Source organism: Durio zibethinus, chromosome 23 (assembly GCF_047325235.1).
Source record: "Durio zibethinus cultivar Kanyao isolate XHJ-2024 chromosome 23, ASM4732523v1, whole genome shotgun sequence".
Taxonomy (NCBI): domain Eukaryota; kingdom Viridiplantae; phylum Streptophyta; class Magnoliopsida; order Malvales; family Malvaceae; genus Durio; species Durio zibethinus.
This window is the reverse complement of record NC_143184.1, coordinates 10,281,637-10,342,584: the sequence shown is the minus strand read 5'-3', so window position 1 is coordinate 10,342,584 and position 60,948 is coordinate 10,281,637. Positions and strand designations below refer to the sequence as shown.

General features: G+C 29.5%; 4 protein-coding genes and 2 pseudogenes across 4 annotated transcripts; 2 read left to right on the top strand and 4 right to left on the bottom strand.

Moving 5' to 3' along the window:
• Window positions 1-7,890: 7,890 nt before the first annotated feature.
• Window positions 7,891-9,418, top strand: LOC111313566 (scarecrow-like protein 3 pseudogene; annotated as a pseudogene).
• Window positions 9,419-11,922: 2,504 nt separating this feature from the next.
• On the top strand, window positions 11,923-17,622 carry LOC111314592 (tRNA (guanine(26)-N(2))-dimethyltransferase 2-like). The gene is made up of 12 exons (XM_022916090.2): window positions 11,923-12,195; window positions 12,843-13,142; window positions 13,234-13,321; window positions 13,517-13,638; window positions 14,000-14,139; window positions 14,221-14,293; window positions 14,598-14,686; window positions 14,775-14,880; window positions 15,637-15,849; window positions 16,514-16,708; window positions 16,893-16,970; window positions 17,161-17,622. The coding sequence occupies exons 1-12, from the start codon at window positions 12,100-12,102 to the stop codon at window positions 17,401-17,403; spliced, it is 1,743 nt and encodes a 580-aa protein (XP_022771825.2). The 5' UTR covers window positions 11,923-12,099; the 3' UTR covers window positions 17,404-17,622.
• A 1,282-nt stretch (window positions 17,623-18,904) lies between these two features.
• LOC111314593 (UDP-arabinopyranose mutase 1-like) lies at window positions 18,905-21,776 on the bottom strand. The gene is made up of 4 exons (XM_022916091.2): window positions 21,155-21,776; window positions 19,848-20,098; window positions 19,570-19,738; window positions 18,905-19,443 (listed from the first exon to the last, which is right to left on the bottom strand). The coding sequence occupies exons 1-4, from the start codon at window positions 21,494-21,496 to the stop codon at window positions 19,111-19,113; spliced, it is 1,095 nt and encodes a 364-aa protein (XP_022771826.1). The 5' UTR covers window positions 21,497-21,776; the 3' UTR covers window positions 18,905-19,110.
• A 1,062-nt stretch (window positions 21,777-22,838) lies between these two features.
• LOC111313158 (uncharacterized) lies at window positions 22,839-23,688 on the bottom strand (annotated as a pseudogene).
• Window positions 23,689-26,541: 2,853 nt separating this feature from the next.
• Window positions 26,542-27,780, bottom strand: LOC111313565 (protein SEED AND ROOT HAIR PROTECTIVE PROTEIN-like). The gene is made up of 2 exons (XM_022914241.2): window positions 27,444-27,780; window positions 26,542-27,149 (listed from the first exon to the last, which is right to left on the bottom strand). The coding sequence occupies exons 1-2, from the start codon at window positions 27,646-27,648 to the stop codon at window positions 26,815-26,817; spliced, it is 540 nt and encodes a 179-aa protein (XP_022769976.2). The 5' UTR covers window positions 27,649-27,780; the 3' UTR covers window positions 26,542-26,814.
• A 917-nt stretch (window positions 27,781-28,697) lies between these two features.
• On the bottom strand, window positions 28,698-31,945 carry LOC111313564 (cytochrome P450 85A-like). The gene is made up of 9 exons (XM_022914239.2): window positions 31,626-31,945; window positions 31,180-31,501; window positions 30,935-31,084; window positions 30,592-30,840; window positions 30,301-30,387; window positions 30,124-30,202; window positions 29,257-29,363; window positions 29,028-29,152; window positions 28,698-28,911 (listed from the first exon to the last, which is right to left on the bottom strand). The coding sequence occupies exons 1-9, from the start codon at window positions 31,814-31,816 to the stop codon at window positions 28,824-28,826; spliced, it is 1,398 nt and encodes a 465-aa protein (XP_022769974.2). The 5' UTR covers window positions 31,817-31,945; the 3' UTR covers window positions 28,698-28,823.
• Between the last annotated feature and the right edge of the window lie 29,003 nt (window positions 31,946-60,948).

Sequence of the window (60,948 nt, the reverse complement as noted above, 5' to 3'; positions counted from 1 at the left end):
GTTTCTTCATGCATTGTTTCATTCTCCGCTGGTTCAGTTCCATATTTGTCTCCCATCTTCCTCGATCCATTCTGTCCACTGCCGTTCCAAAACATTTCCTACTCTGTTGTGTAGTAGTACTAAAAGAGATGTATCCTTTTTCAACAGGTGACACGTGCATCCATGTAACATATGGAGATTGAACCTCTTATTTGTTTTCTTTATTCTCTGCTATCTCACATTTGTTGGAAAAAAACAACACTCACGTGCAGCAACCACACACAAAATAACAAGCTTAAATCAAGAATAAGAACACAAATATATTTGGTTCAGCCCAACTCAAAATGACCTACTCCAAACTTAATCTACTATCAAATAAATCTTTACAATTGTGAGACTTTTAGAATGAAAAAAGTCTCTTAAAACTCCTTACTCAAAATTTAACCCCCAAACCCAATTACACCTTTTAATAGCCTACTCACTTAGCTATTCTCTTGGTGTCTAACTCTTTGGGGTTACTAAACTAAAACCAAAACATCTTATTTATAAGGGTGAAACCCTTTATACTTTTACTAAACTCTCGATGTGAGATACAAGACAAACTTCAAACTCACTTAACTTTCGATATGGGATTCTGAGATTCAAGGCAAATCCCAACAAATCCTCCATTGACTTGAATCTCCAAACACTTCAACAGTATCTGCAAAACTAACACGCTTACCTTTCTTCTTTTCTTTCATCACAGGCATCTCAGCAACTGAGCATCCATCAAACATTAACAAATGATTGACCCTATTCCCTTGTAGAATCACACTACCATTCTTGTACACTTTTAACCAATCATTACTACAATAAAATGTGTACCCCCGAGAAGCTAACTCACCCAAAGCAATCAAATTGTAGTACAATTTGGTACATACCTTACATGACGAAGCATCCTAATAACATCATCGTGAGATCTAAGGCGAACATTCCCAATGCCTTGAATATGCACCTTTTCTTTGTTAGCAACCACAATATCTTCATACTTTTCATTCTCATTCAACTCCACAAAGCAGCTTCTATCATTGCAAACATGAATTGTAGCAGCTGAATCTAAAACCCAACTTTTATCACTTTTCAAAATCTGGGTCTCATCCACACAAGTTGTCAAAACAACATCATCATCATCAGACACGACAGTAGCAGTATCACTCTTTTTTCATCTGATTTTTTCTCATCATTCACCCTTTTGAAAGCAACCATATCCCTTCTCAGCTTCCTGCAATAATAATAACATTCTACATCACTGTAATCTCTGTCTCTTGACTTGGATTTTCATCTCGATCCATCAATCCTCTTTTGAGTCATCTCTCGATCAAAACCCTCTACAGCTAGTGTACTCCCCTCAGGTGATGAGTTCTGAGCTCCCATAAACCTTTCATTCTCACGTAACAGAGTAGTCATATCATCCAACTTCAAAGTAGACCTGCCTACCAACACAGTCTGAACTAAAGGCCTATAAGACTTGGGCAAAGATGATAGCAAAATTAAAGCCTTCTCTTCATCTTTTAACTCATCAACAGAAATCGCTAGCAATTGAGAAACTAATCTATTAAACTCATTCAGGTGATTATGGAGACTCATACCTTCTTTCATCTTCAGAGAATACAAATCTATCTTCAAATATAATCTATTAGTCAACGACTTCGAAGCATAAATACCTTCAAGCTTATCTCTCAACGATTTCGAAGCATAAATACCTTCAAGCTTATCTCACAAACTCTTTGGAGTACTCTCAGTCAACATACTGTATTTTATCTTTGGAGCTAGCGTCAATCTAATAGTACTAATAGCCTTCTTCTGAATCCTATTCCAATTAGCATCAGACATTCCCTCAGGCTTACTACTCTCTAATGCTTAATCCAAACCTTGTTGTACTAACAGATCTTGAATCGTACTTTGCCATAACATAAAATTACTCTTTCCATCAAATAACGAAATCTCAAACTTAAGCATTGACATACCAGACATACCTTCTTCAGACATCTTCAAACACTACTTTATAATCTCTTGGACCCATGAACCTTAAACCTCGAACCTCGCTCTGATACCATTTGTTGGAAAAAAATAAGACCCACGCGCAGCAACCACACACAAAATAACAAGTTCAAATCAAGAATAAGAACACAAATATATTTGGTTCAGCCCAACTCAAAATGGCCTACTCCAAACCTAATCCACTATCAAATAAATCTTTACAATTGTGAGACTTTTAGAATGAAAAAAGTCTCTTAAAACTCCTTACTCAAAACTTAACCCCCAAACCCAATTACACCCTTTAATAGCCTACTCACTTAGCTATTCTCTTGGTGTCTAACTCTCTGGGGTTACTAAACTAAAACCAAAACATCTTATTTATAAGGGTGAAACCCTTTATACTTTTACTAAACTCTCGATGTGGGATACAAGACAAACTTCAAACTCACTTAACTTTCGATATGAGATTCTGAGATTCAAGGTAAATCCCAATAACATTCTGCAGCTATGTGTCCATTGTGTGTCCAAGAATGCCACATTCATAGAAAAAGGTCGGTAGCTTTTCATATTTTACTATCCTTTTTATCTCTTTCCCCCTCCTTGAGTTCCCAGTAGCACAAACCTTCTTACGGGTTTCCTGATGTCTAATTCCACCCGAATCCTGGCAAACTTCCTCTATTCTGAATAGTTCCTATTTTGATCAAAACCTTTGTAGCTCCCTATCTTCCTCTCAATTATCTCTCCTACATTGTTGTTCATCCATTTGAGGGGAAGATCATATATCCTTATCCAGAATTGAGCTTAATTAAAAGTAATCTGATGGTTTAAAGTATCCATTGTACTCAGCAAAGATTAAAAGCTTCTTGTCAAAGGACCAAGGGGATCCATCCATCACCTGCAGCTTATCTTTCCTTAATCCAAACTTAAAAAGGAAAAGGTTGGAATCCAAAATACTAGATTGCATCTCTTTGGTGATTCTCCAGATGAGTTTGAAAGTACCGATCATGGCTTCTTTATTAAAAGGGGGATCTGTTAATAGTTTGCTCACTAACCATTTTTCCTTTTCTTCCACAGTCATAGTATCACATTTAGTTCTTATTTCAACCCGATTGTTCTCGTCCTCCATAAGCTTCAGGCTATTCTAGACTTCTTCCAGATCCTCCGCAATCGCACCACATATAGTAATCCGATCTGCAAAAACTATTAATAAAACTCTAATTACTTGAAACGACCGATCCACTCTCAGGGTTTACCATGATGAAATACTCGAAAAACCTAAGAAACTCAAAACTCAGCCGAAATTGAACTCCTTCTATAGAGCCAAGCCCTAAGGAGACTCTTACTTCTTTTTTTTTTTTTTTGAGATTTTCCTATTTTATAAGTTAAATGAATATTTTTTAATGCAATGTTTCAATATTTTGGTAATACTAGATATACACAATCGTATATAATTTAGCATTTATTATGAATTTCTTTAACTATATGATTGTAAACTTAAGAAATGAATAAATAAAATTAAATATTATAACAAATGAAAACTATTTACATGCATTGTAGAGTATTCTTAAAATTAAATTTATTATTAAATATACTAAAAATATTTTTACATTAATTTTTTATTATTTAATATATTTTAAATTAAAATTAAATTAAAACTAATTACATAATAATTAAATATTTAACGAATTAAATTAAAGTTTTTAAAAATATTATTTTAAATTTGACTCAAATCAAATTAAATTTTTTGTTTGATGAGCTGTCCAAACCATGAATAAATCTACTTAGGATCTTCAAAAGAACGATTTAGTTCGTAGCTTCAATCCCTTTGGATTTTCCACCTTGACACAATTAAACTTGGTTGTTTTTAGTCATTAGCTGCATTCCTAAATAGAAAGGTTGACCAAATTTTTTGTTTTTCTCAACACTATCCATTTGTCTTATTACGTATACAATGCATTAATTTCCATGCTTTAAGGTTAACCTTGAATTGGATCAACGATGGGACCAATAAATTGGTACACCAGCGCCCCACCATTGCACGGTTGTGACGATAACTTTGGCCACTAATGCCTGGCCTTACTTCCATGATTGTGATCTTTCAACTTAACTTTATGCAAAGAGACGATGAGAAATGGTGATGGCAGGCGGCATGTACATCAACTAATTACGACAGGTCCTTTGCATTTCAATTTTGCTAGCATTTGTTTTTATTGGAGAGTATAGAGATGAAAAGTTAATTTCAACCCCATCTTTTTACATGGAAAAAGTATAGAGTTAGAAAAAAAATGTATAAAATAATTCAAATTTTAATTCAAATGATTTACACAATTAATTTTAAAAAATGATATTAATAAATCTTATACTAAGTTGATGGAAGTGTTAGTTGATGATCGTTTCTTCTCTCTCTTACGTGGTGTTTGGTATATTATAATTATCCAAAATAGTTTTATATAAATATATAAAAATTAAAATTTTTAATAAAAAATGGAATTGTCCTATAAATATATGGTCTCATTTTTTACACGTGGATAATTTAAATTAATACCATGTGTTTCCTAAATTAATTTGTTTAACTAAATTTCACTGAATTAATTATTTTAATTTTCTTGATAATTTTACTTATGACTTTTTTTATTTTTTTAAAAAATATTAAATAGTCATAAATTAAATTAACCTAAAATATTCTAATTTGATGGGAAAAATCATGCTAATTTAATAAAAATATATAAATAACAAAATCTCCAACAAAAAAAGAAATTCTCTTATATGAATAATACACTTGTCTATATATATATGCCAAATATACTTTTTTTATCTTTCGATAGCTTCTATATCATTAATTATATTTCAAAATTCAAAACAAAAATTAAACTAAATAAATTAAAAATATTTCTTTTCTTTTTATATCAAACACTAAATGTCCATATTTAAGTTATTAATTAATTTGTCTCCTAACTATTTATAAATATTGAAAGTTTTTAGGTTTTGCCTACCATTCTATTTTTCTACTTTTTCTTTTTTTTTTTTTTAAGAAAAAAAGTATAAAATCTATTCTTTTCTTTTTCTTTCTATTTAATAATTTTGTATGTGTACAATTTTAATAATGGTGGTAAATGAATGGTGAAAAGGTAAAACTCTCACTCTATTGTAATCTTAATGTTAAAAGTTTTCCACTATTTTTTTGTTCTTTTATATAATTTCATATCTCTACTTTTTTATAGTAAAAAAAAAACAATTTACTAATTATTTTAGAAATTGAATTTAGGTATTATATTTTAAAAGAAACGAGATTTTATGTTGTTGAGATTGAGATTATTTATTTTATATTGTTTTGAAATAATGATTAGAGTAAGATGGTTTAAGACAACTTTAATGACATAGAATATTTTTACTTTAATTTAATTGATCACATCGAAATTATTTTTTAAAATTTTATATTCATAAGGATATCAATAGGTAATGTATAAGCAGGGTAGAGTATTTTCTATTCTCATTCCCAAATTTGTTTATATTATACACATACTCGTACCTATACCTAATGAGTATTTTAAATTTATTTTTATCCCCATTCTCACGAGTATTTAATATGTATGAGTAATTCTCATACCTATAACTTTTGAAAAAAAAATTAAAAACTAATTTTTTTAGTTTTTTTATTTTTATCTCGTATATTTAAGTAATTTTTTATAAATATATATTAACATATATTTTCAATAAAAATATATTAATTTTAATTAATTTAAAATAATAATTTATATTATTTAATAAAAAATATATATACTAAATATATATGATAGTACAAGTACGGGATTGGTAATATATTACTCAGCCCTATTTCCGTATCTAATAAAAATTTAAAATCATTTTATCCCCATCTTCATATCCATGATATAATACCTATCTCCATTTTCATTCAGATAAAAAATCGAACTCCCTAATAGGTGTAAAATTGACATCTTTACATGTTCAATACCAAAATATTTTTAAAACTTACAAATTTAACTCATAGCTTCTTATTATTGATTTGTTTTTGTTAATTTAAATTTTCTATTATTGTTATTATTTTTCCTTTAAGAGTGTAAGAAGTTTTTTCTTTTTTCTTATAGTTAAGCTTTAAAAACTTAAAATGTCATTTATTGAAACATCGATAATCATTTATGTTTGACAACAAAACATTTTTACTTAAATACAAAATGATCATAAAAATTTAATTAGTTGAATTATTATTATGAAAAGATGAAAATCCTATGCAAAGCACGGGTCAATAGTTGGTGATGATTTATACACGATAACTAGATTATCTCATTTGGTGACAATTTAGTGGTCATACATTATAATGATTTTAAATTATCAAAAATGATTAGATCTTTGTCTTAGAGAGTGATATAAAAAATTAAAAAAATTTTATATGTAAAATTAATAATAGTTAATATTACCCATTTAATGAATGAATTAAAAAACTTGCTTAATTTCTCTAAAATTGTAATTACTTTATATTATATTTTTTTACCTTTTAAAAATAATATTAATTGTACTGAATTTAAAAATAAATTACGTACTTCCTATTAACATTTTTTAATATTTCCTTTTTTTTAATTTTAATAGATTTAGTTTTATTTTTTAAAATTCAATTTTTAAGAAATTTATATATAAAAGTTAGTTTATTTATCAGTAAATATAATTTTTTAACTTAATAAGTTAGTTTCACCTTATTTTTAAGTAAATAAAACATTACTAATATTTTACAAATTGTCATCTTTAAACAATATTGAAACTATTAATTTATATAACTATTACAATATGGTTATTTTTTTAAGTTTTAAATAAAATAATTTTTAATTTTTAATAATATCAAAGACAATATTTTTTAATTTTTAAAAATTAATATTTGTTAATCAAATAAGATGATTCAAAATCACAAATGATAAAATCACTATAATAATAAAATCATCTATATAATTAAATTATCATGATTAATTTTTAAATAATACCAAACGTTGCGTTTTAGAATTTAGTTTATTAGAATTTGTAAAAGGGAGGTGGAGGGCACTTCAAATGGTTAAAGGTTAATGGAGACCCATTGGCAAGGCTGTCTTCTTCATGTTCTGGTGGGAAGCCAGCTGATAGACCAAAGCTTGGTGTGGGAAAGCCAACTTGTCAATCTTTTATATAGCAAATGTGAGTTAGTGAAGTTAAATGGCTAAAAAAAGTTAACAAGAAATACTATTTATTAATTAAAAGTTCAAAATATTAATTGACCAAGTAAAAATTGATTTGTCTTTGATTCTTTGTTTTGAAGTCACAAAGCCATAGTGGTAAATTCCAAAATTTATGAAAAATCTAATCAATGGTGGGTGCAAAACCTAGCTTATTCATTGCATTTTTCGTGTAATCCATTTGCATTTCGTTAATTTTAATTCGAGTACCGACAAATAAGAACCTTGTTCATTAGTATGGAAGCTTAAAGCCAAAAGCTAAAAAACAAATTCTCTTTGTTCACCAACTTTGATGGTTAATTAGATTTTAAAATAAAAATAAGCAACATTTAATTAGTCTTATTTTTCAAATTAATGCGCGAGATGATGTTGACATTATATATGAAAAAATGGTTATAGTAATAAAGTTTTTCCTGTTAATAACTTTAATTTATGTTATAAATAATCATATAATTTATTGATAAAATATTATATTTTTAATTTTAATGATTCAAATTTAAATTTTAATAAATTAAGTAAAAAAAAAAAAAATTGGGTCTCTGCTGCTTTGATAGGAGTGAGTCAACTTATTTGAATCCAATTTCCTTTAGTTTAACTACAAATAATCAAATCTTTCATGAAAGACAATGCTCAAAAACATTTCCTTTACTTGTATCTTTTATATGGATCAATAGAACTAGCCGTCATTCTCACCTGCTCCTCAAAGATGATTCTCTTATAAGTCTGATAGCATCTTCATCATAAACTTACATTAACTTCAGCAAAAATCAGAAACTTTTGTCATAGACCGAGATGAGCACTTCTTTCCCATCTCGAAAGCCCGAGGTGACCTTGTCCCTTACATTGTCACCTGGTCCAACTCCACTTGAGGCCTTAAAGCCCGAAGAAAGAGGGATCCGTCTTATCCAACTCCTCCTAACATGTGCCAAGCATACCTCCTCCGGTAACCTACATCGTGCCGATGAGTGTCTCCGACAAATATCGCTGCTTGCCTCGGTGTCTGGTGACTCCATGCAACGCCTTTCAGCACGGTTTGCGTCTGCCCTTGCCATCCGCCTTGTCAAGCGTTGGCCTGGCCTACATAAGGCGTTGAGCTACACTCAATTGCCAAAACAAGAGTTGGATCAAGCTAAGCCCCTCTTCGGACGAGCCTTTCCTTACCTTGGGTTCTCTTATGCCATCATAGCCCGAACATTGGTAAAGGCCATGATGGGGGAGAGAGTGATCCATCTTGTGGACTTAGGCTCCGGCGATGGAAACCTGTGGATCCCCCTCCTTCGGAGCTTTTCGTGCTCGCCGGGTGGACCTCCCAATGTGAAGGTCACCTGTCTGAATGCCAACAAGACTGTTCTAGAGAAGCTAGGCCCAGTGCTTGTAAAAGAGGCAGAAGCACTAGGCATGCCTTTTCAATTTAACCCTCTAAATGTTAGTTTGAGAGAGCTAACGTTAGATATGCTGATGATCAGATCAGGAGAAGCACTGGCTTTCATATCAATCTTAAGCCTCCATACCCTATTAGCAGAGGATGATAGAGTAGATGCACATTTCGGCCACAACAAGATCAATGGCATAAAAGATTCCAAGCAAATGTTCATGTTTTTATCGATGATTCGGTCAGTATCACCCAAACTTTTGCTTCTAGTCGAAAAAGAAGCCGATCATAATTTAAACAGATTAGTGGATCGATTCGTAGAGGGATTGCATTACTACAGTGCGGTGTTTGATTCCATTGATGCTACACTTGGGGCAATGTCAAGTGGAGAAAGACATGTGTTGGAAGAAATGTTTGGGAAAGAAATCGAAAACATTGTGGCATGTGAGGGGCTTGAGCGACAAGAGAGGCATGAGAGGTATGGGAGATGGATGATTAGATTTGGGCAAGCTGGGTTCAAGCCTGTTAGAATTTGGTATGATTACATGGAAGATGCCAAGCAAATGGTGGAAGCCAGTGGTAGACATGGTTACAAAATTGTCAATGAAAAGGCAAGCTTGATGATTTGTTGGCATGATAGACCATTATACGCGGTATCTGCATGGACTTGTTAAAGGGTATAGGTCACATAGATTAGGTAATTTCTACATGGTATGTGAATTATATTTAAGTAATTTAGTGTTGGTCCAAAAGAAAAGACAAATTTTCCTGTCTACATGAATTTTGTAATTTGCAAACTTTTATTTGCTAAATACTTAATTAATCAAAGATACCAAAGATGTTGGATTGTTGCTCGTAGAAGATTCTAAGTACTAACCTCTAACCTGGCCACACAAACTTTTTCCCCCCAATAAAAATAATAATTTTTTTTCAAAACTAATCATTCTAAAAACGATAAAAAGCTAGTTTATAAAAGCATTTTGATTACAGGAATCAAATAAATTGTCATTAGTGTTTCAAAAAAACAAAAATTTTGTAGAGTTATTTATATTAAAAGGAATATGTTGCTCTAAATGTCAATCGAACGATCTGATTACTTAAAAATAATAAAAAAGTAATAAATAAATAAAATATTTATTTTTGTGAATAATTAAAAAAAATAGATGGAACCAAAGGAAAAAAAAACAAATCCAATGAAAAAGTCTATTTCACTTGAAAATAAATAACTTTATTTTTATATATCTCTTACGAATAATTTTTATTTCCCTTCAAAAAATAGATAAAATGATATGGTACAAAGTGGTCTGCTTGATGCAGGATTTCAGTTTGACAGCAGCTTTTCTACATATTTGGCAGTTTAGTGTTTGAGGGATGATTGGAGTCTGTCGAAGTTTGGATCTTAGCATCTTATTATGGTAATGAAAACAAAAGGGAGATTGGAGGAAGCTATATCAGATCTTTGATCAACTGACATTAAGCAAAAAAAGGGAATAAGGCAGGTGTGGAAATTTAGGCAGGCGATCAAACCCTTAGAGCAAGTTAAAAGAAGCTGAAGTATACTCTGAATTATTCTTTCTGCTAAATTTAAAGATAATATAGGCTGCTGAGAATTCATCAGCACCAATCCTGCAATTCTCTTATCCCAGCTTTGAATAGGGCAAGTCCTTGGGGCCAGGGAACTCTGGGCCTCATGAAATCCCATGCCTTGGTAATGCATGTAAAGTGCCTTTGAGCCAAAAACTCACCCAATGAATGATTGGTTCCACCTAGTGTGTTTTAATTTCTACAAATGAGTCAAAATGATATAACTTCTACTGGGAGCTCTGAGCATGGAGGAAAGTCCTTGAAACACTTAATGTGAAAGTATTGCTAAGTTGGAAAGAATCTCATTTTGCCGATTTGTTCACTAATAATCTTTAAAATATGTAATCTCTGTTGACATAAAAAGTCAGTGATTCGAATTTTTTGTGCCAAAATTTCCATCAGTACTTGTTCCTTTGTTAGACTTTCAGATATTGGGCTTTGGCAACTTATTCTATGGTATCAGATTTTATATTGGCCTCAACTTCATCTCCAACCCCCCACCAACTTCATTAACTACAACGTTTGGTAAGTTTTAACATGCTTTTCTATTGACGTGTTCATGGATTTTCATCAGGACTAGAAATATTTATAAGATTGCTGATTAAATCCATTTTGACATGTTTTAGATTTGGTTTTCTTTGCATTGCCATTGCATGAGTAGAAATTTTTTTAGTATATAAAAGTTGTAATTTGAAAATAAAAGAAGTAGTTGCAAATGTTGTGATTTGAACTTTATACTTGTTGACTGTTTTCTTTTAAAGATAAATGCATAAGTGGAATTTATACATGCTGTGGTGTTAGTTTGTTTTTGTAGATGAATTTAGCAGTGAATCTTCAAGTTTTTTGTCTCATATGCAGGGAATTGAGCCTATATCTGATGATCTTGGGATTAACAATATTAATGCTCTCATGTTTGATGATGCTAAATGATATGTCCCCCTTAGTCATATCTGACCTGTTTCACCAATATTGGTCAGTTTTGAAGAAATTGGAAAGCATGAATTTTGATTGTTTGAGAAAAAGGTAGTATATGTACTTCTGTTAATGTCATTATGCACAGATTGTATAGGCGCGGGAGTCTATGCTCAAAAGGGCTGTAAATTCTAGCAGTGTAGCCTGCAATTGTCACATAAGTCAAGGGCATGATCCATACTCCTTTGATCTACAAAACCTTTGATTAGAAGAAAATTTCTCACTTTTTGACATAGCTAATTAGGTTACATGAAAGTGGAATTTTTTTAAGAAGAAGATGTAAAAAAAAGTTTTCAGTCAAAGATAAGTTAACTAAATTTGAATTTAATTTTTTGAAGAAATATTTTGAAATTATGGATAATTGACAATCAAATAAGTTTTATTCATGAATTGCCCATCACTAAAATGTTTCTATGTAAATCAGCTCCCATGATACATTTTTCAACCCTTTTTTTTTAAAATGGTTTGTTTAAATGATAAAATAAATATATTTCTTTGTTTTCAATAAAAAAAAAAAAAAAAAACTAGTTAGAGATGAGGCAGCAAAAGCATAATTTTTGTTTTATTAAAAAGATTACATGGCTCACGTTAGCAGGAAACTATAAAGGAATTCTAACGTGCACTAAGAAACTAGGGTTTAAGAAAAGCCTTAAAAAAGGGCAAAAACTCACCAGATTGATTAAAATTTAAAACAAAAGGATAAATAAAATAAAAATAGGGTTTCCACTGTATATTCAAAGCATACAGTATATAATCAGGATCCCTAGTTTTCATTTATTTGCTGCTTTCACAAATCTTAAACATCAAAACAGATTGCAAACACCAACAAAAGTTACCAAACATAGAAAAAAAATTCTCTCCTGTTCAAATCTTCTCTTCAAATAAAGGCAAAACCAATAAGAGAAGGGAAATATAAAAGGAACCCAGAATTTGTTATTGCATGAAAAAGGAGAAACAATGTCAATGGATCTCAATGATTACACTATCATCAAGGAAGGAGAAGCTGAGATTCTTATGCATGCTAAAAATGAAGTCTTTTACAACAAAACCCAGGTTCCAAGTTTGCTTTTTTTTTTGGTTGAATTCATTGTCAGAAATTTGATGGGTTTTCAGTTTTATTTGATAGATAGCTTTTAGTTTATTGAAAAGTTCTGTTTCTTGTGATGAGTTGGGTGTTTTAAGAGAAACTAATTATTGATTTCGTATGAAAAATGGTAAATTTTGCTTAATTGGTTGAACTTAGGGGCGATAAAAATTGTGATTGAATTAATGGTTTTTGTGGTTAGTTTTTTTTTTTTTTTTTAATGTTTTAGCTTTAGTTAATTGGAATTAATTGGAAGCTTTTGGTTTGATTAAGAAGTTTAATATTTTTGATGATTTATTGGAAAGACCCTGCTTTTTTTTTTTTTTTTGGGGGGGGGGGGGGGGGTGTTCTTCTAAGTTAAGCTATGTCTGAAAAATTTTAACATTTTGGTCAGTAATTGGAAATAATCGTCCGGTGATTGGCTGCTAAGAAAGAATGGGAAATGAAAGGAAGTGAAAATTTTCTCTTTGTATTGCATTCACTGAAAACCTGTATACTCTATTTGTAGATGCTTTGAGTAGGATGTTACTTCCTCTGCAGCGTAATTGTAGTGTTAGTTGTTTTCTTGGTTGTTATTCACTAGTAGAGGATCCTAATTGTTTGCTATGATAATCAGGTTAACAACAGAGACATGTCCATTGCTGTCCTGAGGACATTCATATCAAGACGAAAGCAGGAACATGAGGCATTGTTGTCTAAAAGAAACAAACCAGCACCAAAGGTGCCTGAGAAGAGAGGTTTTATATCTGATGTAGAAGATAAACATAATGAGTCTGATATGAATAATGAAAAATCAAATGAAGAATGTGAAGGGCCTGAAGAGAAATCTCAAGAAGAACCATGTTCTACCTCAGAAGAACAAGTTAAGACGGAGGGAAAAGTTCGATGGGAGCTCAAACCACCAAGAGTTCTTGAGGTTTTCTGCAGTCTTCTATTTTTCAGATATCATTTATACCCTGAGTGCTAGTCATGTCATTTTCTGAGTTCCTTTTCTGGTAATTTTATAGGCCTTGTCAGCATCTGGGTTAAGGGCTCTGAGATATGCCCGGGAAGTAGAAGGGATTGGTCAAGTTGTTGCCTTAGACAATGACAAAGGTATGGTAGATGTATAGATGTTCTGGATGTTAAATATGTGTTATTTGAGGGATCATTTTGGAACAAGGGAAGACCTGTAGTTTCTTCCTCTCTGGCTTTCTGGTTCCTGTAGATATTCATTCTATAAACAAATTGATTTTACCTATATCGTTGACTTGCTGCTTATATTTACCAATACCTCATGTCTATGTGCAGGGGCAGTTGAAGCTTGCCAGAGAAACATAAAGTTCAATGGTTCTGTAGCATGTTCAAAAGTGGAGTCACATCTTGCTGATGCTCGTGTATACATGCTTACCCACCCAAAAGAATTTGACGTGGTAGGCATCTGCTATTTTATATTTAATTTAACAACTTGACATGAAATTTTGATATGCACGTATTCGTAACTGCTGCAAAAGAACTTGATCTGATGTGCATTGCTAGTTAATATTTTAAATCAAACTTTGTAGAAAATTTTCATCTTCTATGGAAATAGTTCTTATTATGCGTTTATTTTATGTTAAATCTACATTATACTTAGTAAAAGAAAAGTGTATTAATCAATTGGGAATTTATAGTTGTTTTCTGTTATTTGTTATCCCCATTTCAGAATTAATGGGGCAACTTTTATTGTTTCTGGATCACAATATTCAAGAGGCAGCCGTGCTTATGCTCTTTATTGCTAAATTTGTGTTTCAGGTTGATCTTGATCCTTATGGTTCACCTTCTGTGTTCCTGGACTCTGCAGTTCAATCTGTTGTTGATGGAGGCATGCTGATGTGTACTGCAACCGATTTGGCAGTTTTGTGTGGGGGTAATGGGGAGGTTTGCTATTCCAAGTAAGATTGTACTGCCTTTACCTTCATATTAACTATGGTTTTGAATATGTCAGATCATCTTATAACTGATGGTGGTAACAGATATGGATCATACCCTTTGAGAGGGAAATATTGCCACGAAATGGCTTTGAGAATCCTCCTAGCCTGCATTGAGGTAGTTTCATGTCCGTCAGAAAGCATGTTCTTTTATTTTGATACACATTATATGGAATCCAAATCTTGCTCTGGTGCAAAAGGAACGTGGCATCTTGGACTCCTTTATTCTTTCACTAGCAAAACTTCCAATTAATAAAGGACATTGGAAAAGATGACTGTAACTATATGTTGTAACCATGTTGTCTTAGAAATGCATTCTCTTAAACCATATGTTTTCTTACAGAAAGCTTTCTTTTAGAATTGAATTCAAATAAAACTCTTCTTATGTGGCATAATTGGTATTTCTTCTTTCTTGAATACAGAGTCATGCGAACCGCTACAAGCGTTATATTTTTCCTGTGCTAGCTGTCCAGATGGACTTTTATGCCCGTGTTTTTGTTCGTGTATACTCGTAGGTGACCTATTTGTTTTAATTTAGTTTATTGAAGTAAATGTTACTCTCATATAATGATGACAGAAGGGTGATTAATTCAATGCAGTTCAGCAAGTGCAATGAAGAATACTCCCCTTAAGCTCTCCTACGTCTATCAGTGCACTGGTTGTGATTCTTTTCATCTACAGCCTATTGGGAGAACTGTTTCTAAGGTCTGCTTCCTGATTTATCATGCCATTGAAGCTTGTTATTTGTTATTAACATGCACATAGCTTACACCTGTTTTGCTTTTACTTAGTGGACATAATTTAGGTGTACATCTAAACTCCTTATATGAACATTCCGATGTCTGAGCGTTCAATTGCTTAGTGTCGCTATTGGTGACATGTTCATGCCACTAGTAGGTTTTATAAGAGTTTGGATGATTTAAGAACTCTTCTTCTGATATCTGACAGCAGACTGCTCGCAGTTTTGTTTGTACCTGTGTTTCTTGCTATGGTTTATAACCTTTTATATGATTATTATGTTTACTGATGGTGATCTGATGTAGTTGTATAAGAGTTTCTTTATAAATACTCTCATATGCTTATTTATCCTTACCCCTGGTTGCTTGTTTCCAATATTTTTCTTGTGGATGGAGCCTTGACAAATGATGCCAATTTTTGCATGATTAATAATGGAGCAGTAAAGGCAACTTATTTTAGATAAAGATATTTGGTGTCTTTTCCATCTTATTAATGGAAGTCCCTTCTTTTATTCTTGGAGAGTATAATTTCAATGTTTAGACATAATTAATTTATTATATTGCACAATGAGTGTAATGGTGTTTGAATATGTACCAAATGTTTATATTGTATTTTTTGTCAGTGACATCTTTGTGATTTGTAGGTCAAAGACTATTATTCTTGAAGTAACTTAATTTTGAATTACACAATATTTTGATATTGCATCCACCTTTCTATGTCCAGAATACCAGTGTTAGGTATCTCCCGGGATTTGCACCTGTTGTCCCTCAAGAGTGTAGTGATTGTGGGAAGAAATTTAACATGGGTGGGCCTATATGGTCTGCTCCCATCCATGACCAAGAGTGGGTAACTGCCATACTAGCAGATGTAAAATCAATGAAGGATCATTATCCTGCCTATGATCGCATCTCTGCTGTATTGACTACAATTTCAGAGGTATATGTCTTTTTTTCCTTAATACTTTATTTTGGGTGTTCCTTTCTCACATTAGAACATAGTTCCTGTCAGGATTTATTTCACTAACTGTGAGCCACCCATTTCTTATGCTGATACTAAAGCATAAATGAAGGCTCAATATGACTGCATTTTAACTCAAATATTTTGAATTTGAAAGTGTAAGGTACAATCTTTCATAGAAACATGCCATTAGATATAAGGTGGTGTGTGTATATATAAATAGATATATATATATATATATATTTATATATATGACTAAGGGTTTAGCATTGCTGTTGAGGTTGGAAAAAGTGCGTTTAGAAAGTGTGGTTAAAAATTTTAAGCATTTAGTATTGATGTGAAAAAGTGATGAGTAATTGAAATTTCTAAAAAATATGCATAAAATAAAAAAATATAAAAATATAGGGTAATGTAGTGATTTTTTATCCCAAAAATATTTTTTCACTGCAAAATCAGGCTTTTAAACTGAAACGTCATTTTTTTTTTGTTGTTTAGCATTGAGGTTGGGTCAAAAGTAGTTTTTGAATGCAAAAATTACTCTCAACAGTGATGCTAAACTAGGCCTAAATCTATTAAAAGAACAGAGTTGTACTCTAAAATAGAGTTCTGATGTTCTTTACCCAATTTGTAAATTCTTTTGCAGGAATTGCCTGATGTTCCTCTCTTTTTGAGTCTGCATAACCTCTGTGCCACTCTAAAATGCACTTCCCCATCTGCAGTTATTTTCCGCTCTGCTGTGATCAATGCAGGATATCGAATTTCTGGTACTCATGTGAATCCATTGGGACTAAAATCAGATGCTCCCATGGATGTCATTTGGGACATAATGCGCTGCTGGGTAAGGGCTTCTTTTGTATTGTTTCTCCATATCCTTCATTTTGTGTTGGCATGCACTCTGAATAGAGTTCAACCAAGTAAACCTGATTAAATAATTGGAGTTTCAACTCTTCAACATCCCATGCACTAATTTGGTCAAGACATGTCCAAGGAAATGGTTTCATAAGTTTTTGTTTTCTCTATAGGTTAAAAATCATCCAGTGAAAGCTCAACCTGCTGATCAGCCAGGAAGTGTGATCATTGCCAAAGAACCAGTTCTTCAAGTATGTTTTCCTTGCTGCGTTCTTTAGTTCATACTGATCCGACTTTGCATCCCCAATCCTCTCTGTCCTTGTTTCGTGTTCCACATGTGAACAGATGCATTCTCCAACATAAATATGCTCATGTACGAGTTCAGATTGGAGGTGGGAAAAGTTCTTTTAACACTCACCAACCCCCACTTTTTTTGGGCAGGCAAATTTTGCTCGAGCTGTTGCATCCCTGAGCAAGTCACAAGCGAAGAAGGTTGCTCGTTTCCTTCCAAATCCTGAAAGGCACTGGGGTCCAAAGCTTAGGGCAGGTCGCCAAATCACCAGCAAGCACATATCTCTTTTGGGTGAAGAGGCTGTAAATGGATGTCTCAACCATCAAGAGAGTGAAAGTGATGCCAAACGTCAAAAGACTGAAAAGACTGAGGATGCTTCCGCAATATTCTAGATTATCTAGTCAAGCCAAGCTGGCATAAATCTTATTTTACAGCCTCATCACCTAAAATTTGTCAATAGTTTTTCAGAGAGGTTGGAAATCATTGTTGTGTGACCATAATCAATATTGCAATTGCAGTTTCTGTTTGAATATTATTTAAATCTTGAAAGCAATTTATTGCAGTTTTGTGGTCATGTAAATCTAATATAAGATTTTGTTTATTTGATCTTAGTATAATTTGTTGCGTTGCTATTAAAATTTAGATGCTTAGCAACTTGTTCCACTCTGCGGACAGATTTTTTATAGCTAGCAACTCGGGTTCTGTGCTAGGCAAATTATATTTTTCCTATTTTGCATAGACCAACCTAAACTTCTGCATTGAAATAGAGTCCTGAAGTTTATAGTTCTACTTCCACAACGGTGATTTTTCCTCTCTGGTTGGTTCCCCATTAGTAGAAAGTAAATAAAAAGTCATGCAATTAGAGTATCAAACATTTTCATGGCATTTTCATGTCCCATGCTACAAAGTACAAACAAAATACATAGTACTAAATCAAAGAAAAAGAAACACAAAATAAATCATTTTCTGATGCTTAATAATTGCACTGATAAAATGAGCAATTTTTACCAAAGAAATGTCAATTGAGTTCCAGGCCAAATCCAGAATGCTTACTTGAATTATTGTCCCTGCACATGAATTTGGCTACTAGCCTGTAGTATACGATCTAGTCGTTTGACTTCAGTATCAGCAATTCCACTTTATGATAACGATACAGTCAAGCTGTATGAACAGTTGTTAGAATGTTACTCTTAATTTCAATGTTAAGATTCAAACCTTGACAATTTTAGATAAAAAAATAAACCTTATATATATTTGTTTGACATTACGCGTTTAGCCTAGTGGTTAGGTACTTAATAAGAGGTGAAGATTTTTGTAGGTTTGCAATTCAACCATTTACGTCTGAAACCGGACCAACCAACTAGGGAGTAAAAAGCTAAAGAATGCTCATTTACTTTGTATCTGCTTCAATCCACATATCTCCTCGAGGTTTGTTCTCAAAAGAGGGGAAAAAAGCATTTTAGTTGGCAACTCTTAGCTCTCCATTGGCACAAGATCTATGAGTTGTTTGTTAGCTTTTCAAAGTTGAGCAAAAGCCAACATCAAGCTGGAATGACAGCTGATTGTAAGCTGCAATCACACAATTTGCAAAAATATTTGCTGACAGCAAAGTATTTCTATAAAGAAATTTCCACAAGAGCAATGAGCAATGAGGCAAAACTTGAGTTTAGATTTGGCCATTTTATTCATTCAAAACTCCAAAAAAAACCCGAAATTTAATTTAGTTGATTCATAAAACCATCAAAATTAGGATCAATTTTTTATAAAAAATCCAAAAAAAAGAAAGCATTTTATTCTAAAAGAGAAGGAATGCTAACCTAACTAATTCATTTTAATGTTGTAACTTCATAACATAAAATTAATAAAATTGCAATAAGTCCCGCCAAAATCTAGTTAAGAAAAAGATAAATATATAAATAAAGATACAATACAAAAACAGAAAACTATTAATTCATTAACTGTAGGGAAATAATGGCGCCTGTGGGTAATGGACTTTTTCTACTTTGCTTTGCCATTGGGCCTAGGAGTTGCAGCTGTGTTAAGCACATTCCAAGCTTTCGATATATGTGACGATGACATCAGCATGTGTTGATATTTTTCTAAGCTGCTTTGCCATTTGGCACAGAAGCTCCAGTTGGGTTGAGCTCATCCCAGGCTTCAATCCATGTGACCATTGCATCAGCCAGCTTGTCAAAGTAGGGATCAACTTTGCTAAGCTTTTGCTTGACCTGCTTAGCCAGTTCAAAGTAGCACTTTTGAACAGTGGTGCAGTCTTTTGGAAGGACAGCTTGTTGGAAGAATGGGATGATCTCTTCCTGCCAGAAGATACCCTTATACTCCTTCCTTAGGTTCACAAACGGGTTGCTTGCTTTGCTGTGAAAGATGTAAGGTAGACCTGTTTTGACTCCCAGTCCCAAATGGTCACATATCACCTAAACAATCATCAAGCAGGCAATGGAGATTGGTCTATAAAATTCCGTATGACATCCTCGTTCTGATTGAAAGAGAATTGTAAACAGAAAATAAAATTGTGATACAAATAAATAACTCCATTTTACCTTGGTGCACCAGCCAGCCCACATATCATCGTAGCGTCCAATTGGCTGACCATCACCCATGAGTCCAAAGTACATGGCAGGGCCAATCAACTCACGGTTGAAAGCCAAATTCATACCACACATGGGGAACAAGGTGCCCTTTGGAATTGTCAGAACAGCATCCACAAACCTGATTTATCATGAGTGTTATTAATTAATCATTAATGATATGAAGAAATATCTGTCAAAAGGAATGAAGGCTTTTCCTTTCATTAAAAATTGAAAAAAGAAAATCATACCTAGTGTTCCTCTCAAGAGGCTTCACAAGTTGTGTTGGGGCATCATAATCTGGGATGTTTAGCCACAGGCCATGAGAAACAGCTGTTGGAACACCCTCGCGGAGACTGAATGGGTACCCGCGGACAAAATCAGCACCCTCTCTAAAAGGGTCATACAAGGTGTTGAAGAACAAAGGAGTGGATGGGGATAGCAGGTTCTTGATGTGCTGCTCAAGTGCATTGATTGCTTTGCCGGATGGGTCCTTAGCAACCTAAAATCATAAACAAGATACATAGTTTGGTAGGGATGTTAATTTACTTATATTCCGAAAGAGACACCCCAAGTCCCTAATCATTTTGAACAGTTATGGTTAAAATTAAAAACTGAGGTACAAAAATAAATCCTCGCATAATCATTCAATTGCTCAGATCTTGACATCTAGATTGCTGATTCATCACTTAGCAGTAATATATAATAACACAAACAGATACAATCATCAAATAATAACGCAAACAGATACAATCATTCAAGATTTTAGAATCTCATAGCTGTAGATCACAATGCAACCAATTATTTAATAATTAGAAACGTGTATTTCCATGATACAGCATGTGCAAAGCTGCTAGAAGTGCATTACGTGTGAAAAGAATTTGAATTTTGTCATCAAATGTAAACTGATGAGGCCCAGGCGAGGCAAATGCCAAGAATCAATTGCAAACAGACTTTCCATAATGCAATATCACACTATAATATAAGAAACAAATGCATCAATCAATTTAAATAACGAAGATCTGGCAAGCATTACAGTTCATGCAGAACTCAAATCCTGAATCATGAGGCAATTAGGAAATATGAATTGATTGCTGTATAAATGACTATCGTATTTGATAAAATTAAACACAAATTACTTTCAGAATTGTCCCCGTCAGAAATTCGATTTTGTAAGTTACATGATATGAAAAGTTTTCAAAGTAAATCTGAACAAAAAATAATTCCATTTCTTATTTTTGTCCAAAATTTGCTACCAATTATAACAACATAAATTGAGGAGAAAAAAGAATATACCCAAAGGTAGAAAATTAAATCAGCCAAACGATCAAAGCATCCAAATCTCCAATCAAAACAATGAAAGGATTCAGCTTTTGGGCAAAACAACAAAAACCCAGATACAAAAACGTCAAGCAACTAATAAAGAAAATCAAATCAAGAAAAACCAGAGCATCCAAATTTTCAAACAAAACAATGTAAAGATCCCAAAATTGACTAAAATAACAAAAACCCAAATTCCAAAAACATCAGAATAAGACAAAAGGAAAAAAGAACTTACAAAGCAGTCATCATCAATGGTAAAAATATACTTCTTCTTAGACACCATGTAACCAAAGCAACGGCAAGCAGAGTCCTTGAAGGAAATACAAGAAGCCTTAGGACCCAAAATCCTGTTAATATCATTCCTGTTGTAAAGTTCATAGTCAAAGCCATCAGGGACCTTGATGGTCTTTGAAGGATCGCCATCTTGAACAATGATGAGATGGTAAGGCTCAAAAAATGGCCTCCACATCTCAAGAAAGTCCAAATTTCTTATAGTGGGTATAACAATGTCCAACTCATCTTTCAGCTGAGGCACTGCTGGTGCTGTTGCTTTGGTTGCTGTTGCAGGCTCAACCATTATCACTGCAAAAGAAGAAACTACTAAAGGAAAAAAGAGGTTTTTTGAGATCTATATATATTGAGAGAGAGAGAGATAGAATGTTTATGGTGGGGATTGATTGAAATGAAGAGTTTGTATGGGAATATATATGGAGGGAGAGAGTGGATGCACGTGAAAACGAGTGAAGCGGCACGAGTGAAGGAAGAGACGGGAGAGACGCTAAGAGCTTTGCAGGAAATGAGGACTTCTTCAAAGAGGCAAAAAGCCTGTGCTTTAGGCTTAAGACTTGAGGTTTGTCAAATTGAAAGAGGAAAAAATAAAACAAAAAAAGTGAGTTTTTTCTTTTATTTTTTTATATGTTTATATATATTTTTTATAAAACAATAAATAATTTGATATAAACAAAAAAAAATTATAGACATTAAAATTTAATATTAAATTTTTTTATAATATTTTTTAAAAATAATTATATGAATTAATTTATTTTCATAATTTTTTTTAAAATCATTTTTTCACATTTTTAACTATTCGCAATGGATACCCTAATCATTAAAAAGAAAAAAATATATATAAAAAAAAAACTCTCAATTAAAGAAACTCGAGTTCAATTAGTTTTCACCAACTATTTCTTTTTTTTTATTATTTCTCTTTTTGTTTTTTCAAATTAAAATTTACTGAAAGACTGTCGAAAGTGCAGGGCACTTTCTTACTATTTTTTAAAGTTTTTTCTTTTTATTTAAATGATAAATAACTACTTGAAATTAGGTCCAAAATTATTAGAATTTTAATTATTTTGAAGGGAAACTGTTGTATAAAAATGAGAATTAAAGGCAACAATTATATGCATTTCAACCTACCATAGAAAGGAGATATGCTGCTATAAATGGAAGATAGCCTACTAACTTCTATCATGTGAGCCATTTTGAGTCTAATTTTGACCCTTTTTCTCATTAATTTGGTCAATAACTAGAGGCTTGGAGTGAGAGAATGGGGACAGCTCAAACTAGATGAGTGGATTATATTCCTTTAATGTTCAAAATTTATCAGATCTGTCTCAATTTAAAGTAATTAAATGCTCAATTAAGTATTTAACATTTTATGTATTTTTTCAATTAAAAATTTTATTTTTAATTTGATTTAATTTAAGGTTAAAAATTTTCGAATGCGTTCAAATAAGAGTTTCATTATGGTTATGGATTACACGTGCCAAAAAATAACATGAATCACTATTTTTTTATATGCTTAAATAGTAAAAGCACTCTTTTAATAAAGGTAAAAATTATCATTAAATCCAAGTGCAATTCTTTAACCAACTAAATTAAAAAAAAAAAGGAAGAATTTTTACTTACCAGGAAGAATCTCAATCACTAAGAATGATCGAATCAGCAATATCCATCAAAGGTCTTAAACAATCCAACAAGAACTTCCTGGCAAACAAGCAAGAACTCGAGTAATTCGACTTCCTCAACCCATAAATCAACTTAACTGACACTTCTTTCGGCTTATACATAAGGGGGTGACCCGCCATTGTTCCGGTCCAATTAACCTGAGTTAAGGTACAGTGAGTCACCCTATTATGATCTTGCATTGATAACAAATTCGAAAAATAATGCTCATCTGAGTAACACTTGTTGGCATGATAATGCGATAACTTAAATTTCATTCAAAGCGTCTGATCTTTTATCACAAATAACGCGTGTTTCTGAGTCAACACAAAGAACTGGGATCCAACTTGGAACTCTTCAAACGACACTTCAGGCATCATCACGAAACGGCCATGCGTTACATACCATTTCCACAATCTAGGTTCCTTAGAAATGATCTTAATGAATGATTTGTACTTGACCCGAACACCATACTGAGTCAAGTCAGACGAGTTGGGGTCCGAGTTAAAGGTGAGATAAAAGTTTTTTGAGGTGAAGAGGGAACGGTAGATGTAATAAGCATTGGCGGGATCGTCAAGGATGGCAGTGGTAAAAAGGGGTTGGGTGGTGGAAATTAGCATAGCGGAGCCCGAAAAGCGCGTTGAATTTGGTCTTGAGTTTCTTGTTATCAACAGATTTGATTTTAGGTATTAAGTATTTCATGTTTTAATTGTTTTGTTATCCGTTTCGTAATTTATTAGATTGGATTTAATAGCTTTAATGGTAAATGTAAATAAAAAGTAGATTTAATATTGCATATAAAAATTACTGTCGTAACTTAACCATTATTTGAACACATTTAAAATTTTTTAATCTTAAATTGAATCAAATTAAAAATAAGATTTTAATTAAGAAAATACATAAACGTTATATTCTTAATTAAGTATTTAGACATTTAAAGTTGAAGGAGAAAATATTTTAGATCTTTGGCTAAAATATTAAAAGAGTTTCTCAATTTTACCATTTTTATTTAAATAAATTCTGATATTTTTATTTTATCTAAATAAGTTCTTATTTTTTGGTTTATATTCAAGTATATTTTTATTTCAAATAAAATATTAATTTATATTAAAGATTTATTTATATATAAATTAAAAGATAAAAGTTTATTTAGATACAAATTAAAGTTAAAGTACTTATTTTAACATAAAGTAAAGATTAAGAGCTTATTTGGATATAATAAAAATATATGAATTTATCTAAATAAAATAATAAAATATAGAAATTTTTTATTATTTTAACCTAGATTTTTCTATAAAACTATTAATCATAATTTTAATTGTAGAATATCGGTATATTTATATATTTTTTAAATTAATTTCCTTTTTTTTTACTTTAAACTAAATTATAGTTTGAGTAAGAATTAAAACCCACTTATATTAGAATAAGTATTACATTTTGTCCTCTTTAAATCAAAATGAATATTGATAATAGCCTGCGTAAATAATGCAGAGAAAATTTATAATATCGAATTAAGCTTTTATAAAAGTCAGTATCTAACTTTTAAAATTTTTTGAGCAAAATCTTATACTTTATTCATTAGTGAGTAGTCGAACAATATTAAAATAAAAATATGAAATTCTAAAAGGGAAATCGTTCATTTTAAATCTTTATAATATATTCATTTTAATTTGTCAAAAAAATATGAATTCATGAAACTTAGAAGAGGTTTTATTAATTTTTAATAAATGAAAAGACAAATTAAAATAATTTAAAATATAAATTCATGTGCTACAACTCGAGAAAATAAATGAATTTTTTTAAACAAAGCTAGAAGAAAGCCAGCTAACTGACAAATGCTGGCTTCATGTAGGTCATGACGTATGGCGTTTTAACAAAGAAAAAAAAAAAGAGAAAAAGAATAAAAAAAAATGCCATTGAAATAAAATTGTAGATTTTCCACCGACAAGGAGGGGGCTTCTATCTTTTGAATCTTTTGATGCGGAGTGAAAAGTGGAAAGCTTAAAAGAGAGGTTTTGGTTTTTGTGGGACTAAAAATAAGACACGTGTCCTTCGACAAAATCCCAATTTGAAAATTTGTTGTCTTAATTCTCGCAGTTAATTGTGGGCTTTTGTAGTAATAATACCATTCATTTACTTTTGAGTTTTTGAGGAACCAAATTAATTTGTTAGTTATGATGATAACACGTGTTACATTCTTGGTGCTTCCTTAAAAGTCCAACATAAAGCTTGACCCCTTTTCTTTTCTAATTTCAATCCCCTTTGAAAAGGAAAAGAATTTCACTGCCTAGGTTAATGTCTTTTCATCAACTCTGGTTAGTCAATGAGAAGAGATTTCAAATCTACAATTTAATTCAATTAGGTATCTAATCATTACAACATTTAACAAATTTAAATTCAAATTTCAAAACATATAATTTTTTTATTTTAAAATAACAGCCTGTTTTGATATAAAAAATAAAAAACTTAATTAGAATTAAAATAAAAAGCTTGGTTAGGCAGTAAAGCAGCCTGTTCTAGTCAAAGGAAGTTCCTTGTAAACACATCAAAAATTGGGCGCTTTCCCACTTAAACAAGTTGGAAAATACAGACCAAACTAGGTCCACATTCCAAACCAGCATCTTTTTTTTTCCTTTCATTCTGGCTGCTAAACAAGTCCGGTGGTCATTTATAAAATTTCAACTGAAATCAAATTTATTAATACAAATAAATTCATCAATTAAAATATTTATAACACAATTTATCTATTAAATATAAGTTAAATTAAAACTCGCAAGATTTCTCTACAAGCATGTAACATGTGACAATGCCATTGCCTACTCAAAAGTCGTTGACAATCTAAAATCAGCACAGTACTTTTATATTTAATATAGTTGGCCTAGTAAAATGGATTCGATTGATCCATCTTAAATTATTATTTGATATAGTTGCACCTAATTATTTACCTATAAATTGGAATTTTCATTGACACCTATAAACTTATTTAAGAGTTAAATTATTTATTTAAATCCGAAGATTTATTCAAATCTTGAAAGAATTTGAATAAAAAAAATTAAAACCCATTACATAAATTTGAACACAATATTTAAATCCATTTAAATTTCAAACTAGATTTTGAACAAAAATTTAAAACTCAAATCTAACCCAACCAACCTAAATTCACTTATATATATTTTTTATTTATATATATGTGAATTATATAAAAATTAATTCACATATTTATAAAAATATATATATTTTATTACACTTAATTTTTATTTTTATATAATTTTATTTTAATTTATATATATAATTTATATTTTTAATTTTTATATATATGTAAATTAAATATGATCTTATTAAATTTAATTTAATTATTTTTTAATTTTTTATATATAAATTAAATTTAATAAGGATGTTTAAAATTTATTTTTTTAATATGAGACAAATTTCAAAAAACAATTTGAAATTTGAGTAAAATTTAAACAAATATGTAAGTTATTAATACGAAATCTGAATTAGATTCAAAATCAGTCTGGGCCATGAATAGCTCTAAACATATATCATCAAAAAACTAAAAAAAATAACTTCAAAACTTATAAAAACCGAACAATTTTGCTGAACAATGCCTCTCTCATCTTAATTAACAAGAGAAAAGGTTATTATATCATAAACTCAAATTTTACATCAATTAATTCATCCAATCACAGCAGGTATGGATTTAAATCCACGTGCTTGCAATTTCTTCCCTCCTGTAAGATGCTACCAAAAATATTTATTCTACCAGGCAAATCACCCAAATATTCATTTCACAACCTTACAATAAAATCAACTATGGGAGCAATTGCAACCCATTTTCTCATCCAAAAAGAAAATTTTCTTTGGCAAAATCAGGAATATCATAAGCAAAACAAAACAAAAAATCTTTTAACGAAGAAGAAATTCTCGAAGAATTACGAGAATGTGATAATGTTAATAATCGTTAGAGGAAGGTTTGGGTTGCAAGGTGTAGATGAAAGGTGGCACTGAATATAACTTCATCTTCTTGTTGTCGAGCAGGCCACGATAAGAGAGGGGAGCACCACTTATTCCTTTGTTGACATCAGTTGCAACTTTACAAGTCTCCAAAAGAGATTTTTCAAGGAATGCCTTGCATTCGGTAAGCTTTAGATTGTTACCGAGTTCATTAGGGAACAAAGTTGCAAAGTAATAACCCTTTGAATCTGTGGCTTTGCTCAAGATGGAGAAAGGTGCTGTTTCATAACCATGCTCATCAACAGCTAGACATGTTATTCTAGCAACAGCTCCTGCACTCAATTACTATTAATAAGATAAGTATATAATCATATGTGAAATATAATATGGATTTAGAACTTAATTCAATTGGTTTATATAATTACTTTTAAGAGTTGATATTTAATAAATTTAAAACTTAAATCTCGACACTTAAAAGTTACATTTCTCGACATGACATAATAATTATATCAAATCCGCTTTTAGTACTCATGTATGCATAAACTCATGAATCTGTGTATATATATATACACGTTCCTACCCTTGAAATAAAAAGAAATTTTCCTAGGGATAGGCTTAGGGATTACCTTCAATTGGGATTGTTTTGGGGCCTGATTTACATAAAATAAGCCCTTCAACACCAATGGGGAGTGGCTTTTCTTTCATATCAAACATTGGCTTGTAAAGTACTTTTGGTTTTGAACCATAAGCATAATCACTAGCAGAAGCAATAACAATCATAAATGAGAATAGAATCAGAGAGACGGTAAAGGAGAAAGAGTTGAGAGCCATTAAAATGTGATGATAAAAACACTAATTTAAGCCTTTAAGAATGATCAATATGGAAAAGCTCAAGGCGTGAGAGAGCCATTGCAAATGCCCACATATATAAGTGATAAATCCTTAACATTATCCAACCAATAATCCTATGATTGCCAAATAAAATAATGTGTAGCAATGAGCTGCTTGCACGATCCATGAAACTTTTTATATATTTCATGATAAGGTGTTCATTGAATCAACACCCATAATTGAAATGACTTTTTCTTATAGCTATTAGGTTGATAGTAGTGGGTTTCATGATGACAATAATTGAAGTCCACTCTGTATAGTGTCAAAGGTTGGAGTCCTTGGTTGCCATTTGGTTCTTTGAAAAATACGGAAGCAGGATTTGGCCAACTTTTGGGAGCAAACTTGAAATGTTATGGGCCCATGATTACTTAAATGAAATCTATGAGTTTGGCCTGTCCAAATTAAGTAGAGCCCATCGTTTCTCCGGTCCACCATATAGTCCATTAGGCTGAAAGGTCTAAATCTAGCCCAAGAAAGAATTTGTCAAGAAATGTTGGCTGATGCCTCCGGGCAATGGACCAAAAAGAGAAAAAAAAATGGAAAAATCATAGAACAAACTTAGGATATCAGACTAAAATTTCTGAAATAGAATTCTTTAATTTGAATTTCTCCTCTTCCAACTTCACTATCAGAAATGAAGAAAAAAAATGAACAAAAAATTACAATAGCTTTTCAAGTTATAGGAGCAGATATACCCATTTAAGAGTTGAAGTCCAACTGGAATATGGGCTAAAAGGTTCCAAACTTCGAACCTGGAAAGGAAAATTTATCTAGAATTGTTTAGATTATCGTAATTTTTTTATATAAAAGAGAGGTTGCAGTCTAGAAATATGAAAAAAAATTTTAAATATTAAAATTTAAATGTTAATTGTGTTTACATGAATCAATTAAACTCTTGATTCAAAATATTTTTATTTCCAAATTCTCTCGGTTTGATAACAATTTGCCATAATTAATACTACCAAATAATAGAGGGCAGAATTTCCGAATTCAGAGTCTGATAATACAAAAACTCATCAGTGTCATTGATTTTTCTACTATTGTTAGATCATATTAATTGTACATCCTTTTTTCCCTTTTGATTGCTATATCTCTTCTGTACATACATCTGCTAGTCAGTAAGATGAAACTCTAATGTGTAGTCCTTTTGGTGCTTCAACTCTTGGAAATTTCATCAATTTTTCTCCCCCAACTTCTTCCCATCTGCACCCAAAAATGAAAATGGAAAAAAATTAATAAATTTCCGGTTAACCAGGTCCATTTTGTTCAGGAGATGTATTTTTGTGCTTTTCAGATTAAACAATGATTTATCAGCTTACCTGTATCTAGTTACAAAATAGTGAAGGAATGTAGAAATTTCTGCTATTCCAAGTTCCTTTCCAGGACACTGCCTGGTGCCTCCTCCAAATATCAAGAAATAACTTTGAGATTCCAAGCTCTTGTCCTGCATTCAGGAATCATTTCAAGATTAAAAATGGAACTTCTTTCATGGATAAAATGTAGGGAAAATGGGAAAGAAAAATGGAAAAGAAATTATCGATTACGAACCATCCATCTCCATGGATTGAAGGCTAATGGATCAGGATACAGACAAGGGTCATAGTTTATCTCTCTTGTATAAACATAAATTCTCCAGTCTTTAGGAATCACAAATCCTGGAATTAAAACAGAAATGAAATTTGAAGATTAGACATGTATATTTCCTTGTAAATTGTTTCACTGTTAGGAAAAAGTCCGACCAACTTTCTAGAGGCCAGTGAAAAACCCAATCATTTGGCAAAAATGAGTTGGTAAAAGTTTCAAAAGAAAAAAGGAATAGAATATATTTTACCCTAATAAAAAACTTTTTTGGGGGACAAAGGACACCACGGTTCAGGGATGAAGAAAGAGTTTAATGCACTTCTTTTCGAATTTCAGATCTATTATATATTATTTTTTAAAATAATTATATAAATCAATTCAACAAAACTTTCATTCAAAACTTCTTTCCTTTAGAAAAGGCTTGCTTTCTTTTCAAAAATCATTGAAAATAAGACAATGAATCATGCTGGGGATTGTCTAGCTGGATTGGTAGGTATGCCATGTAAATCATGAGAGGGTAAGGCCCACCGAGGGAAGATGATCTCATGTCCATTACCTTTTCCTGGGCTCAAAAAGTTCTTAAAGGAGCTGCTAACTGCAAACTCAGCTTTTCTTTTCTTTTTTTTTTTTATCCATTGGATTACAAAGGGAGGAAATGACGGGATTTGAACCTCACCCACAAACCATTTTCAAGATTTTTTGGTCACTGGGTCAAGAAGAAGCTGAAGGCGCAAACTAAGCTTCTTGAGCCCCCATAAAGTTCATACAGAAAGGTAGAACAAAAAGAAACTATTTTCTATTTATGGATACCACTTTGAGTATTTTAATGCTCACCATTCAGTTCCATTTCTTGAGTAGTTTTCCTCAAAACTCCATTAACAATTGTAGCTAATCTTGAAGTCTCAAAGATCACCTTCATAAAAAAAGGCGCAGAAAATCATTGAACTTTTCTTTATAAAATTAAGTGAATAAAAAAATGGTTTGTCTAAAAACGGACTACAAATTTCTTACCGCTCTAGTAAACTTCATTAACTTAAGGTCATTCCATTCAATTGGATCCTCTGGCCTTTTTCTTTCCCTAATTGCCATATGTTCTTTCTGAAAAAAAAAATTTAATAATAAGTAAAAAAACCCTTCAAAATTACTTCATACAATCACCTTTAAAAATTAGTATTCAATCAGTATGAAATTTAAATTCTAACACAAATAACACTTTCCCCTATTACCAGATTGCAGCTTTAAAAAAAAAAAAAATAGAAAACAGTTCAAAGTTTAAGAAAAATGTTTTGGTTTTTCACTTACTCTTAGCTCTTCGAGAACCCTTGGATGATCATGGAGATACTTGACAGCCATCATCGATGTAGTCGAAACAGTTTCGTAACCAGAATACAAAATTGTGATTATTTGATCAATGATCTCATTATCACTTAGTTTGTATCTATTACTATCATCTTTTCTCATCAAAAAGCCAAGCATGTCCTTGTGGGATTCTTCAGAATCTCTTCTCTCTTCTATGAGTTGTCCTAATATTCTTAGAATATTTTTCCTTGCCTGCAAATCACAGCGAAAAATCTTACCTGATTCACTATAAACAAAAACTGCCACGAAAGACTAGATATAGGAGTTGAAATTATTGTCAATTTACCTGAAATCCGCGGCGATAATTTGTACCAGGTAGATCAATAGGAAGTGATAAGGTCCCTAAAACCAGTTTAAAGAACTCAGGCATGAATTCTTGAGCTACTGAACTGGATTCAGCACGGGCAATTTGCTTAAGTGATGATAAAAATGCCATCTAAACAAAATATCATAACAAAAACAGAGAAACTATATGAGCAAAAACTTTCAAAATTTTCATAGCTATTGTATGAATTTGAATGTCATACAAACCTCTTTAGTCTTTTCTTGTATGTTAATGACTTTGTTGTCCCAATTACTGAGGAAAGCTCTCATGAATTCATCTATTTTTGGTAAAAGTTGCTCTCTGATCACAGTGGGGCTAATGAGGGCAAGCAGAGCTCCTCTCATTTGCTTATGAGTGGAGCCATGGACTGCTGAAATGTTGCATTTTCCCAAGATATCTAGCATGGATTGTGGGTAGCCAGGAACAAGGCCTTTGGCTTCATTCATGAGGATATATCTGTTGAGCTCTGGATCCATGGAAACAACAGTAGGACACCCCAGTATGTGGGATTTGAAAAAACTGCCATACCTGTTTGTAACAAAAAAAAAGTAAATATTAATCCATAAAAAAAAAGGAAAAAAGAGAAAGCAAATAAGCTGCTCTAAAGGGAACAGAAAGAGCAAAGTAAGGAAGAATGAGGTAAAACAATCACCTGGCTCTTTGGTTTTTCATGAAGTTGGGACCTTGCTTGAGAAACTCAGTCGTTTCTCCAAAGATTGGCCAACCCATTGTACCAGGAGGCAGACTTTTCTTACTGTATTTCATCTCGTTCCATCTCAACAAAGCAGTGCAGATACAGACGACCAAGACAAGCAACCCAAGAATCCCCATGAAAAGAGCCATTGTTGCTCCCAAGAGGCTCTCCAAAGTCGCAATTCAAAAAAATATGAAAGTGTTCTGGGGCTTCCTGCTAAGTCTAAATTAGCCAGAAGGTTGCATATATATAGCCCTGTAACCCCCACCCCCTCCTCTTCTATGTATAGTAATTGAGAAATTAAAGACATATAGGCCAAACCATGCAGCTAACTAGGAGGGGACCCTACCATTACTGATTTCAAGTAATAAGCAGCCCAAGAAGAAACTTTAAAAAAAAGAGAATGATATATTTTATAAAAAAAAGTCGAAAATAAAAGAAATGATAAAAAAAAAATGCCGATTAGGACAACTAATTCAGTCGTTCTTCCTGATTTTGGGCATGAATGTAGTTTGAGAGTAAAGTTGGGAGATACTATCAATACTGTTGTGGGATTTTACAGTTATTTATTTATTGGGATTTTTTTAAGTTGGAGAAATATGCATTATTATTTGAGTTAAATGTTAGAGTGCTATTTTTATAGTTATTTTTTATGATAAGGAATTATTGGTGGGTTTTACAAAGAAATGGTTTGGATATATTGGCATGAAATCTACATAAAAAAGGACCAACTTATTAAGTTTTAAAAAAATAATAAGAAATGTATAAAGGAGAACATGTACACCAACACCACCCTATTGGACCTAGAATTAAAAAGAAAAAAAAAAGCACACTCTTAAATCCCCAGCCCCTCACATGTCTGTCAACAAGATCTGCTCATGGAATTACCAAAAACCACTGATGAAAGACAGCCCCTTGGTTAATGTGTGAATAAGTGAAGAGAGAGAGAGAGAGTTTTGGTTACATTGTCACTGCAAGTTTTAAACTTGGACTGCCCCTTCGTAGCAGTTTGCTGCTGTGTAATGACACTGCAATTCCTTGGAAAACTATACTATTTGGACCGTTTATCAAATTGACTTCCAAGTATCAAATTGATATACAATTCCAACTCTATCTTTTTTTTTTTTTTTCTTATAGGGTTTCTCAACAGAGATAAAACTTGAAATACAACAATAGTATTTTCTATGAGATTACGTGGACAAGTAGGAATTTTAAGTAATATGGTATTTAGATTTTGTTTAAATCTAATCACTTTTTCGAAATATTTAAATTAAACAATGATTATAAATCATGTATTTTAGATGATTAATAAATAATTACTAATAATACTCGAATTCAAAATCTTTTTATACAAAAAAAAAATAAATTTTAATCAATTGAATTAACGACTTATTAGTAAAAACTTTGTTTTTATATTATGATATATTCAAATTTTTATATTTAAAATATCTAAAACAAATTGGACCATGAAAGAAAAAGATATTTCTCCTTCCTAATTGAATTATGGGCGAACGAGTAGAAATTATATTAACAGTATTTTTTTTCTCAAGTTTTAATATTTCATTTTAAAAATTTTACAGGTGTTTATTTTTTTTTTTGCCACAAAAATTAAAGGTGATTTTATACATGAAAAAGTAAAGGAGTTAAAATGAGTCAGCAATAAAGCATTTGTCTTGATGTTAAATTGCATTCCCGAAAATCCTGAATTTCACTTCCAAGAATTTAAGTCATTTCTTAGGTGAGTTTAATTAATTAATCTTACTATTACTATGAACTGACCTTTCTAATTATCACTTATCATCTAACAATCTTTTCATTAACTTTGGTAAACATCTTTGGCTATTTGTGGTCAATCATAACAATTTTGAATATGTAAAAAAATATTTTCAAAAAAAAAAAAAATTCTAAAACCAAAAAAAAAAAAGTAATACATATAAATTGATCAAAGAAAATCTATAAAACAAACTATGCTTTAATTCCAAAAAGGCAACAATGAGATTTGGAGGTTTGCATTTGAATAAGATAAATGCTTAGTCTTATATACTAATCACATCAATTTGACTAAAGAAAGATTAAGGATTTGGAGTTTTGCTAATCTATTACTTTTCAACGTATATTGTTTGGTTTGCGTACAAGATCTAAATTATTTTTTGCTTTACTGATTGATTGGAATATATCAATGACACACAACCACTCCTCCCATTACTCTGAATTTGCTTAATGTCCCGAAATTTCAGGAAAAATTGTTCTAATATGTCAATTAAGATATGTTTGTCACTAGGAAAAAGTTTCAAAATTTTGACCAATTTTAGCCTAACTATGAAAAATAAAAAATGGAGAATATGAAAAGATTGAAATATTATTTTGTTCTAAATATTTAAAGACAAATTGTTTGTTTTATAAACCAGATATGCGTTTTATAAAATTTAATTGCATTCGAAATTAACATCAACAAAAAATCATAAGGTAAACTTGAATTCATGCATTTCATATTGAGAAGGGCAAGTTCAACCAATTGAACTAACCCTTCATTTTTTTTTTTTTTTAATCTTATGTGCATTAGTAAAGATTAAAAAAGGTAGATGGTAAAAAAATTGAATGAAAAAAAATAAAAATTATATTGTTTATCATTATCTAAGTGCATATAAAAATAGATAATCTTTTCATTCCTCTTTATTTTTCTAATCTTTTCAATGATAAAGGATTTTCTAAATAAAAATAGAAAATAATCAGCTTTCATTTCTCACTTTACGAAACACTAATTAAAATAATTTTTTAATTAAATAATTTAATCTAGTGAAGCTCATTCTAATTGAGCTTGAAGGTTTGTGAGGATAACCGGATGCTCGAGGAATACACTTTACCAGAGTATTAATTTATACGTTTTTTTTTTTTAATTTTTTTCTTCCCTCTTTCTTTTCAAGCCAAAGATGAACCAAATTGGTGGTACATTGGCAAGTGTGCAGCTAAGATGGTCCTTTTGTCGTTGAAAGGTGCTAAGTATAAAAGTCCTTTGCCATTTATTAGTACTTAATGCCTGCTGCAAATAGGTGGTACAAGCCAGATTGTTGTGGATGTAATCTGAGGATGCTACAAACATCAACAATTGCAAAAATCATTCAGCCAATCTTTCACATTTTCTGGCTTAATTAACTAATCTTCTGTTTTATCCAGATCCTAATTAATTAATTCGTGTTTTGAGCTTGAAATTTTAAATTTGTTTTTCTTTTTTTTTTAAGACCATGGAAAATTTAGCCTTAAATTTTGATGGAATTGAAGTCTAAAAATGTGAAGAAGGTTAATGAGTGTATAAAACAATAAAAGATGAAATACAAAATTGGCAGAACATTGATAGAAGCCTATAATTAAAACAATATACTTTAGGAGAAACACAATATTAAGTATGAACACCGAATTTTTCTTCAAATTTCCTTTTTTTTTTTCTGCTAACATTATCAAAACCTAGATTTTTTTAATCAAATTTGACAGAAATTAGGTTGTGATTTTAACAAAAAAAGTTTAACACAGTAAATAAAATCTGAACACCTTTCTTGATTATTCAATTTTCATAATAAATATAATATATATATACATACACACATTCAGACGATAAATATTTGATTTTTAACACAACATACATATATTGATTTATTTTTCCAAGATCACCTTTTTTCGATTTTACTTTTAATTTCATCAATTCTATTCTCACATTTTTTACTTGAGAAACTTTTCATTTGTCCTATATTTAGAAATTTAAACCTTATGACTCAAACCTTATGTGTAAAAAATGGAAAGTCTTCTTAAAGTTACTAAAAAGATATGTGTAATCTTAACATCCGCATAAAAGATTTTTCAATTTGATCCATATAGAAAGATAAAATGGTCTCAAGAAAAAAAAAAAAAACTTATGGTTCTTGCTTCTTGGAGTAAGCTAGGTTTCAATTTCATTGAATAAATCAAGAAAGACAGAAGCCAAAGGCAAATTGCACAAAACTTTTGGACGGCTCCTTACAGTAGGTGGTGTACATGATGATCAGTCTAATCGACCATGTTGTATTTATTTAATTTATAAAGGAGATATATGAGGCATTTTGTCTTGTATTTTCAATTTATTTATTTATCTCTTCCTCTAATTCTACTTCCAATTTGTTTTTGACTTTTGCTGAAGTTGATGGCTTGTCTTGATGTGGAACTAAAGGTGGAACAGATGGTGACTTGAAAGAAAGTATAGGATCCATGGGGGATCCTTGGAAAAGGATTTGACACAAAAGATGCAATTAATTTCTACCCCCTATATATATATATTTTTCAAGTAATTTGAAAAAGGGTCATCAATTTTTTTTTTCTTTTCGGTCCTTTTTTTTTCCATAACAAGATTGGGTTTTTAACGAAGAAAGATATCGTTGGTTTTTTGGGTTGATAGAACAAAAATATGTATTGTTTTTTTATATATATAAAATAGATCATGATATAAGAATAAAAAAAGTATAAATATAAAAAATTGAATTATAAATTTATTAAATATCACAAAAATCAATTGATTAAATTCTGAATTTAATATGTATTGCAATTTGAGTAGAATAAAAAATGACAAAAATAAAATTGTGCAAAAAATAATAAATTGCTAAAAAAATCAACAAAATATAATAAATAATAAAAATAAAATATAAAACTCAAATATAAAATGATAAAATAAAAAAATAAAAATAAAAATAAAAAAAGAAAAACTTGTGATTGGGTTGGGTTGTGCATGGTAAAATACATAGATCTAGGTGCCTTCAATTTCAGGCTTTTCTTCATAAGTGTTTGAGCATCTCTCTCTTTCTAAAATAGTTATTTTTCTGTCTTCTCTCTAACTGATTTCAAAAAATGAACGAATAAATCCTAATAGCTGATAGAGAATTTTCAAAAACCTAACAAATTGTCTAGAAAACTAAACCTAGAAATCCCTAGAATGCAAAACCCTACAAAAATTTAAACACAAAAGCACCAAATCTCAATTCTAGAAAATCTAAACAAACCAAACCTAGAACCTAAAACCTAAAACCTTTTGGTTGATAAACAAAATTTTCTATTTTCTCTCAAGATTTTTTGCATAATCTTTTTTTTCTGAATGCTCCCCATTTGCTTTGAGCACAAATTTATATAGGAATTCATGCTCAATCAATTCTCCTTAAATCTATGATTTAATTTGATTTTCGTTTTAATAAGAATTGATTCTAAAATCAAATCCCAAAAATCTCTCTCTATCATTTTATTGTGAATTAATTATGGAATTAAATCTTGACAATCTCTCCACATCATTTTTAATGACAATTGATTCTGGAATTAAATCTCAAAAATCTCTTAATTACAGTTGAAGCCTAATTCTGAAAAAATATTTTCGAACAAAATGCGGTATCTAGACCTACCCTTTTTGTGCATTTTCTATGGAATAAGAACTATACAAAGATAAAAGACATCTATTTTGTTTGAGTCTGAAAGTCAAGATTTAAAAAGTGATCAAAGTATGCCCAAAATAATCAAGACTAAATTGCAAAACAAAAAATAAAATGGTTTGGACTGAATCAAGATCAAAACAGGGGACCGGGATTGAACTGCAAGTCAGAAAAATAAAATGTCTAGACTGAACCAAGATCGAAATGAGTGATCGGGATTGAAATGCAAGTCAAAAAAATAAAGTTCACAATTTCAACTTTAAATCCAAAGATTCATAATTTGGACATTCAAAAAATTGTGAGGTCCTATAATAGAAGTTGAAAGATCTCAATATTCCAAGTTTAACAAAATTGCAAAGATTTAAGATTCGTAAAGGTTTTTAGATTCGTAAGAATGAAAGATTCACAAGATTTTGAGTTTCACAAAGGTTTTAGATTTGCAAAGATTTTAAGTTCACAAAGACCTTTAGATTCGCAAGAAAGAAAGATTCATAAGATTTCAAGTTTCGTAAAGGTTTTAGATTCATAAAGATTTCAAGTTCGCAAGGACTTTTAGATCCACAAGAATGAAATATTTATAAGATTTCAAGTTTCACAAAGGTTTTAGATTCACAAAGATTTCAAGTTCGCAAGGGTTTTTAGATTCGCAGGAATAAAATATTCATAAGATTTCAAGTTTCACAAAGGTCAAAAAATGATTTGGATCGAGTTGAGAAAGAAATAAGTGACTGAGATTAAATTGTGGGTTAAAAAAATGATTTGGACTAAGTCGAGATCGAAATGAATATTTAGGATTGAGTCACAAGTCAAAAAAATAATCTGGACTAAGCTGAGATTGGATGATCGAAATGAAACTGCGAGTTAAGAAATGAAACGATTAAGACTGCGTCAAGGTTGAGGATAAATGATTAGAACGATGTCGCGAGTCAAAAAAATGATCTAGATAAAGCCAAGATCAGATAATTAGGACAATGCTGTGAGTCTGAAAGTAACCAAAACCAAGTCAAGGTTTAAGATGGATGACCAAGATAATATCATGAGTAAAAAAAAATGATCTGAATCGAGCTGAGATCGAATGACTGAGATGATGCCGTAAGTATGAAAACAATCTAGATTGAGTCGAGGTCAAAGATGAATTACCAAAATAATGTCGCGAGTTAGGAAAGTGATATGGACAAAGCCAAAATTGATGACTGGGATGATACTGTGAGTTTAAAAGTGACTAAGATCGAGTCGAGGTCAAAGATGAATGACTGAGATAATACCATGAGTCAAAAAAATGATCTGGACTGGGCTGAGATCGGATGACTAGGACGATATCGTGAGTCTAAAAATGATCAAGATCGAGTCAAGGTCAAAGATGAATGATCGGGACGATGTCGTGAGTCAGGAGATAAAACAACCAGGACCAAGTTGAGATCGAATAACTAAGATGATGTCGCAAGTCTGAAAATGATCAAAGCTGAGTCAAGGTTGAAGATGAATGATCAGGACAATGTTATGAGTCAAGAGATAAAGCAATCAGGATCGAATCAAGATCGAAGGTGATTGATCGATGAGACTGCAAGTCAAAAAAATGATTTGGATTTTAAAGAGAGAAAAAGTTTCTTTGAGATTAATTTTGGTATTTTTTTCATAGGATTAGGAGAATATCAAATTGATAAAGGTCATATAGCCTAGATGGATGAAATGGAACGAGAACAAAATAGGATGTCATACAAGGCAAAAGGTATAAGACGAATGGAAAAGACTAGGGAAGAACACATTCAAAGAAAACTTGTAATGTGACTTGTTTACAATCATGTCTAACTTAAGGAATAAATCTTCTAATCCCACTAGCTTAAAACCTTTAGAGAAGAACCTGTTAAAAATGGCATGCTATCTAGACACATAAAGAAGGTATAGTTCCTTAGAAAAAGGATTAAAGGTGTTAAAGGTAGAGGTAAATCTTACAATGAAAAGAAACTTTGTCTGGTTCCAAATGTGGTTATTCCACCTAAGTTCAAAGTTTTAATGTTTGAAAAATATGATGGAACCGAATGCCTTAAAACTCAATTAGCTCGATACTATTATAAAATGGTTAGGTATGCCCGTAACAAAAAATTGTTCATTCATGTTTTTCAAAAAAGTTTGACGGGACAGCAGCCGATTGGTATTATAGGTTAGAAAGTGGTTAAATTCACACTTAGATAGATTTATCTCAAGTATTTTTAAAGTGATACTACTATATGTTAGAGATGGTCTCGAACTAATTGACCCTTTAAAACATGAAAAAGAGCCTTGATGATAGCTACAAAGAGTATGCTACTAGATGAAAGAAGATGGCATCGCAAGTATGATCACCTCTTACTAATAGAGAGTTAAATTTTCTATTTGTGGATACACTTTCTTTTCTTTATTATGATAAGTTGATAAGTAATACTTCGTTAGAATTCACAGGTTTGTTGTTTACTAGGGGTAAAATTGAAGATGGGATACAAAAAGAAAGAATTATAGATGTTAGTAAATGAAATGAGGGGAGATATTTTTGGTGAACAAGTTCAAGAAACAATTGTAAAAGGGTAAAGTGAATAAAGCCTTCACGTGATACAAAAGGCTTATCTTTATTGGTCACCACATGTCAATAGTCTATTTTAAACTTTTTATGACTTGACACCTTATGGCAATAACTTTTCTCAACAATGTTATTATTGTACCTCAATGTCATTTTCTTAGACTCCTTAGCCATAATGATTCACAAAACAAAAGTTTAACCCAAGTTACTTGCAAAGTAACAAGAGAAAGAAAGTTAAAATGTACCATTCACTTTCAATGTCTTACACGAAGTTTTTTCATCTGCTTGTTAATAATTATATGGTTTTCATCATTTTTGTAAAGCCTAGAAAGCCTTCTTATCCAAAAGGATATAACTCCAATGCTAAATGTAAATACCATGATGGGGTCAAAGGACATTTGATAGAAAATTGCATTGCTTTCAAGGATACAGTTCAGTTTTTGATTGATATAGATCCTCTAAAATTTAAAGAGCTAGTTAAGGGGCTATGGCAATTTAAAGTGATGGAACTAAAGGTCAAGATTTTAAGGCCATACACCATGTAAGGGCATCTTTTTTGCTTGTACATCATTTTAAGAACACTATTGATGATGTAAATTTTTAATTGGCTTAAATGTTTGCTTTGAATGAATAGATACAGTGTAACATATTGTCTCGTGACTTTTTGAATATTGTCATTTGAATTTTTTTTTTAAGTTTTGGACTTTTTAGGATTTTTTTTTCTAAAAAAAAATTATAAGAAGAAAATTGTTGGATTTCCCCACATAATTGATTTTCAAAGCAATAAAAGAAAAAAAAATGTCTTAAAAAAGAAAAAGGGAGAAAATTCCCTTTTGAGTGATAAGATTTCTAAAAAGATTGGTGATTACTATTAAAAATGGACTCACCCAATACTTACACCATTTTTGAATACTCTTATATTCCAAACCACTCAAATAGTTTCACTCATCAGCCATAACCCTTTTAAAGGGGCATGAATTTGAATTCATGAGCTTTTTTTTTACTTGAGTATATTGTAATATAAAATAGTGATTTTTTCTCCTTGGCAATGAACAATGAGACAGTTGATTTGAAAAACTAAGAAAAACCTTTTTTAAATTTCTCAAAAATTAAGCACATATGACATTTCTTTTAAGAATTGGATGTTGGTGATTTGATGAGTCAAGATTACTCTACAACCTCAAGTGTGCCAAAAGTAAAATTATCCAAATTTTATCAAGCTTTTTTGGGAACTGACAAAGGTCCAATTCTCACTCTATCTTATCCCATGTTTTAGGAGCAAATCGATCAGAATAGAAAAATCAACCATTGCCCTTAAGACAAGTTGATTTGTGTCACAATACTCCCTTTTGTTGAATTACACAAACCATTTGATACCTATTGTGAGCTCATTGACATGACTGGACATTTTTCATGAATTACATATTTGGCAAAGTCAATTGATGTGTGAGTTATAGGGGACATGTAAAAAAAAAAAAAAAGAATGAATAATGATTGTAACATCATGCACTTGAGAAATTCAAGAGAATTCAAGCAAAGATTTGATGAGCTTGAAAAAAAAAAGAAAAAAAAATAAAATTCTATGAAAAAAACCAAAAAGAAAAACAAAGAACTTAAAATAAAAAAAATTCTTTGAAAAGCCTTTCTTTTAAATTCATTTTTCTAAAAGAAATTGCTCTTTAACTTAAGTGATCATATTTGAAATGACAAATGATCATATTTCATGATCTTTTTACAAACAAGAAAATTATTCTCTTGTTACCCTTTTAAGCCTAATGAATTCTTTTTCAAAAAATCCTAACCAAGGATCACCCTATACATCGAAGGGTAAAAAAGAGATATATTCAAGAATCACATATGGTGAGATCTTATTCCAAGTATAAGGAAACAACCCTACATGCCGAAGGTCAAATATTTAATAAAATGAGTTCTAAAAAATTTTTAAACTCACAAAATCAAAGGTGGATATATGCAAAGAAAAGTTAAAAAAAAAAGTAGAAAGAAAAAGAAAAAAGAAAACAAAGCAAAAATGAACAAAAGAAAAAAGAAAGATAATTGAATGGCAAGTGTGGAAAATGAAAAAATAAATAAATAAAATTCCCAAAAGAAATCTTGTATATGAGGTGAAATGATCATTGGTTTAATCACCCTTAAATATATTTTAGGCCTATTTATCCTTTCTTTCTGAACCCTGAACCTAGCCTATATTACGAACTTTAAAAAATCCATATTGGATCAAGTATGAATGATTAAATTGAGAAGCTTTCTTTGAGAAATTACCATAAAACTTGTGAATCATTTGATCTTTTTTATTGCCAAAATACCCATTTGATGGTCAATTCATTTTGAATGAAATTGGAATTCTAAAGTGCATGGTGGAATGATAAACAAAAGAAAAAAGAGAAAAAAATGGGGCTTTAGGGTAAAAACCCTAAAAAAAGCAGTCTAGAGCAAGTTGAAAGTCATGAAACCAATCCTGTGCAGAGGAGTAAGGGAAGCCAATATGAAACTGCCTAGATTTTTTTTGAAAGATCCAAGAATGCCAATGCTTTGAAAGTTTGAAATTTATCAATAAATTAATTTTGAAATTTTGAGCCATCTTATCTCATTCTTAAGTTACTTTTCAAAATTTTGAGCTATTACAGCTGACCTTGACATTAATCAAAATGCCACATTTGAAAACTAAATAAATTGTAAAAATGTTTGGTTTTAAAAAAATTTCTACTTTTTAGAAAAATTTATGTATCATTTATGAGCCAGATGAGAAATATGCACCTCTTCTGCTCTCTTTAAGTGGTGAACTTTTCTTGAATGAATTGAAACCTTGACATGCTGTACCTTTCAATCTATTGTCACTTCTTTATTTCTAATATGGAACACTAATTTTCAAGAAACTCTAAAGTCACATCTGTTTGGACATTACATTGTTTGTGACCATAGAAATTAAATTATATGGGGTAATTTTGTTGATAATTTTGAAAATTTTTGAATGATTAATCATGCATTTTTATGAAAAATAAGAAAATCGTGTTTACATGTTAAAGAAAATTATTGAATTGTGAAAACCTTTAGATTGATTTAGATTCAAGAAAGAAAACTGTTTTCATTAAGAATAAGTAAAAAAAGATTGTTTTTAAAAGGAATATAGTGGTTTGTCTTCTTGATTTTGTGATCAAGTCCAAAATGCATGTCATATGTCGAAAATGAAAATAAAAAGGAAAACGTGTTGAGAAATAAAAAAAAATCTATTTCAAAAGAAAAGAAAGCATAAATTGGCAAAGAAATAAGATAAAAACGAATGAAAAGATTGGAAAAGGGTAAAGTGGAATCCTTTTGGAAAGAAGTTGGAAGACTTGACTTGAGTGATAACATGAAATAAACAAAATTGGGAAGGAAAAATTTTAAAGAAGGGTGTTTTTAGCAATTGCATAGTTTGACACATATCTATGTTACCTTCATTATACATTGGTGTTTGTATCTATACTAGGGCATATGCATCCTAAAAGTCTTTACATTTGCATTAGCACTTTTGAAATGGAATTTTGTAGTTGCAAGAGGCATTTACATTATTAAAAAAAATAATAATTGAAATTGCAAATTTGTATTCACACCTTTGGGGCATTTGTATCATGCATGAACATTCACATTTGTATTGGTAAAAGGCATTTGCATATAAAAAATTTGTTATTGCATCTTTGTCAGATATATTTTTGTCATGAAAAAATTTATATTTACATCATTGTAAGAGCAATTACATGAAAAAAATATTGACATCTACATTACAGGATAAGTTGAGCATTCGCTTCTTTATCATGTATATTTGCATCATGAAAAGTCATTTGCATTGCAATCACAAGAAAATAATTTTGCATTTGTGATCATTTGCATTGGTGTAGAGATATTAAAATTTTTACCATCTATCTCAAGATTAGACATTTGCATCATAATTTCATTTGTCAAAATTGTAAATAGTGAAAAAAATAATGTGGACATTCTTTTGAGCTCTAAGAAAAGAAAATTAGCAAGGAAAAAAGTCTATCAAGAAAAAAATATAGAGAAAATTTGTAAAAAAAAAAAAAGAAAAAATATAAAAAAATAAAACAAAGAGAGAAAGAAGTCTATCATGAAAAAATGAAAGAGAAAAAAGAAAAAAAAATAGTTTAATAAAAAACCAAAATGTCAAAAGGGTTTGAAAAATTAAAAGAAAAGGATTTGCAAAAAAAAAAAAAGGGTTGTTGAAACAATGATTGAAGAAAAATCTAATTTTATCCAAATTCTCCGAATTAGGCCTTGATTTTAGGTTCTATTTAATTTTATTAAAATAAAATAATATTAAATAAAATATTTAACTAATAAAAAAAATAGTGTCATGCACGACACCACTCACTTGCCCTAACTACCTAACCATACGCTACCACCACCTGCTCACAGCCACACCTTACCACCCAAACCCTAGTCCCAACACCTTCTTTTATCAGCCCTTTCTTAACACCAAAGCTTGCTGGCTTACGCTTTTATTGGTAAAAAAACTCTAAGTTTAAGTACCCAAACACTCGACTTCCCTAAATCACCTAATTTTAGACTAACACCACGACCTCAAAACTTTATACTAGGTTAGCCCCTCATCAACCCTCAATAGATACCTTTCAAGAACCAGTCCCCTATTTGCACCCTCCACGCACCTTAAAATCATACCTTCACCCGACTTTAGCCCTAGTAATAGCCTTTACGCTCCCTCTTGAACCATCAACACCTCTATGCCAATAGCCCGCCCATCACCACACTATAAAAAAACCACCTCTAAAATCCATAAAAAAATTCAAACTCCATCCCACTGCCAAGCATTATAGCCAAACGCCATCAAAGGCCCATACCTCTTTGTATGTCGAAAAAAAAAACCCACAAACCTTAATTGAGAAACCTATCAAAAAATCAAAAAATATATATATATATATAAAAGACATAGTCTTCACTGAGTGAAGAACCCAGCTTCATAATAGCTAAAAACATATCCATTCACTTAAAATGGTGGAGAAAAAGAATGACATTATATTAGAAAAAAAAATTTACTTTCACCAAAAAAAAAAAGAGAAAGATGAAAGAAAAAAAATTGGTGGTGGCTTTTTTGGATGATCGGTGAAGGTGAAAATAAAGGAAAAAAATACAAAAAAAAACTAAAAAACTAGCCAAATTGAACGATGAGCGGCAGTAGTTTTTGTGTTTAAAGCCGCAGATTTTTTGTTTAGATTTAAAGGAATCCAACAATATTTATATGAAATTGAGGCTGAAAATAGGAAGATAAGAGGAAAAAGAGTGATTGGACTTTTTAGAAAACCAAAAAGGATGCTAGTCAACAACTGCATCGATGATGTAAGCAATGGCTTACTACCATCTTCTAGATTAATGGTTTATTACTGTTTTTTGAATGAATGGGAAAGTTTTTTTTGGAGAATAAAAAAGATGAAATGAATAAAAAAAATTCTTGATACTTATAATATTGTAAAAAAAAAAATGAAAAAAAAGCACAGATAGACCTAACCCTTGAGCTTTTCCATTTTAGTTTGGTCCACCCGTGGCTTATGCCCTTTTCCATTTTAGCTTCAGCCCTACTAGGATCTAGCCCACCTTTATCTTGCACTTTAAGCCCATCCCTGGCCTGCACCATAATTCAATAGCTTAAGCCTAATCAACTCACCAGTTTAGCCTTGGACTTTAAATTGGGTTTAGTCCAATTATTTTTAGGGTACATTTCTTTACTTTATTTGATTCAACTATTTATTTATATATTTTTCATGCATTTTATTACTAAAATTTTACATGTAAAAGATTGGAAATAAAACACAATTTCTTGAAAGGGAATGACGATAATTGCAATTTTAAAATGCTTTAAAGAGAGGGAACTATAGAAATTAAATAGAATAATGTTTTTATAAAAAAGTATATATATATATATAATATTAAAAAAAAAAAAGAAGAAATTTGAAAACTCTACCTTGATGTTGAAGGGAATTCAAATCGTATTTTGAAAATTTTAATTTTGCCTAGATGTTAGGGAATTAAAAAAATAAAAAGATATAAAAAAATCATAATTAGGTTAGGTTAAATTGGAATTTAAAATATAAAGTAAAATTTCCACAAGTAAATTAAATAACAAATAAAATTTATTTCACTTCTAATTTTGTAAAGGAAATGGTAATAAATAAACAAGAATAAAATATGTATAAAATTGATTAGATCAATTATTCTAATTTTTAACTTTTATTTGCATAATTTATTTGTTCCGTGTCGTATAAATATAAAATTTTGAGAAAAAAAAGAAAATTACAAAAATCAAATTTGCTTGAAAGGTTCATTAGATGTTAGGGATAATTAAGGAAGTTCAAGTTATCGATAATTCTCATTTTTCTTATAAAAAATAAAAATAAAAAATTTTTGAAACCCTAAAACCTTCGAAATCACGAAACACTAAAATTCGTAACTCCAAAATCAAAAACCCTAACACCCTCAAAACTTGAAACCTTGAAACCTTCAAAACTCTAAAATCCGAAATGTTAAAATCCCAAACCCTAAAACCTCAAATCCCTAAAACCATTAAAATCCTTTAAACCTTAAAATCCAAAACCCTAACCCTAAACTTAACCCAAACCCTAAATTTGATTTGCAACCCAAATTATCACTCAAAAATCATTCAAATATTAAAACCTTAACCTAAACCTATACCTAAAATTATCCCCTAAGTCCTAAGGATATATGTGAAAATCTCATGTGAAGTAATTTGTTTTGGAATGCCCCCTAAGAAATGGAGTATTTAAAAAATTTTATTTCATTAAGTTTTTTGTACAAGTCCTTAACCCATGATAATAATGGGATTAAATTAAAAAAAATAAAATAAGATCTTAAATATAAATAGTTGCACCTAAATTCTGTTTAGATGTCGGGGAGTTAAGGCAGTTTTATTATATTTAAGAACCTGATTTTAAAATTACATTTCATCACCTTGCATAACATCTATTCGCATACATGCATTTATTCATTATTATTTGTACTTGTTTCGCATGTTTGCACCTTTAATTATCGTTTGCTAGCAAATTGTATCATCATTAGTTTTTTTTTTCATAAAAATGTTTTTTCTTAAATTTAGTTTAAAAATATGGAAAGATAAAATAAAATAAAAATAATATTTCAAAATAAATAATTCTTAGTACTATGCCTAGATGTTGAAAAGTCACCAACAACTATCTTCTACAAAGAGTATTACTTTCATTTTAAGGAATGTTGTGATAAATTTTAAGCGAAAAAAATTATTTTAAATTTACCTAAATGTTAAAAAATTTTAAAGTAATTCTTTAACTTAAAGTTTTTTTGATATTTCTAAATAAAAAGCTTTAATAAAATTTATTCTTCTTCTTCAAAAAGTGAAGGGAATTATGATTAAATTTTATATTAAAATCATTTTATCCAACACTAAAAATAATACATAATTAATGGGTATCAATTTTTATGGTTGTTGTGAGGGTGTTAATTTTTCTTTAAACGTAACTGACTCCCAAACCCACTTCTGTTTTCATACATTAAAAATTATCTTTTTGATAAATTTTAAACTAGTTTTATCATTTCATTAAATAAGTAAACTTTTTGGTAGCCAATCGTATCTATTATAAAATGTTGGTGATGACTCTCTTATTTTTTTCGAATTTAAAATATTTTCGTCCAGTGGTCTCAAAACCATTATAATATTTAGTTATCTATTTTAATTAATTAATTATAAAAATATTTTTTAATATTTATTAGGAATTTACTTGATTATAAAATTAATTTTTTAATTAATTTATTTTTATCTATTTATTTATTAATAATTTCATTATATAATTATATGAATGATACATTTTATAATTATAAAAAGTCTTGTAAAAAATAAAGAATTAAAACAAAAAAAAAAAATCGAAACAAACAAAAGACCAAGTTAGGATAATTTTATGCTTATATGATAAATTAGAGGGTAAAGAGAAAAAGATGAAAGGGATATAAGTAGAAAGAGAGCTGCGGTTGAAAGAATAGAACTCCACTAAAAAGGGGAGCTATCACTGTAAATTATGTTCCACCATGACATAACAGTGTTTGCCAAATGATTATACAATAAATTCAAGGCAAAATTCGTACTTCACCGACATTGCGAGCGATCCAAATAAAGTTTAAAGTCTCAACTCTCATGGAGATAATTCAGAGTGATGGGGAAGTCATGAATATTCTTTATCATAACTTTATTGTACTATGGTGGTGGATCAATCAGCTAGTTGTAAAAGTAATTATGTTTGTCAATCAAAAATTTGATTCAATTGAAATACGTAATTAGACTAGATTGTTTTCACTTTTTTTTTTGTTTGCAAAGTATATTATAAATTTCTTCATATGCTAAAAATTTAAGTCGAATTTTCAATCTAATTAGTACAATCTTTTATATAGGAATCGTTAAGCCAAATTTAAACTATCTCTCTTCGGAACTTTTAGCCAAAAAAAAAATTGCGATAGCTCCAAAATTTTAGTCAAATTAGGTAAAGAAATCCAAATGATTGAACTCTGCAAATCATCATTCATATGTATGAAGATTCAACAAACTCGGGAAAAAAAGCCATCATGGCCTTATGCTCGATGATATCCCTGTAAGTAAGAAGTATTGCCGACACGAGGTTTGGTATTGATTAGAACATCATCGTCACCATCAGCTCAACAATAAAATTCAAAACAAGCCATAAAGGTTTCAAAATTTAAGATTTAAAGTTTACTGTCTTTAAATTTAAAAAAATTAATTATATTAAATAAAAAAATTATCAACAATTGTATGATCAGTTAGCAAGTATTCGACTTTTAATTTTAATGATTAAAATTTAAATTATGATATTTTTAAGTATAAAATATTATTAATTGTGTTTCTTAAATTAATTTCTATTTATAAGCTGAAAAGTTTTTTTTTTTTTTTTTTGAAAAAGAAAGAAAAAGAAAAGAGAAAGGAGCAGGGAAGAGAAGAGAAGAGAAATGTCTACCCACACGTGTGCAGCTTATACGCCTTTTTGCCTTCAATTAATAATTGGAGTATAAAGCTGTGATGTACATTGAAACCATCTGTACATTAAAACCATCAACTTCTTGCACGAGGGCCTCTTTTTTGTTCTCTTGTGCTTTTCTTTTCTGTCTGCCACAAATTGGTTGGTAGCACTACCACTATTACAAGTACTATTCTCTTTCTTTCCCTTCCACCCCCTTCACCACATTATTTTCTCTCCATTATTGATTCTCCATATCTTTATTTTCATTTCTATTTACATATAATATATTTTATATACATGCATGGATAGATATAAGCACACGTGTGTTACTCGAAGCGTGGGAATGCAAGTCGTTTCCATTTCGATGTACTTATCAATCATTGTGTAGTTTGAATACAAGTGAATTGATTATGCAGTAAGAATTGAATATTTTTATTTGTAATATTTAGTTTTAATTTTTATTGTTAATAAGATTTTTTTATAAACGATTTATAAATTTAATATAATTTTTTCGTTGAGATTTAGAATCTTTATTGAAATAAGATAATCTGTCCTTACTTACATTTTTATTTTAAAAAATATAAATAATTTTTTAAGATCTTGAAATTATAAAATCAACGTCCTTGACACTAAAATTCAACCGTGGAATACTATTACTTAGTTAGAGAGCGAATTCAAAGTAAATTCCAACCTATCTCATTGTATGTAACTTATAGGTTTCTGATTGAACACCAATATGTTGAACCCTAATAAAATTTTAGCACCTATATAAGTCCAATTTTCTTTATAAACTTTTTAGTCAAGGTGATCTTTTAATATCTTCCTAGATCGATCTTATTATGAATCAAGATTCAAACCCTATATTTAAGTACAAAAAAAGTTTTGGAGACTGTGCTTGATTGATATAATTGGAATTTGGCCTGTTAATAATAGTTGGTTGGTAACATGTTTGAAATTAAAACATTGTTGGTATTATTAGACGTATGACTTATCTGTTTGGAACTATTAATGAATTTCTTTGTCAAATACTTATACAATTCAAATTATTGAAGCCTAATTTGTCTGCATGAACGATCTCAATCGATGAAATTAGGCCGATGATTTCTTTTTTTTTTTTTCAGGTGTGCCATATCTAAAATTTTTTATCAGCAAAGAATACGGTGAGGACTTTGACAATTAAGTTGTCCAAATTTGAGTCGTCTCTATCTTAGGTAGGCAGAGATTTTGGGGTTCTGGATCTGGTTCCTCACTAGCTAGCTCTAAGGCCAAGCCTTTGTCTTCTTTGTTTCAACCAAAATCATAATGGGCAATGTTTCCTGTTGCTGAGGGCATTAGTAAATGAACCATCTCAATCGGTGACTCAGTGCCAATAATTCTTTTTCTTTGATAGGACTCTAAATTTTGCCGAAACTTTTTGCATTTAATAAGTTTCTTTCGTGTTAATTATCTATTGAATCAGATGACATATTATTAAAATTAACATTTGAAAATTATAAATTTAAACAAATTTAAGCATATAATATTTTTTTAATAAGATATGTAACTAGATAATAAAAGTTTAAGGTAGATTAAAAATTTTAAATGAATAAATTTTCTTCGTTATATTACATAATAGGGGCTTGAAAGTTTATTCAAGTGGTAAATTTTTTTTTTGTTTGAGATCTTTCATATTCAAAAATCATTTTGAGATTAATTTAAAATCGAATTGGATCAAATCTCGAGTGATAAACCTTTTGCACTGTGAATTGGTAATTTGGTGTCTTATAAAATTCATCTGCTTAATGTCTAACAGCAAAAGTTTGCATACTTAAAGGGTTTTAAAATTCTTATTAAATAATTCTCAAGGCATATATCTTTCTTAAACTACAAGATAAGGGTTTATATAATCAATTAATTTTAGATTTAGATATTCATTTAAAATTTAACAAGATATCATAACCGACTTATTTGATTATTGTCCTTTTATAATAAGCTTAATATTTTTTATATGTAAAATACTTCAATAATTTTACACGAGTATAAAAAAAAAATTCATATCAGATAAATTGATGATATACTCATAAATATAATAAAAGACTTTTATTTATGACCAATTAATTTTAAATTAAATTCCATGCATCTAAAATGTAATCGATATTCCAAAATCCTTTGAACTATTCGGATTTGTTATCATTTCCCATAAAATAAGACAAAAATATATATATATTTTAAAAGGCTAATTATTTTAATGGTCTTGGGAGTTTCAATCCCTGTTTCCAGCCAGTTAAAAAGGTATAGGAAAATTGAAAATTGAACATAAAGAAAAGGGAGGACCCCAATAGCACAGAAAAAAGAAAAGAAAATATTTCCTTCGGCTTCCCCAATTCGATGATTAAAGAAAAGAAAGAAAGGGAGTGTTTGTGTGTGGGGTTTAACTCACATGATGATTGAGTGCACGTGTGGTTACTTGTGTCCACGTGCACTTGTCTTTATTCACTTGAAAAAATTGATTGATTTTTGTCTCTCTCTGATGTTTCTTCTCTTGTCATTTTGCTAACTGTCGCCCTCTCTTTGGTCCCCCCTCCCCCACCTCCCCTTTGTCTTTTTCTTTTATTTTCTTTACCTTTCTTTTCATTCTTATCCCTTTACCTTGTTTACTACAAGTTAAAGTTTCCCCTTTTATTCAATTTTAAAACAAAGTTTTCCCTTTTGTAAAAAGTGAAAGATTCCAATTCTTATTTATTTTCTCCGATTTTTAGGTTACGCTGAATGATCTGTAATTCGAAAAGTGAAGATAAAAATAATTATCAATAACATAAATTTTTAAAAATAAGATTCCATTTATTTCATAAAAAATAATTTTTACATTTTTATTTATTTATTTAATAAAAAATTAATTGATTAACAAAAATAATTTATTAATCAATCAAAAATAAAATTAATTTTGAAAACTAGCTTACGAATTTAAAAAAAAATACTTTTAAAAAAATTATTTATGAGAATAATTATTTGTCAATACTTTTGAATATAATTTTACTTATAAATAATATTATATTAATAAATAATATTATATCAATTAATAAATATTAATATAATATATTACTAAATAATATAAAGAATAATAATATATTAATAGAATAATAAACAGTTTTATTTTAAGTATTTTTTATATTAACATAATATTTTAATATTAAATATTTATTAAAATATAATTATTTTTAAATATTAATAATTTTAATATATCTTACTAATAAATAATTTTTAATATTTTAATAGTTATATTAATATTATTTAAAAAATTTTCAAAAAATAATCAAATAACAAAAAATATTTTTTATTATCTTATTCAAATAGCAAAAAACTTTTTTCAATTTAAAAAATGTAAATATTTTTTAAAAATTATTTTTCAAAAACAATTGTTTACGAAGCAAATGGAGTCTAAAATTTACATTTTATGTTTAAATTTCAAATTATTCCAACAATTATCTCTTTCGTATCATGACTTTTTAATGTTTGGATTGGATATTTATAGTACTTTAATTACTTTTCAAGAAACTTTTTATTTTTGGCTGAGAAAAAAGTAGTTATATTTTTAAAATTTTATCCAATTTCTTTCATTTTTTTGGTTGATTTTATGGTCCCACCAAATTAGAAGCCTTAACTTTGGAAAATTTATTATTACTCCCTTTTGATTCAGACTTCCAAAAAATAATAAGATTTAGGTGAAACTTGGAAGGTTTTCATTAAAAAAACTATTAAAAATCGAATTTTAATATATTGATAAAATTAAATGAGTAGCAAAATAGTTAATACGTGTGGCCTATTATGAAACTGAATTAGAGAAGTTAATATTTGAATTGAACAATGCTTTTTTTTAATTATTTAATATACTAATACTAAAGTATTTTAACTTCATAAATAGGGTTACTATGGTAATACATATTTTATTTCATTTTTAAATTAATTTTTTATTTTTTAAATATTTATTAAGAGTATTTGTCATGCTGGTAAAGTTAAAAAACTTCACCATCAATGTATTTGATAAATTGTTTTTTATATATAAAAGAAGTAGTAGGTTAGATATAAAAAAAAAGAGATTATAAGTGTTATACTTAAAATTTAAAATTTGTTTAATATTATCTCTTAAAAATGACTATATAATAATTGGATTAAGTGTCGAGTTTAATAAAGCATTCTTTTTATTATAATTAATAATGACTATTTCAATTTATTTTAGTTGGATATCCATTATTAATAATGAAAAAATTGAATAATCCCAATAAAATTATTTCTCCTAGCAATTTTTTTTCTTTTTGCAAAAATTATAAATCAATATCATATTACTTGCAATGATGTGTATGAGTAGATCTGATAATTTTAGATACGATACGATGTTATGACACAAAAACGATACAAAAAAATCATATATGCGTCTTAACAAATACATATTTCATGTTTATTTGTATCGATATGAATTTTGACACGACATAATTTGTGTCTTATACGTATTGTCATGTCTAAATATGTTACACAATACGAATAACATATCTAGTTTAATCTTATCATATGAGTACATATTTAACATATTTAATACATTTTTTATATTTAATTTAATTTAATATAAACTTATAAAGATTAGTTAATTTTTAATCTTGCAATTATGGTACTTAATTAGTTATTTAATATCATAAAAAATTATTTTAAACATTTAATTATGATACTCATTTAATAATTATTATAAAATTATTTTTTCATATTAATAACATAAATACAATATAAATATTAACATTAGTCATTATATTATTATTTTATTTTTAATCTTTAATAATTTGTTATTTTGAATTTGATACTAAAAATTAATATAATTATGTAATATATATTAAAATTTAAATATATGTTAAACACATATTAAATGATATTAAAATTTTTTTAATATGTAAGCACTTTTTTATATTATTATTATGCTATGTTTATTAAGTTGTAAATGATAAATAATTTATAATTATTTATTATTTTAATAATATATATATTCATGTTAATCGTGTTTATTTGTATATATTTGTGTTAGTCGTGTCTATTCATATATATCCATGTTATTTATATTTATTTGTGTCGTATTTAAATAGATTAATTATATACGTGTTAATCATATCTTGTTAAATTACATGTAATACGTATAATAAGTATATCATATTCATATTTAAAATTTAAATATATTTTATAATTTATATCATATTTATATTTTAATAATTCATATCCTTATACATATTAAATTCGATATAAAATATGACATAAAAATACAAATTACGAAGTCTGTGCAAGAATGAGCTGTGAAGTTATAATACCGATAGAAATTATTGATGATTAAATTTTAGCTTCGTCATAAATTATAAGGCCTAGCTAGGCCAATAAAATTTTGGAATTGCTGGATCTAGGCCAATGTACTTGTTTTCCTCCTCTTTTTCTGATCTGTTTGGTCCGTGACTCCATGACCTTAGGCAATGCATAATTCAAAATCTAATGTTGAAAAATAGGGCCATATGCAGTAAAATTGACTTGGATCATAATCCTTATAATAATAAACAAAAAATAATAACAAGAATGATTAGGATCTATTTAAATAAATAGTGAGATTGACTTTGATGAATTAAAAAAAATAATAATAATAATTACTGTAACTAGATTAAAAATAATTATTGTAATTATTATTGAAAAAAATTTTTAAGTAAAAAATTTATATTAAATACAGTTTACTGAAATTGATATTCAAATTTTACTGATGTTAATTAAAATTTAACTGCACCACACTGGAGATACAGTTGCATCCTTATCAGTCTTAGTTCAAGTAAGAGTGAAATAGGATTTGAGTAAAAACTCTAGGTTTGAATAGTTCTTAAATTCTTTATTTAAAAAACTCTTAAATAAGATATAAAGATTTTCATTTCGAATCAAGACTTTTTTTTTTCTCTTTTTCTTATGAATTAAATCCATTCATCAGCAACAAGATTGAATCTCTTGAGAATATCTATAGCTACACCCTGAACTTATAATTCTACTTCAACTTTTGGCTTGGAAGACTTTTTTTAATTAATTAAGAAAAATCATTTCATATACCCTTCGTGGAGACTACACCAACAAAATAAAAAATTTATCACATATTTTAAAAATATATTAAAAGCATAAAATAAAAATTAATATAATTAAAAAATACAAATAAAAAAAATTTAACACTGTATTTTGAAATTGAAAAATTTTACCGATAATATATATAAAAAATAACAAATTAATTAAACTAAAATCTTTATTTTGACAAGTGTTGGGATATTATTAAATCAAAAGCCATTCTACGTTGAACATTGTAGTGGCTTCTCATAGTAACTCAAAAGTAAGCCTTTTAGTTTAAAGTCTGCTTTGTAGGCGTTAGGGTATTGAAAGGGTAGGGAATAGAATTTTTAATTTTAAATATGATACAAAAATAATATAAAATTAATATGATTAAAAATTTTAATAAAAATTTTATATGAATTTGATAAAATTAAAAACGAAAATTTTTTAATATTATCAACACAAATTTGATAAATTAATTTTTTTAATATTTTATTCATATAATATAATATAATACAATACAAATATATAAATTATTAAATAAAAAAAAAAAGTTAGTTGCAGCAAGGGTTGATGGCGGCAAACGGGGAGGTCACGTGCGCTGGTCCACGCTCGTTCTTGGACATATCATTATATATATATATATATATATATATATTTGCATCGCATTTTTTAAAATCTTAAACCAATTAATTATGGTACTGCTCATATCTGTGTTTTGCATTCATTTTTTCTGGGTACCGGAATCTTTATTAGGGAAGGTCTAGATCGAATCTGGAAGTAATTGTTCCTTGAAATCTCATCCATTAAGTTCACTTGCTTTCTTTTTTAACACTACCAAAATCATCACTCTTTTTCTTGGTACATGTTGAAATATAGGTGTAGAGAAAAATAAGTCCAATTTGAATCTCGAATTTAATTTAATTAGTTATGTAATTACTTTTATAAAATGACATTCAATAGGTTTAGAATTTTAATTTTTAATATCTATAATTTTTTTTTATTTTTAAATTATATTTTTTAAAAAATAAAATATATGAAAGAAGCATGTTACTTAACATTGACATGTCAAAATCTGCCATTGTTTTAATTTGATCATAGAGGTAGACAAATGGTTAAATCTGAAAACGATTTCTTATAAATTGAGGATCAAATTACTACAAGGCAAAAAGTATTCAAAACGATCTAATTAATACACATATGGTACCAAAAATGTAATTGTCATCCTCATAGAAATTAATCAATACATAAAAGATAAACTTAACATTTCAAAATCTTAACCATAGCCCCAGAATATATATTTGGTTCGATCATTATTTTTTTTTTTTATTATTTTTAATTTCCTTCTCTCCAATATTTCCATTGGAAACACAAAATTGAGGCTTTAACAAGAACACGTATAGGTAAAGGAAAACTCACAGAAAGCATGCAAATTGTTCTTGAAAATAGTAGTCAATAAAAAATAATTTTGCAATAACATATATATTTTTAAGAATATTTTTGCTGTTTAATTTTATTATTTAAAATAGATTTTCAATGGTTTAGTTTGGGATATTAATCTTTAAAGTAAAGTTCATGAAATTCTTAATTAAAAATATTTAACAAGTTGAAAATGAAATCAAACTTGATAGATTGATAAAACTCAATATGTAATATAATATTTTTCTTTATTATCATTATCGGAAAAGCACATATATTGAATTTAAAATTTAATTCAATTAATTCAAATAATTATTTATAAAAGGTGATATTTAGTAAGTATGAAAATTTAATCTTAACACTTATAAGATTTTTTTCTTATTTTCATACTGCGATTTCTATATAAAAAAAATTTTTTTTTTGAAAAAAAAAAGGAGAAAAGATAAAAATTTATTTCTCATACGTGGTACCATAGAAGAAATTTACTTGTGCATGCTTTGTAACATAAGATGCCTTTAAAACACAATTCTCTTTGTTGGGCCGATGCTCAGATCCTGACTTTATACATAAAACAAAAATCATTTGATATATTATTGGCTGAGACCCTCCAATTGGCTTTACAGTAAAATCCCCTCCGATTGCATGCTCTAAGCAACAAACTTTGTTGCTTAAATAATTCCATAATGGAGGAACATCAATCTTTCATGTTATGTTGATCAGTCATATCATGTTTTTCCTCTAAAACAATTAGATTTTAATAATATTATTATTGACAAAACTTGTCTCATTCATTTCAAATCATTCCTTAAAATGAATCCTAACTAGCCGATTCCATGTCAACTCAATTTTCCTCTTAGGGCTCGCCTTGCATTAATATTCCATAACATGATGATTGAAACATGCTCCAAACTATAATGTTAAATTTCAGTTCAAACTTTTAATAGTCATTTTTGTTTAATTTTCAAGAAGGCGGAAAGGATCTATGTATAAAGAATTACAAAAATTATATATATATATATATGTATACAAATGGAGGATAGGAAGTAAGAAAGAAAAGAAGGTGAAGAGATAGAGTGAAGAGAGAAGTAAAGAAGAAAGGGAATTGGCCTCCCTGAGCTTAGATACAATGAAGCTTTAAGTAAAAAATTTCTAACCTATGAATAGTAATTTTGTGCAGTTGCCGCTATAGTGTACAATAGAATTTTTATTTACAGTACCACTACAGTTACTTGCTACAGTGTCTTTCGTAGTAGGTCTCTGTCTTTTTTTGCTACAGTGACTGTTACAGTGACGTTTTATTTGTCTGCTACAGTGACAGTTACAGTTGACTGTTACAGTGTTTTTTGTTTGCTAGTCATTGGCACTAAACATAGTTTGTCTTTTAGTGTCGGTTGTTTGTTCTGGCTTATCTTAGATTAGAATATGCACAGTTTTATCCTTCCATAGCATTGTTTAAGTTATGAAAATTTTCATCCAGTGCGTTAAGGGATTGGGGAGATTGAGGAGATCCTGAATGTGATTTGTTCCACATTTACCATCCTTCTTGATATTGGTATAGTAATTCTATTAGATGATCTAGATCTTTCATTTTTGATAATTTTTTCAGGAGCTCAATTGCTTCTGGAACATTTTGTATATCAAGATCATCATGTGGTTTCAGAAATCTGATAACAAAAATGCATCTGCCATTTGTCTAGCAAGCTATTTTTGGATAGTCTGGTTTGGTGGCCAAATGGAGAAAGAATTTTGCTTTGTCCATAAAATTAGTTCCTGTTTGGAAATGGTAACTATTTGGGTTGGTATATTTAGTGATGATTTTGTTTAAATCATCTGAGAACTCGATATGGTCTGTAGGTAAATCAGGTATATTTAGGGGTTGAAGAAAATATTCACCGAATATTGTATCAAATTCCCATATTTGATAAGGTTGGTAAAATCTTTCTCTTTGAAAGGTACCCAAAAGACTATATATGGTAAAATGAATGTAGTAAAAATGTTTTGACATTTTACACATTCAATAAAGTGGTGTTTTATAAAAGCTAAAAAATCTTTTAAAAGGTGAAAAGAATAATTTTGTATAGTTATTTGTCCAACTAAACCAAATTCAATGCTTTTTACATCAAAAGTTTCATGGTCGAATCAAAATTTAAGTTTAGGTATATATTCACCGAAAGTAATATTATACATATACGTAGAAGTATAATAATCAGAAAATTTTTCTATCAACAGTTTTTCTGTTGACTGTAAAATAGAATAATTAATTTACTGGAATAATTCTTTGGTTAAGAATACCACAGCTTTTTCAAAAAGAAAAATTCTCTTAAGCTTGTTAGCTTAAAGGAAACATAATTTTCTTTTTTAAAATATTCACATAAATTCAAGAAATTGTTTATCTCTTGAAGACTGTACTGATTTTCTTTCAAAGCAAAGAAATCAATATCTTACTGTTTTAACAGATTTATTGATAGAAGGCTTTGTAAAACTATTTCTTTAAAATTCTGAAATTATTTAGCCTGGTTGACTAAAAACTCAGCTAATTTGGTCATCCCTTTTTGAAAGCTAGATTTATTTTCTGAGAGATGGGATTTCTAAATATTGTTTAACAAACTATAGACTTGTGGTTCAAGTTCAGGGTTGTAAAAATCTTTAATCTTTGGATTAGAGATTTTTGCTCTTTCAAGCAATTGTTCTGCTGAAGAAACTATTTGAGAGTAACTCATGGGTGTCCATTCGTTTGGATCTTGAACGAATTGAGCGAATTCTGGTTGAATCCTTATGAAAGGAGGTTTGTAAAATGGTTGTTGGTAGAGATATAATCCTTGGTTAGGATTATTGTAAAAGTTAAATCCTAGATTAGGATTTGTAGAGATCAAGGTTTTTGGAGAAGAAGGAGTAGAAGAAGAAGAGAAATGAGGGTTTTTACCTGTCTTTTTCTTGATGATTCTCCATCCACTTGTGTCATGGATTGGTTGTTTTCTTTGATCCATGTGATCGACTTAGATAGTCTGCAAGGAGGTTTTTGTCTTCGTTGATGAACTCTACCTGAAAATGATAAGAACAAAGAAAATTATACCATCTAATTCGCCTTAGATTATCAGAAAGCTTTCTATTTTGGAGAAAGTTTTTGACTGCTTGGTTATTTATTCTGATAATAAAGATCTCAGGGGCTGAATAGATGTGAAAATACTGTACATCATTTTTTATGATTAATAATTCTTTTTCAAATATAATATAATTTATTTCATTCGATTTGAACTTACCGAAATTATAGTCACAAATCAATTCATCTTTTTTATGTAGATTTTTAGCTTTTAAGACACATCCCCAATGTTCATCACTGACATCTGTCTTTAAAATAAGTAATTCACCTTGTTTAGGTAGATAAACTTTAGGTATAGTGGTTAATTCTGATTTGATCTGTTTGATAATATCATAATCGTTAGGTGTCCAGACAAAATCATTATCTTTTCGTAATTTACGTAAAAGATAGCTTTTCTTTTTTAAAAGATTTTTGAAAAATTGTCTGCCATAATTAAGTATACCTAACAGCTGTTGTAACTGTTTGACATTATCCAGTTGTTCTAGAAACTCCTTGATCTTTGAGATAATATGATCCTGCAATGTTAATCCATTGGCAGATAGATTAAGACCAAGAATTTCAATTTTAATTTTTTCGAGTTCGACTTTTTTGGTACTCAAAATAATACCATGTAAAATAAATTCTTGAGCAATAAGATTCAGGTGTTTCCTGTGCGCATCTAAAGTATTTGAAAATATTAAAATATCATCAATATATACACAGTAAAATTGTTTATGTTTGCTGAAAATACTGTCCATCCAACGCTGAAAATTTTAAGGGACGTTGCATAGACCGAAAGGCATAACAGTCTATTGGTAATGGCTTGCTGGTGCACTAAAAGCAGTTAAAGGTTTTGAATTATCATTTAGCATGATTTGTCAAAAATCGAATTTACAATCAAATTTAGAAAAATATTTAGCATTTTTTGCTAAATTAATCAAAACATCTTTACAAGGGATAAAATAGCCATCAAAAATAAGATTTTGGTTTAATTTCTTGTAATTAATAACCATACAAGGTTTACCTTATTTAATCTTAGAATGGTTTCTTACCATAAATGCTGGACTTGAGTATGGGCTGGTAGTTGGTTCTATCATACTTTTGCCGAGCAATTCAGAAATTTGAACTTCAAATTCATCTATATCCTATTTGGTATAGATCATGGGTTTTACTCTAATAATCTCTTTTGGAGAATGAAGAGTAAGTTCACAGTATCTGGACTATGCTTCCAAAGCTTCAATGGGTCTTCACTGAAGTTTTTCTGCAAAATCTTATAAAGCCAATGTTTTTCATTAATAGCTTTAAGTTCAGAAATATGTGTTACTTCTAGATGAAAACCATTATCACAAACATGATTATGCTTGGATAAAAGGGGAACATCTATTGGTTTTTTATCAATAGTAAAAGTAAGATAATCAGGGAAAACAGAAAATGATAAATATTTATGTATAAACTTATTTCCTAACAGAATGTCTCCATGCATATTAGGAAAATATAATATTTTAGGTATAATGAATTTTTTATCATTTAGGGCAACAGGAATATTTTTTGCCTTTAGGTTAACAATGGTTTCTTTACTATCGATACCTACTATTATTATAGGATGCTTCATGGGTTGCCACTTTGTTGAAGGTAAAGCATTAGGTCGACAGCTAGAGATTGT

What these genes read in the sequence shown, in the direction of transcription:
- LOC111314592 (XM_022916090.2), top strand. Translation starts at nt 12,100, where the DNA reads ATGTCAATGGATCTCAATGATTACACTATCATCAAGGAAGGAGAAGCT. An exon ending in TGCCTTAGACAATGACAAAG is followed by an intron (nt 13,322 to 13,516) that starts GTATGGTAGATG and finishes GTCTATGTGCAG; the next exon opens with GGGCAGTTGAAGCTTGCCAG. An exon ending in ACCCAAAAGAATTTGACGTG is followed by an intron (nt 13,639 to 13,999) that starts GTAGGCATCTGC and finishes TTTGTGTTTCAG; the next exon opens with GTTGATCTTGATCCTTATGG.
- LOC111314593 (XM_022916091.2), bottom strand. Translation starts at nt 21,496, where the DNA reads ATGGTTGAGCCTGCAACAGCAACCAAAGCAACAGCACCAGCAGTGCCT. An exon ending in CCTCTTGAGAGGAACACTAG is followed by an intron (nt 19,739 to 19,847) that starts GTATGATTTTCT and finishes ATGATAAATCAG; the next exon opens with GTTTGTGGATGCTGTTCTGA. An exon ending in GGGCTGGCTGGTGCACCAAG is followed by an intron (nt 19,444 to 19,569) that starts GTAAAATGGAGT and finishes ATGATTGTTTAG; the next exon opens with GTGATATGTGACCATTTGGG.
- LOC111313565 (XM_022914241.2), bottom strand. Translation starts at nt 27,648, where the DNA reads ATGGCTCTCAACTCTTTCTCCTTTACCGTCTCTCTGATTCTATTCTCA. An exon ending in CAAAACAATCCCAATTGAAG is followed by an intron (nt 27,150 to 27,443) that starts GTAATCCCTAAG and finishes AATTGAGTGCAG; the next exon opens with GAGCTGTTGCTAGAATAACA.
- LOC111313564 (XM_022914239.2), bottom strand. Translation starts at nt 31,816, where the DNA reads ATGGCTCTTTTCATGGGGATTCTTGGGTTGCTTGTCTTGGTCGTCTGT. An exon ending in ATGAAAAACCAAAGAGCCAG is followed by an intron (nt 31,502 to 31,625) that starts GTGATTGTTTTA and finishes TGTTACAAACAG; the next exon opens with GTATGGCAGTTTTTTCAAAT. An exon ending in TCAAGAAATGGAACTGAATG is followed by an intron (nt 29,364 to 30,123) that starts GTGAGCATTAAA and finishes TTTTAATTCCAG; the next exon opens with GATTTGTGATTCCTAAAGAC.